A 72,089-nucleotide genomic window follows, 5' to 3' on the forward strand; every position below is an offset into this window, starting at 1 on the left:
TTTGTGAAAATTTGTTTGTGCAAACATGATTGGGGAGATGAGAAGAGAATATACAAGTTATTTATAATTTTTGTGTTTGAATGGATAAACCCACTACCTACGTACCATCTTAAAAAAGATTACGATCAAAACCTCGCAGTTCGGGGTAAAAATCTCAAAACAAGTTGGTGAATGGATTGGTCCAAAAGCCTTAAGGTCTTTTGTTATCCAAGGGAGAAAACTTAACCTAAAACCACAAATCCACCATGTGAGGATAGCTTCCACATGCTAGTGAGGAGTTAACCCTATAATAAGCATGGAAGACTCATTGTCCATCACTAAGGATATAGGTGAGCATTATATCTACCTTAAGGATAACTCAAACCTAATAGCTAAAGGTTATGAAAAGTTTTTTAATAAGAAAGTGGCCATTGAAACCACAAAACATTTGAATGAGTTATATTTACCAATGAAAAGTATTTAGAAAATATGGTCAAAGTTGACTTAAAGATTCAATTCAAAATAAGTGTTATGAAAAGAAAGTTTGAAAATCAAAAGCATAATGCTTAGGTTTCTAATGTTTGAAAACAAATGTTAATGTTTGCACAAAATTTTTGGCTTGGGTTAGAGTGGAGGGAATAAGAAGAATGGCTAAGGTCCTATTCATACAAGAGATAAAGGAGAAGAAACAAGACCACAAATGGAGTTCCTCTCTTGAGATCATATTGATGATCCAAGTAGCTCCCATCTTTTGGAATAAGCAAGCAAATAAGTGTATACTCAAGCAATCAATCAAGCAAGCAAAGCTCTTAGGAATCTTCCAATGGCACTTGTATCTCTCTCTTTTGAAGCACATGACAATGGTTCTTCAATTTTGGCTCAAATAGAAATCCCCTAGCACAAAAGCACACACATAAAAAAGTTCCATGAAGCAAATTAAGAATGGACAAGAGTGAGTTTAGAGATTTGGTCCTTCTAATCCATCTTCAACATTAAGGCCTTTTTACTCCATTTTGCATAGGGAATGTCCTAGAATCTAAATCCATTTGTCCATTTTTGCATTTGGTCCACAACAATAAAAACAAAATACAAGCACAATAATATATACATAATTATGTGCTCAAGTGAGCAAAAGGAAAATTGCATTAGCATAAACATGTGCTCAAATGAGCAAAGGGCAAAAGCAAATGAGTAATATGTACAAGAATAGTAAATTGCATAAGGCAATTTAGCGTTATGTTAAGCAATCGTAATTGGACTTATGTAGAAGTCCCAACTATCTGAGGCCGGTTAATAATAATGTAGGCAACAACACAAGTTAGAGATCTTGATTAGTGAATCAAGCTCCTACAACTTGCCATGCCAAAAAGAAGATGAGAAATAATCTTTTATTGATTTAGGTTCTTTGCTTGATTAGGAAGCAACCTATCCTTAATGCAAAGCCATTCACTTGATCCATGATCAAGATGAATTAGATTTGAATCAAGGAAGGTTAAACCTCCCATGTATCAAGGCTAACCACCAATCTTTAACTCATTGATCAAAAAAGAAAAAGAAGAAGAAGATGAATAATAAAGTGCATTAATGGAAATGAAAATGAGATAATCAACAAGCATTGACCAAAGATAGAGGAGATCAAGGTCAAACAATAGTAAACAGAAGCAAAATGAAGATTAGAAGTCAAGAAACAAATAAAATATTTTTGGTATTTTTCAAAAGTAAAATAATACTTGAATTAAAATAATAAAGAAAGGTCAAACTTCAAACTCACTTCAAATCAACTTTGAAAAGTCCAAGTGAATTATCCTAAGTTCAACAAGGTCAAACAAAGTTTGACAAAAAATTTCAGCATTTTTAGAAGTCAGAAACTATTTTTTAACCAATTAAAAATACATAAAAATAACCTAATTAAATTAAAATCTCAAATAAATCTCAAATCAATTATTAATTGATGAGAATATTTTTCATAGATCTATCATCATTCGAAGAGGTTGGAAAAATATTTTTGTATTTTTTGAATATCCAAAACTATTTTAAATGAATTAAGAATAACCAGAAAAGAGAAAAATTCCTAAAAAATATCAAATGATAAAATAAAAAATATTAAAAATCATTTTTAGAAACTAGAAATTAAAAGAAGAATAATGCAATTGGTCTAACATTTTTTGGACCAATAATGAAGGAGATGTGATTTTTTGAAATGAAAAGGAATTAAAGAAATAAAAAGAAAATTGAAATCAGAAAATAAAATTGCAAAAAACGTGGAGAGTTGGATGAAGCTCATTAGTTGAGTTGGCACATCACATGGCTCCTGAGCGCGCGCCTACCAAACACGTGAGTCAATGCATCACACACAACCATTAATCAAGTCATAACATTGAGTGGCTATGATTGAATCTGGAAAACAAATCACACGACTGTGATTCAATCTGGAGACTGGACGGTGGTGTACACCACCGTCTTCTCCGGCCAAAAATTGCAGAGAATAAAAGTTCACCAAATGCCACGATCAAGGTACCAAACGAAAGCTGGGGTGATGTACATCACCCCTGTACCAACCAAATTCACTCTAGGCTTCCATAGAAAGAGGAATCAGAGCTTGAATTTTGTGGTGTTATACTGAAACTTGTTGGATTTTGAAAATTCAAAGCTCAAAATGATTGCCTCTATGGAGAGGACTTCAGACAACACAACAACAACAAGAAACAAGCAATATACAAAGAGATTCGAAGAAAACAAATTCTGAAGTAAACCTCTGAAATGGAGAGCTTGAGAGCACGATCTTTTGATGCTTAAGCTTGCAGTGTGTTCTATGGATCAAGGTGAGCAAGGCTTAGGAACTGTAGATCTAAAAATCAATCAAGGAAATTGAAGTTTAAATTTGAAAAATTTGAGAGAAAATGGTGAGTTCCTTTGAGTATGGTTGAGGAATGAATCGTGCAGCATGTAAGGCGCCTTCAGGTTGTTGAAATGAGAAGCATTAGGCCTTTTTTATAGCAATGGATGGCTGATATGCATGAACAAAACATTGCATGGATGGAAAGGTCCTCCATGCATGGGCCTGTACAGGCGCATGGAGGGCCCAATTCTACTTGGATTTGCAAGCTGAACAATAGCAGATACAATTTGGGCGTGCAGATGGTGTGCAATCAAATCATGCAATGCATTTTCAAATGGTTTCCAAAATTGTACCAACTTGTTCATCTCTTCAAAAATGGCATTTCCCAAACTGAAGCATAACCTTATGGGTAATGGTTGGAAAGCTTTTTGCATGAGGATCATTTGTTATGTTTACCAAAACTTCATTTGACATTTGGAAATTGGTGAAAATTGATCATGAAGTGTAGGGTGCAAAACATGTACATGTGAAATTTTCAAAAATGGCCAAATTTCAAGCCCTTCTGTTTCAATGAAGCAAGCTCCAAATGACAAAATCTTCAACATAAAAATTGTAGATATTTTCATGAAAATAAATTTGGACTTAAATTTGGCATTATTTGGATTTTTTATGAAGAAGTTATGACCACTTGAAGTTGGATTTTTTCACATTTCAATGCCTTTGGTCCAAAGTGACCTATAATGTTTTGCATTATCACATGTATTTATTTTAGGACTTTGAAAATTTGTTCAACATAAAAAGTGAAGTAGACATCTTAAAATTTCCAATTCATTTGATCCCACCTAAAAATCATGAAAAATGAAGGAGTTATGTCCTTGGGAAGTTGACCCAAAATTAAGGTTTCAGTCAAAATGACTTATAATGTTTTGAAATGGATGATGACCTTCCAAACTTCAAGTCCATTTTCGAAGAACATGAAAGTTGTTCATATGGTTCTTAAGAACATTATTTCTCTTGGGGTCATCTCCATTTGACAAACACATCAAAAGTTAGGTCTCAGTGTACTTCAAAATAGTTAGATGAATTGACTAATCAACTTCTCAAGTCCATGTCTCATATCTTAATGAATTAATGATTTAGGACACTCAAATAATCTCAAATATGCATGAAATGATTAATGGAAGAACTTCCCTTGATTTCATTTTACCATAGGTTGAGGTTGCTTCATGAGCAAGGCACAGTTGATGAACAAATGAATTAGGGTTTCCTTGGGAAACAAGCCTCAAACCCCTTGGTTTGCTTTGATCAAAATGATGAATTGAGATACTTGGGAGGCATATTTGATGGATTAGAGCTTTGGGAACCATTGCCATGCTTGCTTTCATCTTCACCTAGCCATATCAATGAGCATAGGGCCTTCTATGAGCCTTGAATCTTGTGACTGCTCAAGCTACACACAAAAGATGTTAGTGACATATTTTTATGCTTTTGGTTAGTAAACAAAATAAGAAAAGTTATAATGTACAATTCAAGCATGCTTGGTGATCTCAAACCAACTCACAAAAGTTCCCACCCTAGGGTTAAGGAGCCAAGGTGCTATGATCCTTGAGGCAACGCAATGTGCAATGATATGATGCCATGAGGGATCTTAGGGTCAAAATTGGGGTCTTACAATGACCAACGAGGATACCGATCTATTGCTGACGCTATTACTATTACTACTGTCATATTGAATCACCACTCTCTCGGGATTCTTAAAATGGGCACTATCACATTCACATCGTCATCTACATGACGGGATTGAACAATTTGAATCATGCCTTCATCCATAAACCGTTGGATGTCCCTTTTCACAACCTCACAACCTCTCGGGTTGACACTGCAGATAGCACAACCATCATGGTCGTTCTCACAATCATTTACTATACAAATGTCCTTATGCATTTCCACTAAGGACCTCTGAATAAAACGAACATCAAACACTTTAAACTCCCCAAGACAACTGTCCACCATATTAACAAAAGAATTCCCATTAACAGGCAATGGATTTGCTTTCATGTTGGGTGCACGGTCCTCAAAGGACACCATTCCACTCTTTATCAGCTTTTGAACTTCGTACTTGCGTGGATAGGAGTTCTCAATGTCATATCCGGGTTCTCCTTGGTGAAAAGTGTTGATTCTAAGTGTTGGTAGCAATTTTGGTAAAACAAAGAGTGTTCACAAGATGTTATGTGTAATGTCTTAACATGAGATATCCTATGTACCTGTTGGAGTTCAAGAACATGTGCATGCAGGATTGTTTCAGAATGCCACATACAATGCCATGGCTTCTGATATTAGATGTACCTGCTGGAGCTTAAATGAAAGACATGTTCATGCAGGATTGTTTCAGATGACACACACAAGGACATGACATCTGATATGGTTGTACCTGCTGGAAGTTATAAAAGGAATTATTGGATTTTGCAGGATTTTTCTAGGATGTCAGACCCGATGTCATGACATCATGTACACAGAACATTCAGTATGAATGTCTGGTGTTTTGTGATTGCACAATTAATGGCAATCTTTGGATGATTGAAGATATGATTAGCTGGCACATTCAATCATGGATTACAACCAGATTTACTTATTTTCCAAGGAGATCTACACAGCTGTTATAAAAAGATTTGATTGGAAAATAGATTTAGGGTTTTCAAGATGTCCAAGCCCAGCTGAAAGCTTCTATAAAAAGGGACTTAGAAAACCTGTTTGTACACACAACCAATACTGAGCGAAATATAGAGAGAGAGCTAGGGCTTGTGTCTGTTTAGTCGTAAGACTTGTAGGTCATTCAAGTCATCTATTGATGATTGAATTGGACTGATTTGTGGTTGTAATTTGTCACTCTAAAGTTGTTAAGCAAGAGTGTGTGTCTTCTTGATCAAAGTTGTGAAGCAAGATCAAGAGTGTGTCTTCTTGATTGAAACTGTGAAGTAAAATCAAGAGTGTGTAATTGAAAAGTATTTTCTTTTCACAAGGGGTTGTTGTTTAAAATCACTGGTGTGTGATTGTAGGGAAGTGAGTGGGTTCTCATATCTAAGAGTGCTTAGGTAGAAATTGCACGGGTAGAGATTAGATGAGAAAGACTGTAACTTGTTGAAGTGTACGGAGAGTCTTTGAACTAATTCTATTTTAGTGAATTTCCTTCTTCCCTTGGTAGCCCCCAGACGTAGGTGAGTTGCACCGAACTGGGTTAACAATTGCTTGTGTCTCTTGCATTACTATTCTATATCTTTCTTCTGTTAGTGTAATTCAGATATTAGTGTCGTGACATTACATTCGACATCTCATATCTGATACCAGAATTTCAAAAAGCACAACGGAGTTCAGGCTTGCACCACCATGGAAGTGGTTCTGGAATTTGTGGAGGGTTTCTTGGTTGGAGTAGGTTCTTGAGAACCAAAGATGGGTATAGTTTAGCGTACATCATAGCAATCAGGTCAAAAGAGACCTTCTTCCTCTCAAAGTTTTGTTGATGGTGATTGTTGGTATTGTTGTTGTTCTAGGTGTTTGTTCGTTGTTGTGGTTGTTGTTGTTGACGTTGTTGTTGTTGAATTGGTACTTATTGATTATTCAAAAATACCAGAATTACTGAAGATACTTGATGATGGTGTTGACAGGATGGTTGATTCTTTCTGATATGAGGCCTCCTCTGCCTCCCACTAGAAATTTCATTAGCTTCGCTATCTTTTTTCTTCCCAAAACTGTTGCCATATCTCTTACTTGATGATGCTTCCTCCTTTGATAATCGTCCTTCTCGGACACCTTCCTCAAGCCTCATCGCCATATTTACCATTTCGGTAAAGTCACCAGGGGCACTGGCAATCATACATTCATAATAAAATGAACTCAGGGTCTTCAAAATATTTTTGTCATTTCTTTCTCCTCTAAAGGAGGAGTGATCCGAGCAGCCAATTCTCTCCACCTCTGCGCATACTCTTTGAATGTCTCTTTATCCTTTTGAGACATAGATCCCAGCTGGTCTCTATCAGGCTCCATATCCAGGCTATACTTATACTTCTTGACAAAAGCTTCTCCTAAATCGTTGAATGTGCAAATGCTTGCACTGTCCAACCCCATATACCAATGGAGCACAGCACCGGTCAAATTGTCTTGGAAGTAGTGTATCAACAGTTGATCATTATCAGTTTGGGTAGACATCTTGCGGGCATACATCACTAGATGACTGAGCGGACATGTGTTCCCTTTGTATTTTTCAAGGTCAGGCACTTTGAATTTCACCAGAATCTTCACATTTGGGACCAGACATAACTCAGCAATACTTTTCCCAAACAAATCCTTACCTCTCAACGTCTTCAATTCCTTGCGCAGCTCAAGAAACTGATCCTTCATCTCGTCCATTTTCTCATAAACATCTGGATCCTCAGACGGCTCGGAATGATAAATGGTGTCCTCCACACGAGGTAAGGTGTGCACAACGGGAGGTGGCACACTAAAGATGCTTGGGACATTCTCAAAACCACTCATGAAGGCACCTCTAGAGTGAAGATGTCTAGACTACAACTGCTCACTACCAAGTTTGAAAATTTAAGGATGAAAGAAGATGAAAATATTCATGAATTTCATATGAATATCCTTGAAATTGCTAATGCCTCAGGAGCCCTGGGTGAGAAGATGTCAGATGAAAAATTAGTGAGGAAAATACTCAGGTCACTCCCTAAGAGATTTGCCATGAAAGTGACAGCCATAGAAGAGTCTCAAGACATTTCCAATATGAGAGTTGATGAGCTAATTGGATCCCTTCAAACATTTGAGATGGGAATGTGTGATGGATCTGAAAAGAAAGACAAAAGCATAGCATTCAAGTCGAACATTGAGGAGGAAGAGGAGGAAGGTGGTCCAGATATTGATGAAGATCTGGAAGATGATGTAGCAATGTTGGGAAGACAGTTCAACAAGCTAGTGAAAAAGATGGATGAAAGATCTAAGGCTAATGTCAAGAACATCCCATCTGACATCAGTAAATCCAACAATATTGGAAGAAGAACAAGGTCAGATGAAAAGCCCAAAGAAGAAAAAGGAGTTCAGTGCCATGAATGTGATGGGTATGGACACATTAGAACTGAATGTGGAACCTACCTCAAGAAACAGAAGAGGAGTCTTGCTGCCACTTGGTCAGATGGAAGTGAAACAGAAGAATTTGCAAATCTTATGACTGCCTTGACTGGAAGATGGGATTCTGATGAAGACTCAAGTGATGGTGAAGTAACCTTTGAAGAGTTGGCCACTACCTACAGAAAGTTGTGTCTCAAAAGTGTAGAGTGGTGTAAACAGGTTGAAAGCCAGAAGAAGGAAATAACTCAACTTGAGAATGAGAAGGTAGAACACTTGGAAACCATCTCCAAATTAAAAGCAGAAGTAGTGGTTCTGAAGGCCAAGATAGATGAAAGTCAACAAGTTGAAAGCCAAAAGATAGTACAGCTGGAGAATGAGAAGGCAGACCATGTGGAAATCATCTCCAAGTTAAAAACTGAAGCTATGTTCTTGAATTCTAAACTAGAAGAGATGACCAAGTATGTAAGAATGTTAAAGAATGGATCTGACTCCCTAGACAAGATTCTCCAAACTGGAAAAATAATAGGAGACAAATCTGGCATTGGGTATAATGAATCTAAGCCTGAGTGGAGTTACACTAGTTGCAAACCTCAATCCAAACCTAAATGCAGCCATAGTAAAAGCAAACCTGTGATGTCACATCATATGTCACAACATCAGAAGAGAAGATAGCAGAAAGGGAAACACCAAAGATGGAGATGCCATTACTGTGGGAAATTTGGTCACCTGAAGCCCTTCTGCTATAAGTTGTATGGTTATCCTAGCCCTGTTCATCATCAGACTCACTATCAACCCAGACCCAAACAGCACATGCCTGTCAACAAGAAGCAATGGGTTCCTAAGACTAATGTTACAAGTCTAATAGCTCACATTCCCCTCAGAGTCTCAGCCAAAGAAGGGTGGTATTTTGATAGTGGATGTTCTAGACACATGATTGGAAAGAAAGACCTGATAACTGGACTTCATCCTCATGCCATAAGCTATGTAACCTTTGGTGATGGAGCAAAGGGTGAAATCAAGGGGATAGGCAAGCTTGATTGTCCTGGAGTGCCTAAACTTGACAAGGTCCTACTGGTTAAGGGCTTGACTGCAAATCTAATAAGCATCAGTCAACTATGTGACCAAGGTCTAAATGTTAACTTCACTAAAACTGAATGTCTGATTACCAACAAAGAAAGTGAAGTAATCATGGAAGGAGTCAGAACCAAAGACAACTTTTACATGTGGAACTCTCAAATTAGTTACTCCTCAAAATGTACCTTAGTCAAGGAGAAAGGGATGAAGATGATTATATCTGCTAGAGAAACTCCCAAATTGAAAGTCTGTGGGAAATGTCAGACAAGGATGTCACACCAGAAACTCAGACTTAACATCACTTCCAAAGGGTTGAAACTCCTCCATATGAAGTTGATGGGACCCATGCAGGTGGAAAGCCTTGGTGGAAAGAAGTTTGCAGTGGTGGATGATTTCTCCAGATACATCTGGACCAAAAACAAATCTGATGTGGTTGAAATCTTCAAAGATTATTGTCTGAAACCTCAAGGAGAAAAGCCCATGGTGGCTCAAACAGATGTGGATAATATTGGGTTTGGTAGAAGGTCGGATCAGATGGTAGAACATGTTGCTCGTCAAATGCAGTCTGAAGTTGGGAAGAGCTTTGTTGGACTTGGGCTACAAGTCAAGCAGATAGAAGAGTCTATTTTTCTATCTCAAAGCAAATGTGCTAAGAACAATGTTAAGAAGATTGGCATGAAGAGTGCAAGGACTCCTGCTCCTACACATTCGAGAGTATTCAAAGATGAAAATGGTGTTTGTTCTATATATCAAGCTGAATACATAGCAGCTGGAAGTAGCTGTTCTCAACAGGGTTGGTTGAAACTAATGGTGACTGAACACAATGTCACACAAGATGTCAGGACAGTGTACTGTGACAACCTGAGTGCTATAACTATTTCCAAATATCCTGTTCAGCACAGCAGGACAAAGCACATTGATATTAGTCATCACTTTATTAGAGAGCTTATGGAAGAGAAAATCATAGCATTAGAGCATGTTACTACTGAAATGCAATTAGCTTACATATTTAGAAAAGCTTTGGATGCTAATCAGTTTGAATGTTTAAGAGGAAAATTGGGGATTTGTATTCATGATAATTTATAGCAATTAAAGTGGAAATTTGTTATACATAGGAGAGTTGCTGTAGAAATGGAGCTAGGGAAGGAGGCTGTAGAAATGAAGGAGGTTATGGAATTAATCAAGTTTGCTGGCTTGATGAAAACATTTAGTGCATTACCCCAATGTTTTGAAGGTTTAGTGGAGGAGTTTGTGGTGAATATCCCAGAGGATATTTTTGACAAGAATAACAAAGAACTCTGCAAGGTCTTTGTGAGAAGAAGGTGTGTAAGGTTCTCCTCAACTATAATGAATAAGTTCCTAGGGAAAGGAACAGAAGGAGCTGTTGAGTTAGAAGCCACAGACAAGGAAGTCTGTAGGATAATCACTGGTGGTCAAGTCAAAGGATGGCCAAGAAAGAAGCATGACACTGCTGAGAGAGTAATTGATTTGGAAGAAGAGAGTTCAGAAGAGGAAGATGACACCTTGGTTCATCACTTGAAACCAAGTGTTGCAAAGAAAATGAAAACCAAGAAAGACAAGACTGTGGCTAGAACTAGTAGGAAGGCTGCTGCTATAGGTCCTTCTAAATCATGGAGTAAAGTAGAGGTTCAGAAGAGGAAAATCAGAGAAAGCTTTGATTCTGAAGATGATGTCAAAGACGATGTCCTAGACATCTCACCTGCTAAAAGGAAAACTGTTAGAAAGTCTCCAGCTAAGGTTGCAGCTGTGCATTTGGACAACATTTCCCTCCATCTGGAAGATGGTAAAGCCAAGGAGTCAGATGCCCATACCTCAAGTGAGAGGTCTAATTCTCAAGATCAATCTAGTGGCAATTTTGAATCTGAAAGTGAAGAAGATGCTACCCCCTCAGACTAAGTTGTGGTGATGGTCCCCATGTTATGATGACATGTGTGCTGTTCTGGATGCTGTTATGACTGTTTTGGAAGCTTGGATGTTTTGTTTCTGTTGAAATGTTTGTATTTTGTGGCAGTCCTTACTGATGCCTTGATGTAAGATTTGGGCTCTTAATGAGTTCCATGGATTTCTCATTATCTCAGCTGTCACAGCTGTGTATGATGATGGTTTGTATCTCCTAACAATTATGTTTTAACATTTTTAATGTTATAACATCTGCTATGACATTCTCTGCTAGGCTAATTGACATTTATTTTGTCTAATTGGTCACCTTTGGTCAATTTTGACTAAAAAGGGGGAGAAGTGTTTATGTGGAGAGCTGCAGTAAAATATGTGGTTGTGGAGATCTGCAGTGCTGATGTAGCTAGCTAGGCTAAATAGGGACTTAGAATTATCATGAATACATCTGCAGTTCTATGATGTTCTGTTCTGAGATGTTGGAGGAGATGTCTGATGTAAGACAGAATGATGTTATGTTCTGTGATGGTGGAGGAGATGTCTAATGGTCTGTGCAAGCTCTGTGTTGTACAGGTGATGTTGAAGAAGATGTCAGAAGGAGGTTCTGAATGTTAACATGTTGAAGGAGATGTCAGAAGGAAATTCTAAATGTTAACATGTTGTAGCAGATGTCAGAATGACATTCTGGCTGGGACAGGTGTTGGAGTTACAATAGCTGTTATGTTCATGGAGGCTGTTTGTTGTGTGCACAGATTTAGGGGGAGAAGGAGTACCCTTGGTGCCTTTGTGTGTCTTACTAGTTGCATCCATAACTAGTAATTCTGATTGTTGCACAAATTTAGGAGGAGGAGAAGTACCCTTGTGCATGTGTGTATTACTAGTAGCCATAGCTAGTAATTGTTTTGCTTCTGCTGCTGATAAAACTACTATTAAGTTGTTTAACTGCTGATAGTTTACCTTGTGAACAAAAAGGACTAATATATATGTTTTAGCCAAAAATTTCCAAAGGGGGAGTTTGTTTATTCTAAGTGTTGGCAGCAATTTTGGTAAAACAAAGAGTGTTCACAAGATGTTATGTGTGATGTCTGAACATGAGATATCCTATGTACCTGCTGGAGTTCAAGAACATGTGCATGCATGATTGTTTCAGAATGCCACATACAATGCCATGGCTTCTGATATTAGATGTGCCTGCTGGAGCTTAAATGAAAGACATGTTCATGCAGGATTGTTTCAGATGACATACACAAGGACATGACATCTGATATGGCTGTACCTGCTGGAAGTTATAAAAGGAATTATTGGATTTTGCAGGATTTTTCCAGGATGTCAGATCCGATGTCATGACATCCTGTACACAGAACATTCAGTATGAATGAATGGTGTTTTGTGATTGCACAATTAATGGCAATCTTTGGATGATTGAAGATATGATTAGCTGGCGCATTCAATCATGGATTACAACCAGATTTACTTATTTTCCAAGGAGATCTACACAGCTGTTATAAAAAGATTTGATTGGAAAATAGATTTAGGGTTTTCAAGATGTCCAAGCCCAGCTGAAAGCTTCTATAAAAAGGGACTTAGAAAACCTGTTTGTACACACAACCAATACTGAGCGAAATATAGAGAGAGAGCTAGGGTTTGTGTCTGTTTAGTCGTAAGACTTGTAGTTTGTCACTCTAAAGCTGTTAAGCAAGAGCGTGTGTCTTCTTGATCAAAGTTATGAAGCAAGATCAAGAGTGTGTCTTCTTGATTGAAACTGTGAACTAAAATCAAGAGTGTGTAATTGAAAAGTATTTTCTTTTCACAAGGGATTGTTGTTTAAAATCACTGGTGTGTGATTGTAGGGAAGTGAGTGGGTTCTCATATCTAAGAGTGCTTAGGTAGAAATTGCACGGGTAGATATTAGGTGAGAAATACTGTAACTTGTTGAAGTGTACGGAGAGTCTTTGAACCAATTCTATTTTAGTGAAATTCCTTCCTGGCTTGGTAGCCCCCAGACGTAGGTGAGTTGCACCGAACTGGGTTAACAATTGATTGTGTCTCTTGCATTACTATTCTATATCTCTCTTCTGTTAGTGTAATTCAGATATTAGTGTCGTGACATTACATTCGACATCTCATATCTGATACCAAAATTTCAAAAAGCATAACGGAGTTCAGGCTTGCACCACCATGGAAGTGGTTCTCGAATTTGTGGAGGGTTTCTTGGTTGGAGTAGGTTCTTGAGAACCAAATATGGGTATAGTTCAGCGTACATCATAGGAATCAGGTCAAAAGAGACCTTCTTCCTCTCAAAGTTTTGTTGATGGTGATTGTTGGTATTGTTGTTGTTCTAGGTGTTTGTTCGTTGTTGTGGTTGTTGTTGTTGATGTTGTTGTTGTTGAATTGGTACTTATTGATTATTCGAAAATACCGGAATTACTGAAGATACTTGATGATGGTGTTGACAGGATGGTTGATTCTTTCTGATATGAGGCCTCTTATGCCTCCCACTATAAATTTCATTAGCTTCGCTTTCTTTTTTCTTCCCAAAACTGTTGCCATATCTCTTACTTGATGATGCTTCCTCCTTTGACAATCGTCCTTATCGGACACCTTCCTCAAGCCTCATCGCCATATTTACCATTTCGGTAAAGTCACCAGGGGCACTAGCAATCATACATTCATAATAAAATGAACTCAGGGTCTTCAAAATATTTTTGTCATTTCTTTCTCCTCTAAAGGAGGAGTGATCTGAGCAGCCAATTCTCTCCACCTCTGCGCATACTCTTTGAATGTCTCTTTATCCTTTTGAGACATAGATCTCAGCTGGTCTCTATCAGGCTCCATATCCATGTTATACTTATACTTCTTGACAAAAGCTTCTCCTAAATCGTTGAATGTGCAAATGCTTTCACTGTCCAACCTCATATACCAATGGAGCACAGCACCGGTCAAATTGTCTTGGAAGTAGTGTATCAACAGTTGATCATTGTCAGTTTGGGTAGACATCTTGCGGGCATACATCACTAGATGACTGAGCGGACATGTGTTCCCTTTGTATTTTTCAAAGTCAGGCACTTTGAATTTCACCAGAATCTTCACATTTGGCACCAGACATAACTCAGCAATACTTTTCCCAAACAAATCCTTACCTCTCAACGTCTTCAATTCCTTGCGCAGCTCAAGAAACTTATCCTTCATCTCGTCCATTTTCTCATAAACATCAGGACCCTCAGACGGCTCGGAATGATAAATGGTGTCCTCCACAAGAGGTAAGGTGTGCACAACGGGAGGTGGCACAGACATGATCGGGCTAGATGCCGGCATAGAAGCAAAAGTAGGCGCAAAGCCTTCAGGCATGAAGTTCGGCGGTATTCCCCACGGGAATCCGGCAGGCATAGCAGGCGAAAAATAGGCGGTAGCAGCGGGCATGGTAGAGGTAGCCACCTCTGAAATAACAGTCCTTTGAGGAGGAGGAGTTGTGGGCGTTGGAGAAGATTGACTCTAAGCAACCAACATTGAATCCATCATGGCAGTCAGTCGAGTGATCTCGTCCTTCAACTCTCTGTTCTCTTGATCAATATGTTCCATGATTCTCAGATGATTGGCGCGAGTGTTATATCGATGAGTCAGCTTGGGTGAAGCACAGAAGAAACACCAATGAGATGTCTAGCGAAAGAGAAACCTGCTTATGGAAATGATGCCTGAAATGTAATACTTGTTTGTTTATTTTTATTTTCAAGGAATTTACTATATCATTTACAAATATATATACTTAACAACAATTGCAACAATTTGATATGGCCATAAAAATCTCTTTTCATTTATATAATTGGAAGGATTACACTGAGTACAACTTCAGAAACCAAAAATAAAAAATATAAGAGAAAAGGAGACTAGTCATCCTAAGGATCCATAACAACAATGTCAGAAGATATGGCTGAAGGCGCGTACTTCCTTCGAATGTGTCGAATCTCGGTCTCGAAAAAAGCCTTCATCCGAGTCTTATCGAGGATAAGCTGATCAATGATCTTCTTCCAAGCAACGGAAGGCTGAGGCATGCTAGAAGATGAAACCTCCAGCTCTCTCTGTCTCTTTGTTACTCGGTCTTCAAGTAGCTCAATAAGTGCATCTTTGTCCTTAGACTCCAACTGTAACTCTTCATGCTTCTTGTTCAGAGCATGGAAACGCTCTTCCCACATGTCCTTCTCTTGCTTCATCTTGGTGAGTGCGTCTTCCAACTCCTCTACATCTTGGTTAGGGTGAGTTAATGGCTCAACCACAACCATAAACATAGGTCTCTCACAAGGATATGGCATCTTCAACTCCATAGCTCTCTTTCTCACCCAAAGCGTGTAAGCTTCCAAAGCTACACAATTGCACGGACCAAGCTCGAATCTTCATTTCTTATGCACATTATGCCAAGCATGCACAATCTTCTGCCTCAAATGTTGATACAAAAAACCTTCTAACAAATTGTTATTAGGTTTGTCTCTCAAGGGGAACCCAAGTTGACGACGAGCCAAAGCAGGGTTGTAGTTAATTCCTCATCATGTACTGATCACACTGAATCACACCGCGTTTTTGACTCGGATTTCACATGTTTATTAGGTCTTTATTATCATTTTGCTTGTGTTAGGCTCTCTTTTATGTTGTTTTCAAATAGTTAGCTCTTTCGGGACCTTTTTAGAAGAAATGAAGCAAAAAGACCAAAAATTAGGGTTTTTCGGCAAATATTATACACATGGCGTTATGCACGGCGACCGCTATAGGAGAAGTCATGACACATCAGCCCTCAACCAGGAGGAAACCACCATAATCCCATGAACTTTCCCATTCACACACATGGCGGGCGCCATGAAGGGGTGGCTGGCGCCACCTTTGCATTTCAGGTTCCCACTAAGGAGAAGTTGAAGGGCATCATGGTCTTTGCATGCTGCTGAGTTCCTCTATAAATAGGTCGTTCTAGTTCATTTCCAAAGGATCCAACTTAGTTTACAACACTAAGACTATATTATCATCTGTAAAAGCGGTAATCCGTCACATCTCGCACCGTAGTATAATTGAGTTGGAGCACTTTAATTTTGCGATCGTCTTTATCTTCAAAGTCAAAGTTTTATCTTCCTTGTACCAGATTTAAAGCCTCTGTTTGGAGAAGGTTCTAATTTAATCGCTTTTATTTATTTTACTTGTCATGCTTTACTTTATTTAATTACTTGTCATGCTTTACTTTATTTAATTTCTTGCCACGCTTTACTTTATTTAATTTCTTGTCATGCTTTACTTTATTTAATTCCTTGTCATTGTCTTTATTTTATTTAAGGTTCCCTCTATTATCTTTACTGCTCATTTTAATTTTTCTACACACTTTACTTGTTTTTCACGCCTTACATTCTAAACTTCTTTTCATCATGTTCAACATCGTTGGATTTGTTTGTGTTACCATGTCTGGATAAATCTTTCAAAGGTTAGAATGTAAGGATCGCGGTTAAAGAGATGTTTCACATATTGAATCTGTAGAAATGCTTTAAAGGTTGTTTTGATTTTTAATTCGAGTTTTCTGAAACAAACTTGGTTAGTTTTAACTACTCAAGGAGTGTGAAAGCATCCTGGCTTAGTTAACTAGGAATTTTTATCACTTTAAGGAAAAAAGACTTTTGAAACTGTTTTCGGACGCGTTGATAGATTTAAAATCAGGAAACTCCTTAGGTAAACTTTCCAAATCAAAATTACTTTTCAACTAAGTTTTTGAGTCTTATTTCTTAAAAATAAGTTTACTACTTTAGCGTTATGCACACCTTTTACAAGTGACAATAAAAGGCCTTAATTTAAGGGTAAACTCGGTTCTGAATACGCGAAAGCGGCACTTCCTGTTAAATGGATTATTTTCAAGAGTAGAAAATATTGCCCCATAAGTAGTTCTATTTAGACAATTGAAACATCGTTTAATTGACGTGAATTGCATTCAAGTCTATCTTTATCTGCACTGTATTTTCCTTTATTTACTGTTATTTTGTGACATCAATATCTCTTTTGTATCGCCTTAGATAAACATCGTAACAATAGAAATCGATAGATTGGCGATTTGGTCTCTGTGGGATCGATATTCTTTTGTATTACTCTGACGTGGTTCGTGCACTTGCGAATAGAGCGATCAAGTTTTTGGCACCGTTGCCGGGGACCAACTTCGTCAAATTCCGTACCCTGTCACTACACCGTCTAGACTAAGGAATTATTAGCCGGTAAATGCGAAGAACTCGTAGTACTGAAAATTTAGTAGATCCTTTAGCGGAACCCGAACGTTACACTCGTACACGCCTCTTACTCATCCGAATTAAGAAAGCTATGGCCGAGAATCGCGATTGGAGACCTCTTAAGGAATTTGCCCAACCCTCTGACGAGGAACCTAGTTCTAGTATAGTAAACCCCCTCATTCCTGCCAACAATTTCGAACTAAAACCATCTTTACTGCAATCAGTGCAACAAAACCAATTCGCGGGTCTCGCTACTGAGAACCGAAATCAACATTTAAAAGTCTTTATCCAACTGGCCAACACTTTTAAATCCAACAGTGCTTCACCTGATGCGATTCGTTTAAGATTATTTCCTTTCTCCCTCAGAGATAGAGCACGTTCATGGTTGGATTCACTTCCAGCTAACTCAATAACTACTTGGGAAGACCTTAGAAGAGTATTCCTTGCTAGATATTTCCCCTAGTAAGATTGTTGTTCTTCGAAACCAAATAACTAGATTTACTCAAAACCAAGGAGAATCACTTTTTGAAGCTTGGAAGAGATATAAAGAGCTATTAAGAGTTTGTCCATACCATGGCCTAGAACAATGGCTAATCGTTCATACCTTCTACAACGGACTCCATTATAACACAAAGATGTGAATCGACGCTGCCGCTGGTGATGCGTTGATGAATAAACCTTACCCTGAAGCTTGTAACCTAATTGAGGATATGGCCCAAAACCATCACCAATGGGGAACTGAACGAGCATCAGTAGAGAAAAAGGAGACCCAAGGTGGAATACATGAGATAAGCTCTATGGACATGATGCAGGTGAAAATGGACACTTTAGCCCTTAAGGTCGAACATATTTCTACAAACACTAACACCGCAGCGGTAGTCCATACAGAGTGTGAACTTTGTGGATCTAAAGGACACGAATTGACAAAATGTAACCTTTTGAACGACCTGAATACCGACCAAGTGAATTACGCCCAAGGTAACCCATTTTCAAACACTTACAACCTTGGATGGAAGAATCACCCAAATGTTTCCTATAAAAACCATAACTCTATCCAAAATTATGCACCTCAGAGACCACAAAGTTATCAAGCCCAAAAACCAAATCAACCTATGCAAGTTGTGCCCCAGAAGTCTAACCTTGAGAAGTTCATGGAGAATTTTATATTAGGCCAGACTCAGCAAAATAAAGAATTCCTAACCCAGAACATTCACGTAAACGAACTGATAACGCAATTAGGGATCAAGGTTGATCAGATAATCACTCACAACAAGATGCTTGAAACCCATATCTCACAGGTAGCACAAAACCAAACCCCACAAACTACACCTGGAGGATAATTCCCTAGACAACCTCAACTTAATCCTCGAGGGCAAGCTAACACTATCTCATTACAAAGTGGTACCACTTACGAAAGGCCTCATAACCCAGCAATGAGCGAGTCCAAAGCTTCTAAAGAGAATATACCTACAAACCAAGGAGTAGAACCAGTGGATACCGAAAAACAAACCGACCAAGAAGGAGAAGCCAAGGATAAAACTTAAAACCACCACCCCTGTACAAACCACCAATTCCATATCCGCAAAGACTTAAACAAACCAAAATCAATAACCAATACCAAAAGTTTATAAAAGTAATAGATAAGCTTCATGTAGAGAGTCCTTTAACCGAAGCCATCACCCAAATTCCATCTTACGCCAAATTTCTTAAAGACATCTTAACCAACAAGCGTAGGCTTGACGATCCCAAATCCTTGGAATGCAACTTTATTTCCGAGAATAAACTCGCTAAGAAGGAGAAAGACCCTGGGAGTTTTTCTATACCTTTCATTGTAAGGAGTCATGTGATCGACAAAGCTTTCATAGACTTAGGCGCTAGTGTGAGTTTAATGCCCTTAGCTGTGTGTAAAAGGTTAAACTTAGGAGAATTACAACCAACTAAGATGCCCCTCCAATTAGCCGATATATCTCTTAAGTATCCGGTAGGCATATTAGAAGACATCCCCGTTAGGATCGGTCAACTTTACATCCCGACAAACTTTATGGTCATGGATATCAAGGAAGACGATGATATCCCTATCCTTTTAGGTAGACCATTTTTTTCAACAGCCGGAGCTATAATAGATGTTAAAAGAGGAAAATTAACTTTCGAAGTAGGAGATGAGAAGATAGAGTTTATTCTTTCAAAGTTCCTGATGGCACCAATCATAGTAGACACATGTTACACGATTGATATCATAGATGAATGCATAAGGGAATTTGATTAAGAAGGACCTATGATCAAACCATTTTCAAACCCCAATGAAAAGGATGACGAGCTAGAGGAAACAAAACCTCACACTAACGAATGTTTGGATCTTACTCCAGCCCTTTCACCAAACTCTCAAAAACCAGCTCAAGAACTTAAGGAATTGCCCAAGAACCTAAGATATGAGTTTTTGGATAAAGAAATGAACCGCCCAGTAATAGTTAGTGCCACCTTAAACCAAGACGAGACAAACCGACTCTTGAATGTTTTAAGAAGATACCCTTCTGCCTTAGGATATAACGTCTCTGATTTAAAAGGTATAAGCCCATCCGTGTGTATGCACAGGATCTCGCTAGGGGAGGATTCAAAACCTTCTAGAGAGCATCAGAGAAGGATCAACCCTGTAATGAGTGAGGTGGTAAAGAAGGAAGTCCTTAAATTTCTAGAAGTTGGTATAATCTATCAAATCTCTGATAGTAAATGGGTAAGTCATGTACATGTGGTACCCAAAAATGTGTATAGACTATAAGAAACTCAATAAGGCAACTAGGAAAGACCGTTTCCCCCTTCCATTCATAGATCAAATGCTTGACTGTCTTGCCAAACACACTTACTTTTGTTATCTGGATGGATATTCTGGATTTTTCCAAATACCCATAAACCCCGAGGATCAAGAGAAAACAACCTTCACCTGTCCTTACGAAACGTTTGCTTACAGACGAATGCCCTTTGGACTCAGTAATGCGCCAGCTACTTTCCAAAGTTGTATGATGTCAATCTTCGCAGATTATCTCGACGGAACTATGAAAGTATTTATGGACGATTTCTCGGTATGTGGGTTCGACTTTGAGAATTGCCTCATTAATCTTGAAGAAATCCTAGAGAGATGCCACTTTATGGTTAAAGAAGGCATATTGTTAGGACATATAATATCTGAAAGAGGCATTGAGGTCGACAAAGCAAATATAGAAGTTATAGAAAACCTTAACCCTCCTAAGACAGTTAGAGAAGTCTGTAGTTTTCCTGGACACAACGGTTTCTATCGACGCTTCATCAAAGATTTCTTTAAAATAACAAAACCCCTGATCGGCCTTCTGATGAAAGACGTTCAATTCATTTTCAATGAAAAATGTATCGAAGCCTTTAATCATTTAAAACAAGCGGTAATTTCAGCACCCATTTTACAAACTCCGGATTGGACTCAACCCTTTGAAATAATGTGTGATGCTAGCGATTTCGCTATAGGAGTTGTTTTAGGACAAAGAAAATATAAGAAAATACATGTAATATATTACGCTAGTAGAACCCTAGATGCCGCTCAACTAAATTATACAACAACAGAGAAGGAACTCCTAGATGTAGTTTTCGCAATTGATAAATTTAGGTCTTATCTTGTCGGATCTAAGATTATAGTCTATACAAACCATGCAGCTATCCGTTACCTTCTAAGCAAAAAGGATGTGAAACCTAGGTTACTCAGATGGATCCTTTTGCTACAAGAGTTCGACTTAGATATTCGAGACAAAAAAGGTACAGAAAATGTAGTTGCTGACCACCTTTCCAGGCTAGAGCATTTGAAGCCAGACCGTTTACCTATAAATGATGATTTCACCTATGACAGATTGATAGCCAAGTTAGATATCATTCCCCTTGGACCTGATAGATACAACTTTGGGACAGTTTCAAAAATTAGCAGAGTACCATGGTACGCTGATTTTGTGAATTATCTAGCCGCTGATATCATACCACCTGACCTCAATTATCAACAAAAGAAGAAGTTCTTTAAAGACGTAAGACATTTCTATTGGGACGAACCACTCCTTTTCAAAAGAGGAACAAATAACATCTTTCGACGTTACGTCCCGGAAGAAGAAGTTAGAAATATCATAGAGCATTGTCACTCTTCACCTTATGGTGGACATTCAAGCACATCCAAGACATACGCTAAGATCCTTCAAGCTGGTCTTTATTGGCCAACACTATGGCATGATGTCCATACTTATATTGTCCAATGTGACCGGTGCCAGCACGCTGGAAAAATCTCAAGACACGACGAAATTCCTTTGAAGAACATCCAATAAGTGGAATTATTTAATGTTTGGGGTATTGATTTCATGGAACCTTTTCCATCTTCGATGGGAAACAAGTATATTTTGGTAGCCATCGACTATGTATCCAAATGGGTAGAAGTTATAGCCGCACCCACCAACGACACAAGAGTAGTCATCAAGATGTTTAAAAACAATATTTTCCCCAGATTTGGAGTGCCACGACTTGTCATAAGTGATGGTGGATCAAATTTTATATCCAGGATATTTGATAAACTCTTAAGAAAGTATGGAGTAAAACACATACTAGAAACACAATATCATCCCCAGACTAATGGTCAAATGGAAGTATCTAACAGATAGATTAAGCAAATCTTGGAAAAAACTGTTCCAATATACAGAAAAGATTGGTCTGAAAAGCTAACAGAAACATTGTGGGCTTACAAAACCGCTTACAAAACCCCTATTGGAACTACACCATACCAGTTAGTCTATGGAAAGTCATGCCACTTACCTTTTGAACTTAAGCACAAAGCATATTGGGTCATCAAGACCCTGAATTTGGATTACCTAGCATCTGGCGAGAAGCGAATCCTCGATATCCATAAATTGGAGGAACTCCGTCAAGACACTTACGAGAATGCCATTATATACAAAGAAAGAACCAAAGCATGGAATGACAAAAGGATTATGAAAAAGGACTTTAATATAGGCAACTCTGTTCTCCTTTTCAATTCCAAATTACGACTTTTTCCAGGTAAGTTGCGTTCGAGATGGACAGGCCCCTTTAAGGTTTCCAAAATCCTAAAATCTGGAGCAATTGAAATCTGGAACAATTCCTGTAATCCGTTTGTGGTAAATGGACAAAGACTGAAGCAATATCAAGGAGGTGACATCCCCACAGAATGCCCTGGCCATACTCTGGTCGACCCTCCGGTTCCTACCTCTGATATATAAAGTTTGAATCGTCAAGCTAACATCGTTAAACAAGCGCTGCATGGGAGGCAACCCATGATTTCTTTTCCCTTTACTTCACTTTTACTATTTCAATTTATATTTTCATATGTTATATATATATATATATATATATATTTATGTTTAGACTAACAGTTGCAATGTTTGCGATTTCAGGTGTCTTATGTTTTTAACCTATCTTTTCAGGATGGAGAATTTCGACACTATGCCAGTGATCTTTCGTGACCCAGCGCAGTGAGCAAGCACATCGGACTATCACTAAGTCCTTGCTTGTGATCACTAATGAGCAGCATCGCCAACGACAGGCTACTGAGCGTCACTTCACACTTATCGAAGCCAACCAGGGGTCTCTCTTAGGTCGCTCTAGGAAGCTGCAGGAAGGTCTTAGTACTCGTAGCAGGAGTCATCGACCCAGGCATCCTGACCACAACGGTGACGGTACCGATGATCAGCCATAGTTCTCTCTTTCAGGTTACTCCTACCCTATCTCATATCGAAACATTGGGGACAATGTTCGGTTTAAGTGTGGGAGGAGATTTTTATCGCTTTCCTTTATTTTCAGTATGTTTTATTTTCAGTATGTTTTGTGTGTTTTAGTTGTTTGCTTTTCTTTCAATAAAATAACATGTGTTTGACGAGTCATCTGTGTGGTGTATCCGTACTTCTCCCATTTCTTTAGCCTTACCAAAATTTTGTGAGCAAAAGAAAACAATGTATTTTTGAATAATCAGGCTATAAGACAGGTTTATGACAGGATGTAAAAGACTTGGGAAAACTTTTTCTAAAAATCGATATCGTCTTGACACCGTAGGCTTCATGATTATAAGAGTCGATCCCGATACCCCATATGTTGTGGCCCTAATTTTTGTTCCAAATAAGTCCTTAAGTAGTTTATCCTTGCAGTCAGCTCCGGCTTAAGAATTCTCTACGTAGGGGACTGATGAAAATAAGTGAATGATCATAAAAATTTCTGCTTTATCCTCTAGTTGTATGAAATTTCGGGCTAGGTGACTCTCACACGGTCATTTAACCCAGCAAAATAAAGAGGTTTGTGAAACATGCAGAAGAAAAATAAAAAATAAACATAATAATATGCCTATTGTTGGTTGGTTCAGAGGTATCTGGTGCTGGACTTGGTAGGTTGGATTACGATCCAATCCCCCACAACTACAATTGGGTTAAATAAAGGGGTTACACCAACTTATATACCAGAGCCCCGTGCTTAAGATCATAATCACTAACCGGTCACCTTACTAAGAGTATGTACGGATAATGGGCTTAATGTGATTGCACCTGAATGAAAAGGACTTGAAGAAGATGAAAATAAGGCTTAGGTATGGTGGTGTGATATGGATTGATTTGTATAGGAACGAAGCCTATGACCGCATTTGCGGGAAGTGTCACTACAATATCCTTAGTTTGATTCATTAGTACCTATCGATACATTCCTTGAATGAACTTATAAGCCTTTTTGCCTTGAAATAACTCTGCTTGATACGGTTTTTCTTGCATGAGCTATAAAGAGTTTTGCTTGAGAACAAGTGTCGCATCTCAAAAAATACGATTCCTCGCGATGGTCGCGGAAAAAAATTATGTTCGAACAGAGTCGCCACCGAACTTTATTTATCCCAATGAAGGAATAGGAAAATATCGATAAAACCTTTAGGAAATGGAATGATGGTCGTCGCAACCATATTCTTGTTCGGAAGTGGATTACGTAAGGGAAGGTATTAGCACCTCTTACGTCAGTTGTACTCAACGGGAACCTTTTAGTTCTAATTTGCGTTTTGAGTGTTAATTTATGTTTGTTTGTTATCTTTGGGTTTGAAAATAGAAATGGATGAGAACCTCATAAAGGGGAAGGGGAGGTTTTTTATTAGTGTGCTCGCGAAGATACAACAATCTCCTGCCTAGGTATCCTTATGGTATAATAAGGAAATCAGAGCATTCATAGTTCGGGGAACTACAATTGGTTGGGATCTTTTACCGAACAGCTGTTTAGATCGTGTTCTAAAGGCTAAACGTTGGCTTGTCTACTCTCGGCGGAGGCTTAAGCATTGGTTTGTTGTGCACATTAGAAAGGATTAAACAGTGTTCTTTCTGAAAAGAGTTTTGGTCACACGGGGGTGGCGAGTTGAATTAATATGTTGGGTGTTTTGTTTAATTAGTTTTAATCGTACGAGAGCGAGAACAGATATATTTGATGTGTTAAGATATTTTGTTGGATGACGATTACTCGGATAGTCGAGTAAGACAACTAGTATCCTAATAGTCGAGGAGAAGAATCAAAGGCTCTAGACCATTTCCCTTTTCATCCTTTATTATGAAAGGAGTTGTTAATAGTTAAGGTATTTTGAATGGATGACGATTACTCGGATAGCCGAGTAAGACAACTCGTATCCTAATAATCGGGAAAGGAATAGAAGACTCTAGACCGCTTTCTGTTTCATCTGAGTATTTATAAAAATAAGGTTGTATATGGTTGACGTATTTTAGAATGAACGACAAGTATTGAATGACTGATTAAAACAACTCATATCCAAGCATTTGAGAAGAGGAGTTGAAAGCTCAAAACCTTCTTCTTTTTAGTATATTTTATTAAGAAAAATGATTTGATTAAGTTGTATATTTGTGGAAAGATGACAATTGTTCGACTGACCGAGTAAGAGAACTCGTATTCAACCAATTGAGGAGAGAAGTTGAAGATTCAAAGTCATCTCCTTTTTCATTTCATTATTATGAAAGTGCTTTTATTTAATCGGGGTTTGTGCTTAAGTGGATTAGAGATGACGATTATTCGACTAACCGAGTAAAAGAGTTCGTAAATGAACGAGGAGAGGAGTTGAAGACTCAAAACCATCTCCTTTTTCATTTCTAAATGAAATAGTATTTAATAGTGATTGAGTATTTTAATTTAATTTTAATAAAGAACATTCGATGTTGGACCGAGGTTTTAAATTTGTATTTTGTGAATGAGTTGAATTTATTTAGTGAATAGTTCATCTACTCGATTAATTAATAACCGAATAGGTCTCATTGTAAGAAGGCCCAAGAGTAAGCCATGTGAGGTTAATGGCGATGCTTTAGAAGCGGTTGACTTACAAAGGCATTCAAAATGGGCTCGACTTTGAATCGAGAAGTTTAATTTGTTAAAAAAATGTTTTGAATTGATGGCATGGGAATGGTTTGTCTTAAATGTGTCACAACACACATATAAATTCAAACACTTATACAAATGGCTAAATAAATATTGACACACATAAACCTCATAAAATCCAAAAAAGTGAATAATTGTATAATTGAAATTACTAATGATAATGATAATAATAAAATATAATCAAACAATTTTAATTATTTTTTTAGAAATGATAATAGTAATTTAATTAATTTATAAAACTCTATTTAAATCAAGTAAAAAAAACTAAATAAAAATTAAAATAAAATAGTTTGGGCCTTGGGATAGAAACCAAGCGCAAACATAAACTGCCAAAAACTGGGCAGATGGGGGTTTATTAGAAAAAACGAGTATGGGCCCAGGTTGAATTGGCCCAAAACGAAATAAACAGGGCCCTTAAGGCCTGGTCAACTATGTTGACTTCGTGGGGGTGCCTGAGACCGTCAGATCAAGAAGTATGACTTGGTCTTTAGATCAGGCGATGGATAGGAGAAGGTACACTACCATACGGTGGGGGGATCCACACGGGATCCCCTAGTTAACTCAACAGTCAACCACGCGTGGCGTGTCCTTGGGGGGCCATTTGGCTTCCATGCATTAACTCTCACCACTATACAAAACCGTTTCTTGAGAGAGAGAGAGAGAGTGTTCATTTGGCACTCTCGTGTCTCTCTCCTCAACCATCACTCTCTCTTCTCTGCAATTTCAGACCTGAACCACGGCCGAAACTCACTGGAGAAGATTGTGGTGGCCGGCCAAATGTGGCGGCGCCGCCTTCTTCTCCGGCGACCCCCTACCCCAAGACCTAAACTTCCAAACACAAATCCCACCTTTTTTTGGCCGGAGAATCCAAATCTGGCCTTAGCTCTTCCTAAATCCTCTTCCTCCGACCGGATCGGCGTCCCTACCAAGACGGAGACTCAAATCTCCGTTCAACCCTCAAAATCAACCACGCCTCTCAACTGTTAATGGATTCGACACGGCGAGCGGTAAGAGAACTTTTAAAAACCCTAACCCTAATTTTAAATTTAAACCCAATAATCATTGTGATTTTAAGAAATTAACAAAGGGTTTTTTTTATTTATAGCAATGAACAAAACGGCGTATCAATTTCAAGCGAAGAAGGAGAGAAGAGGGCTACTTGGTTTGAGTTGCATCGCCGACGATTCCTCACGACTCATATAAGTTCTTCTTTTCCTTTAACTTTTCGCCTTCTTCTGTTTTTTTTCTGAACGCTTTAATCATTTAAAACAAGCGCTAATTTCAGCACCCATTTTACAAACTCCGGATTGGACTCAACCCTTTGAAATAATGTGTGATGCTAGCGATTTCGCTATAGGAGTTGTTTTAGGACAAAGAAAATATAAGAAAATACATGTAATATATTACGCTAGTAGAACCCTAGATGCCGCTCAACTAAATTATACAACAATAGAGAAGGAACTCCTAGCTGTAGTTTTCACAATTGATAAATTTAGGTCTTATCTTCTCGGATATAAGATTATAGTCTATACAAACCATGCAGCTATCCGTTACCTTCTAAGCAAAAAGGATGTGAAATCTAGGTTACTCAGATGGATCCTTTTGCTACAAGAGTTCGACTTAGATATTCGAGACAAAAAAGGAATAGAAAATGTAGTTGCTGACCACCTTTCCAGGCTAGAGCATTTGAAGTCAGACCGTTTACCTATAAATGATGATTTCACCTATGACAGATTGATAGCCAAGTTAGATATCATTCCCCTTGAACCTGATAGATACAACTTTGGGACAGTTTCAAAAATTAGCAGAGTACCATGGTACGCTGATTTTGTGAATTATCTAGCCACTGATATCATACCACCCGACCTCAATTATCAACAAAAGAAGAAGTTCTTTAAAGACGTAAGACATTTCTATTGGGACGAACCACTCCTTTTCAAAATAGGAACAAATAACATCTTTCGACGTTACGTCCCGGAAGAAGAAGTTAGAAATATCATAGAGCATTGTCACTCTTCACCTTATGGTGGACATTCAAGCACATCCAAGACATGCGCTAAGATCCTTCAAGCTGGTCTTTATTGGCCAACACTATGGCATGACGTCCATACTTATATTGTCCAATGTGACCGGTGCCAGCACGCTGGAAACATCTCAAGACGCGACGAAATGCCTTTGAAGAACATCCAATAAGTGGAATTATTTAATGTTTGGGGTATTGATTTCATGGAACCTTTTCCATCTTCGATGGGAAACAAGTATATTTTGGTAGCCGTCGACTATGTATCCAAATGGATAGAAGCTATAGCCGCACCCACCAACGACACAAGAGTAGTCATCAAGATGTTTAAAAACAATATTTTCCCCAGATTTGGAGTGCCACGACTTGTCATAAGTGATGGTGGATCACATTTTATATCCAGGATATTTGATAAACTCTTAAGAAAGTATGGAGTAAAATACATACTAGAAACACAATATCATCCCCAGACTAATGGTCAAGTGGAAGTATCTAACAGAGAGATTAAGCAAATCTTGGAAAAAACTGTTCCAATATCCAGAAAAGATTGGTCTGAAAAGCTAACATAAGCATTGTGGGCTTACAAAACCGCTTACAAAACCCCTATTGGAACTACACCATACCAGTTAGTCTATGGAAAGTCATGCCACTTACCTTCTGAACTTAAGCACAAAGCATATTGGGTCATCAAGACCCTGATTTTGGATTACCTAGCATCTGGCGAGAAGCGAATCCTCGATATCCATAAATTGGAGGAACTCCGTCAGAACACTTATGAGAATGCCATTATATACAAAGAAAGAACCAAAGCATGGCATGAGAAAAGGATTATGAAAAAGGACTTTAATATAGGCGACTCTGTTCTCCTTTTCAATTCCAGATTACGACTTTTTCCAGGTAAGCTGCGTTCGAGATGGACAGGCCCCTTTAAGGTTTCCAAAATCCTAAAATCTGGAGCAGTTGAAATTCGGAACAATTCCTGTAATCCGTTTGTGGTAAATGGACAAAGACTGAAGCAATATCAAGGAGGTGACATCCCCACAGAATTCCCAGGCCATAATCTGATCGACCCTCCGGTTCCTACCTCTGATATATAAATTTCGAATCGTCAAGCTAACGACGTTAAACAAGCGCTGCATGGGAGGCAACCCATGATTTCTTTTCCCTTTACTTCACTTTTACTATTTCAATTTATATTTTCATATGTTATATATATATATATATATATATATATATATATATATATATATATATATATATATATATATATATATATATATATATATATATATATATATATATATATATATATATATATATATTTATTTATGTTTAGACTAACAGTTGCAATGTTTGCGATTTCAGGTGTCTTATGTTTTTAACCTAACTTTTCAGGATGGAGAATTTCGACACTATGCTAGTGATCTTTCTTGACCCAGCGCAGTGAGCAAGCACATCGGACTATCACTAAGTCCTTGCTTGTGATCACTAATGAGCAGCATCGCCAACGACAGGCTACTGAGTGTCACTTCGCACTTATCGAAGCCAACCAGGGGTCTCTCTTAGGTCGCTCTAGGCAGCTGCAGGAAGGTCTTAGTATTCGTAGCAGGAGTCATCGACCCAGGCATCCTGACCAGGGCGGTGACGATACCGGTGATCAGCCATAGTTCTCTCTTTCAGGTTACTCCTACCCTATCTCATATCGAAACATTGGGGACAATGTTCGGTTTAAGTGTGGGAGGAGATTTTTATCGCTTTCCTTTATTTTCAGTTTGTTTTATTTTTAGAATGTTTTGTGTGTTTTAGTTGTTTGCTTTTCTTTCAATAAAATAACATGTGTTTGACGAGTCATCTGTGTGGTGTATCCGTACTTCTCCCATTTCTTTAGCCTTACCAAAATTTTGTGAGCAAAAGAAAACAGTGTATTTTTGAATAATCAGGCTATAAGAAAGGTTTATGACAGGATGTAAAAGACTTGGGAAAACTTTTTCTAAAAAACGATATCGTCTTGACACCGTAGGCTTCATGATTATAAGAGTCGATCCCGATACCCCATATGTTGTAGCCCTAATTTTTGTTCCAAATAAGTCCTTAAGTAGTTTATCCTTTCAGTCAGCTCCGACTTAAGAATTCTCTACGTAGGGGACCGATGAAAATAAGTGAATGATCATAAAAATTTCTGCTTTATCCTCTAGTTGTATGAAATTTCGGGCTAGGTGACTCTCACACGGTCATTTAACCCATCAAAATGAAGAGGTTTGCAAAACATGCAGAAGAAAAATAAAAAATAAATATAATAATATGCCTATTGTTGGTTGGTTCAGAGGTATCTGGTGCTGGACTTGGTAGGGTGGATTACGATCCAATCCCCCACAACTACAATTGGGTTAAATAAAGGGGTTACACCAACTTATGTACCAGAGCTTCGTGCTTAAGATCATAATCACTAACCGGTCACCTTACTACGAGTATGTACGGATAATGGGCTTAATGTGATTGCACCTGAATGAAAAGGACTTGAAGAAGATGAAAATAAGGCTTAGGTATGGTGGTGTGATATGGATTGATTTGTATAGGAACGAAGCCTATGACCGCATTTGCGGGAAGTGTCACTACAATATCCTTAGTTTGATTCATTAGTACCTATCGATACATTCCTTGAATGAACTTATAAGCCTTTTTGCCTTGAATTAACTCTGCTTGATACGGTTTTTCTTGCATGAGCTATAAAGAGTTTTGCTTGAGAACAAGTGTCGCATCTCAAAAAATACGATTCCTCGCGATGGTCGCGGAAAAAAATTATGTTCGAACAGAGTCGCCACCGAACTTTATTTATCCCAATGAAGGAATAGGAAAATATTGATAAAACCTTTAGGAAATGGAATGATGGTCGTCACAACCATATTCGGGTTCGGAAGTGGATTACGTAAGGGAAGGTATTAACACCCCTTACGTCAGTTGTATTCAACGGGAACCTTTTAGTTCTAATTTGCGTTTTGAGTGTTAATTTATGCTTGTTTGTTATCTTTGGGTTTGAAAATAGAAATTGATGAGAACCTCATAAAGGGGAAGGGGAGGTTTTTTATTAGTGTGCTCGCGAAGATACAACAATCTCCTGCCTAGGTATCCTTATGGTAAAATAAGGAAATCAGAGCATTCGTAGTTCGGGGAACTACGGTTGGTTGAGATCTTTTACTGAACAACTGTTTAGATCGTGTTCTAAAGGCTAAACTGTAGCCGGGTATTCGTTACCATTAGAGATATTGACTAAATCCAAGGTAAATCATAAAAGCCGAGTCGCCACCGCACTTATATTTATCCAAAGGAATGGTTAGAAAGCGAAAAAAACCTACAAGTTTTATCGAATCAAAAACTAGTAAAAATGTTGAAGATCTGGGTAAGGGGGTTGGTAATGCAATGGGAAGGTATTAGGCACCCAAACCATCCTAGGTACTCCTAGGGAGCCCTTCTCACATTTGTTGCAAAGGTTGTTGTTTTTTTTTTTGAAAATTTATTTGTGCAAACATGATTGAAGGGATGAGAAAAGCGTGTATGTTTATCTAATGTACTACTTACTAAAAGAAGGGTCAAAAGAAAATGACTCGCACGAATGTCGCATCCACTGCATACGTATCTCATCTGAATCTGAGAATCAGAGTCATCGTAGCTCGGCTACCTATGGGTTAAAGAGGAGTGTGCTCGCTAAGACATCGCGTCTTATGCCTACGTATCTCATCTGGGATGAAAATCAGAGCAAAACGTAGTTTAACAACCTACGGGGTAAGGGTTGTGTTTTGGGGTGAACGACGTTACTACGTAATCTACCGGATGCTCGACCTTTGGAGACTTACTCGCCTGTAGTAGAAGGAGATAACGTGTTCTTAGGAGAACAAAAATCAATGAGTTTGGGGTGTTTAGGGATGCTCATGCAAAAAGGCAGTCCTAGATGAAGGAACCGCGCTACCTTAAATGACATGCCACGAGAGGCTATACGAAACCTAAGAAATCGGTAACATGCGGGAAAAGTAAAGGGGTCGAGAGATCTACCGTACGGATAAAGATCCAAAGTAACAACAATTAGATAAATAAGAACCCAGAGATTCCCAAGCTAAATACCATCAAAGAAAGCGAGTCAGTACAGGTAATCGGAATAGACCTCCAGGTGGTACCCCACAAATAAAGTGGAACACCAAGCAAGCTATCCCTGCAAGAGTATGTGAGCCCTCACAAAAACTCAACAAACAGGTTAGAGTAATATGACGGAATTAGGAGAAAACAATGCCATAACAAACACAAAACAGGTTAGAGCAAACAGGATAGGGTAATTAAGAGTTACCCCCAAATCAAAATGTAACCACATGAATCATGCCATTAAAATTCAAAAAAAGCTCACAAAAAGCAACCAAGGGTAGAAGGCCTAAACCTCTTGTCAAACACATGCATCAAAAGGGTATCAAATTCATCCATAATACCTCATACATTCAGAGCATTCAAATTAAAAGCATAAAGTAATGGGAATAAGGCAAACCTGACTAGAGAGATCGAGTGAAATTGAATTGCCCGGTTGGGTTTGCAAAGCAATCTGAGGGTTTATATGAGAGGGAATTGGTTCTTTGCCGATGAGTTCCCTTCAGTCTCTGGAGGTTGCTCTGAACTCTGTTAGCTCTTCTCTCACTATCTTTTTCCTGCCAGGGTAATAGGAATAGAATGCATTTTTGTTTAACTGAAACTCTGAATTTATAACCTGATTTTTGTGGATCTGTGGGCTCAAATGAGAGAGACCCAAGTCCAAAAAATTTCTGTTATATTTTATTTATTTATTTCTTTTTTTTCTTTTTTCGTTTTTTTTTTTCGTTTTTCGTTCTTTTTTTTTTTTTAAACACGTGGGCTTCGCCTAGCAAGCATGATAGCTCATGAACAAACTTTTGCTCCTTCGAGATTAACGTTTTGACTGACGAATAGACCCCATTTGAACCTGTTGGAAGTATCTCAAGCCATTCCCTTGTGTTGACTGATCATCTAAATAGATCCCACAAAGTTTCTTGGATGATACTCAAGCTTCAAACAAAAGATGTTAGTGACACATTTTTGTGCTTTTGGTTAGTAAACAAAAGTAAGAGAAACAATGATATATAATTCAAGCATGCTTGGTGATCTCAGACCAATCACAAGGAGTCCCACCCAAAGGCAAAGGGAACCAAGATGCTAAAGATCCTTGAGGCAATGCAAATGCAATGTTATGATGCCATGAGGGATCTTTGATCGCTCGACTTTATGAGTCGAATTGAGGTACAAACTGCAAGTGCACAGTTCTATCGCGTAGTTTTAAAAGATATCGATCCCACAGGGACTTATGAATCGATATACCGTTATCTAAGGTTACTTCGTAAAGCTAAGGCAGGTAATACTTTGAATTTTGGGGGAAAAAAACTAAAATAGGATCTAAAGTTAATATCTAATAAGCGGATATCGGTACGTAATTCGTCGTAATTAGGGAATCAATTCTTTATTGGTTTCTTGGTTTTAAAAATAAATCTTTTCAGTTAACGCTATTGGTTAAAAGTTTTATCTCAAACTCTCGCTCTGTTGAATAAACTATGATTTTATATTAACGTAGCTGTCACTTATAGTCAAGTCAAAAACCACTTTTTGAAAACAATAGAATCCGTAGAAAATCTTTTTAAGAAAACACTAATCGTTTAAACACCCTTATCTCAAACTCTCGCTCTGTTGACTTAGGTTATATAATTAAATTCAAATGCTTAACTCTCGCCCTCACATTCAATCTTTAAAAATACTTTTTGAAAAAGGTTAGAATTTAATTAACTCTAAAAATTGCTCTCGCCCTGATCTAGAATTAATGTCCAATTTACACTGTCCAGTCAAAACATCAAACTCTCGCTCTATTGATTTTAACTTCTTTATGTCTTTTACTTTCGTACAAAAACTTTGTTATTAAACCTGTAAATTGAGACCGTATAAAGAGTGATTTTAATTTTAAACTTAAATAAACCAACTTAGTTTTGATTCCTTCATTCCGCTTACTTTACATACCGATACCTAAATAAATTAGCCAGACATGCTAAACAGACTTAAATAAATATCATGCATAAACAGACTCATCGCAGGCAAACAGTATAAATTAATAGTAAAAACAAGCATATATAAATTCAACAAATAAATATAGAACCTGAATAATTAAATAGCAGTCTTGAACACTCCACCACAGACCGGTTGGATTTGTTCTTGAGTTCTTCAATCAGGCAGAAAAATAAAACGAAGGAATAAAAAAAACTAGATTCTAACGTAAGGTTAGATCCGTTAAAAGGTACACAATAGTTCCCGGTGTAGAAACTATTGTGCGAAAAATTAATTAAGTGCTAAAAAAGAAAATAGAATTGCTAAAGAAACAAAATAACAATTATAAAAGAGGTACTATAAGGAATATGCTTAAGCTGTTGGAAAAAGAAAAAATGCAAAGAAAAACTAAAACTGGAAAACTGTCTGGGAGCGTGGAACCGAGGAAGGGTTTGCAAAGCTGGTATTTATATTGGCAATTTCCGTAACGGTCTTCAGAAGTAGTCCGCGTCGAAGGGTCTTCACGTAACGGAGGTATAGGCGTGGAAATAGGATTCAGCGTGCAAATAGGACTCAACGTCTCTGAAGGCAAAAATGTAGGGGAATGGTGTGACGTCCGTCACACCATGTGTGACGCTCGTCACAGGCATGTATACAGCGTGCCGCTCGTCACAGCCTCTGTGACGCTCGTCACAGGCACAACGCCTGTGCCTTCTTTGGGCTGGGCTTGGCTTTTGCTATTTGTTTCCAAAAACTTCTTTTTGCACCTCCTTTTCTTCCTTTTTTTACTTTTGCTTCAAATAGATACCTGAGATAAATAGAAAGGAAATACCGCGTAATATCTGATAAAATGAAATAAATTAAAGTAAATGATGATATAATTTAATTGAATTAAGTCCTAAAATGTGATATAATTTCATGTTATCAAACTCCCCCATACTTAGATCTTTGCTTGTCCTCAAGCAAAATACGGTATAGAACTTGTTTTAAAAATTTTATCCAGATGAAATTTCAAAACACACATCAATTCGTACTAGGTTGCATGTAAACCTTGTTTAGAAGTGACTTGAGTTTAATCTTGACATCGACAACCACCGTCACAACCTCAGATAATATCACCTTATGCAAACCAGTTCAAGTAATGCCATTATAGCTGTCCTAGCTCCTTTACTCTTATTTCACCCGTTTTCATTCTAGCGAAATCACATTAAGCCCTTTATCTTTTCGCGCACATAGTGGAGTAACCGGTTAGTGATTCTGATCCCCTTTCAGCTAGAAGTTCTGGTACATAAGTCGGATAACTTCGTTATTAAGTCCATTGCAAATTGCGGGGGATCGGACCGTAGTCCGCCCTACCAAGTTCAGTACCAGATACCTACTGAACCAACTCATAATGGATCTCTCGTATTATGCTTTTGTATGATCTGCAACTTTTAGATTAAATGATCTGGTAAGGATCACCTAACTTAATTAGTGCATTTCCTGATATGTATATATATATATATATATATATATATATATATATATATATTTTATGTTACTTTGGGAATCATTCACTTATATTCATCGGCTCTCCACGTAGTTTGCTATTAAGATGGTGCTGACTTCTCGTGGAAACTACTCGGGGTTACTATAAAACTAAAAGTTCAAGGGATTGGTATAATAGGTACTTATCCTGATCTAACATGTTGAGGTTCTTAGAGCGTTGTTATGGTAATAATTTTTGTCTTGATTTCACTCAAGTTTTATAAAATAAGCAACTTTTATACTTACTGGGTGTGTTAAATTTCTGTTATGGCTCAAGAAAATTGAGGGGAATAGATAATACGAAATTTTCACACTCGGGACTTGACTTAAAATAAATTATTCTTATTATATATATATATATATATATATATATATATATATATATATATATATATATATATATATTTATATATATATATTTATATATATATATATTTTTTATATAAGGGAAATAACAATGAAAAGAAATAACAATGAAAAGAAAGGTACATACTTGAAAAGGAAAATGGAGGATAGAAAGAACATGGTTTTCCCCCCCCATACTTGAATAAAACATAGTCCTCAATGTTTGAAGGAAAAGAAATGAAATACAAAAAAGAAAGGAAAAAAGAAAAGTTAAGGTTGCCTTCCGCCTCTTGTTCTTGGCCCTGGTGATCGCTGACGTAAGTCTAAGTTGTCGAACCTGCTAAACAACTCAGTGAACCGCTGATCGGTTATGGTATTCCTCTCTACCTGCTGTTGTTGCATTTGGCGCATCATTTGCATCATTTCGAGATTTTGTGCTTGCATACCATTAATAGCATCCATGATGTCGTCGTTGGTTGCAGGCCTTCTTTGTCGACGACGTCGGGAGGATGGGCCAGCTGCAGTATCGGAAGGGTTGAGCGGGACTGATTGTTGTTCAGGAGCGTTATCACCTTGCTCCATTTCTTCGAACTCGTCTGCAGACGGGTTTGTATGCGAAGGCTCGGTAGCTTCGGGAGCATTCAGATCATAGAGATGGCGGTTGGGATTGGTGACATCGGTTAGGGAAATGTTGGGGAGAACAACGCTTGGGACGGCCTGGTTATTCACCATAAGGTAGTATTTTCCGCCTATTCGGTTCTTTATTAGGCGGTTGGACCGACAGTAGCCTATATCCATAAATAGGGGAGGTAAAGATTCTAAAGTTTGGAGTCGGTCCCCTAGGTTTAAGCCAAGTGCTATGGTGGTTATTAATCCACCAATTACAAAAGGTTGACGGCCTCTAGCGCATAAGGTGCGGATATGATGAAATAGGAAGGAGGCGGCGTTTACCTTAGCTTGCGGTTCGAAAACGCATTCGAGGAAGAAGAGTTCCTTTGCGTTGACCTTGCTGTTGTTCGGTCTTCCAAAAACGGTGTTTTGTAGGATACGGATAAAGTACCGTATAGTTGGGTTATGTATATGGGAAACAAGGAGCTCTTCCCAGTTGTTGGCATCTACTCCGGATATTTTCCTAAAGAGGTCGAAAGCAGCAACTGTGCTCCAGTTTAGGTTTGGAGGGATTCTGGGGTAGACTTGACCTTCTGTGGGAAATTATCGCATGGTACTCAATTGGTTTTGGGTTAAGGAGTACTCGGTGTTGAACATACGGAAGGTTGCGGTACCGGTTAAGAATTCGTCCTCACCGGCTGGAGTGTTGTACGCGTATGAACTTAAGAATTCTAAGGTTAGGGATGGGTAGGTGGGTTGATTATGCGTACATAGAAAGGTTAGATCGGCAAGGCGGAGCATCCACTCGATACCTTGAAGTAATCCTAATTGTTGTAAACAAGTTGAATCAGGATACCTGGTAGAGATGACGCCTCGCTGTTGAAAGCGCTTGAATTGCTCCCTTTGATAGTTTTCATCTCCGGATCAGAAGATGATATTTCCGAAATTCTGATTTCCCGCCATACTGATGAATGAATTTAAAGGAGTAATAAAGGAAAGAAATGTATTTGATATTAGAGAGTGGATTGTGGTGAATGGAGGGGGGTTTTGATGGGTATTTATAGGAAAAGAATTTGGAAGTTGGAAAGGAGGTGGTTGAAAAGTGAATAGGTGTGGGTTAATGGGAATAAATGGGGTAGGTAAAAAGTGAAAGGGTGTAACGTTCGTCTCCAACGGCACTGTAATGTTCACCTAGTCAGAAAGGTGTTACGCTCGTCACAGGGGCGTGACGGTCGTAACAGGTACTTGGCATGCCGTCCGTCATAGATTGTGTGACGCTCGTCACACAGTCTTTTTGGCATGGCTTCAGCTAGCGTTCTTCAGAATAACGTGGTAATTTATTTTTATATTATTTTTTTTATTTTTTTTGCTCCAGATTATTTTATTTTGCTATCTAATTTTCTTGCACGTCATTCTACTTTGCACAATGATGCATAAATATATTGTTCTTTAATAAGTCATGTAGGCAACAACAGTAGAGAGCATAATAGATATTACATAATAAAATGAATAAATAGCTTCAATAAAATAATCATAATGTAACAATGGAGAAAAACAAAAAGTGCGAAAGAGAAACAAATACGAACATAATTTGAAATAACATTAAATAATTAATCTAACTTAAGACTAAATAACTAAGAAAAATAAATAAATTCTATCCATCTGCACGATCTCTGGCCGGAGGAGCAAAGGAGTTAACACGGTATAGCAACTCGTGAAACTGGTTTATCATACTGTTCATGTATCCCAGAAATTCGTGCCTCAAGCTAGTGAATTCTTCTCTGAGGGCATCTTGTTTTGACATCAAAGCTTCCATGGCAGTGTTATAATCAGTTCCGGGCATATGATGTCTAAGGTCGGGTATTGCCGATTCTTCGGTCTGAGCAGGTTGAGGAGGAGGATCAATATCATAATATCCAGATGGTGTCTGAGGATCTGATTTAGCATAAGGAATCTGGTCATCATAAATCTCATAGTCATCACAAATCTCATAGTCCTGGATGGATTCAGTGGATCTAGCAGGAGAGGGGGTTTCGTTCAGGTTGTAGAGCCAGTTGTTGCGGTTATGAACACTAGTCCTAGGATCGGGCATGGTGAATAGGCAAAGAACTTGGTTATCAATAATAAGCTCAAACTCATCAGACCCTAGGTTTGCTATAAACAAAGTGTTGAAGAGGAAGGGTATACTCATAGTAGTAATGCCACAAAAAGGGCTTAAGTCAAGCATAGGCTGACGTAATCCAATAGCATTACCTATCATAGTTATCAAACCGCCTATTCGAATTGGTGTTCGCTCATCTTGGATAAGGTGGTCCAAATTTGCTAACATAAAAGTGGCACCGTTTACTGGACGGTTCTGAGAAGCACAAAATATGATGAAGAGTTCATCACGTGAAACCGTGGTACTGTTTGGCTTCTTCCCAAATAAGGTGTGGGTTAGGATCTTATGGAAATAACGGAAGGCCGGGTTATGTATGTTTCCAGAGAGAAACTCATGTTCATAGGGATCGTCATTTCCAGTCAAGTTACCCCAAAAGTGTTCGAGTTCTCTATATTCGAAAAGTTCCTCTTGGCTCACTGTGAATGTGTCAAAGGATGTAGGGAAGCCTAAAAGGTTGGAAAAATCTTGAATATTAAATTGGTACTCCATGTTAAACATTCTGAACTGTATAAAACCTCTGCTTAGTCCTTTTCCATGGCTGGGTAGATAGATCAGAGAACTAAGGAATTCTAGAGTCAGTCTCCGGTAAGTGACAGATTGTCTACGGATAGGAGCGGTTTCCCACCCTATCTGATTCAGCAAATACAGGACACTTTGTCTTAGTCCAAGGGCAGTCATTGCCCAATCATCAGCATACAGGCTAGGTAGCATCTCTCTCGTGGCTAGTTCCTCAAACTTTTGTTTCTGAGCTGTTCCTCTGAATTTGATACCCGTACGATCAATATGTCCCATCAGGTTAGTGTTAGCTAGAGAAAAGAAAAACAAGAGTTTTAGTCAGGATTTGGCCGAATGCCGAAAGAAGAGAAAAGTTTTTAATAAATTAAAATAAATTAAGAATGAATACTAAACAGAAATTAAAAGAATAATTAAGGAAGAAATAGAAAAATAATAATAATAGAATAAGGAAATAATAAAATAATTGTGGGTTGTCTCCCACTAAGCGCTTTGTTTAATGTCGCAAGCTCGACATAAAAACAATCAATTATAATCTATAATTTCTGGAGGCATTTCGTCTAAATGCAAGACTTGCGAATCTTCATTGTTTTCTGTATAGTGATAATGTTTTAGACGTTGCCCGTTTACGGTAAATGGTTCCATAGATTTGCCTTTAATTTCTACTGCTCCACTGGGAAAAACATTGGTGATTTGAAAAGGACCTGACCATCTAGATCGTAGTTTTCCCAGAAATAACTTTAGTCTGGAGTTAAATAAAAGGACTCTATCGCCTTGTTTGAAGATTTTCCTCGATATTCGCTTGTCATGCCATTGTTTGGTTCTTTCTTTGTAGATTCTGGCATTTTCGTAAGCATCTCTTCTGAGTTCCTCTAATTCGCTTATATTAAGGATTCTCTTTTCACCGGCGACTTTATAGTTTAAATTTAGATTTTTAATATCCCAATAGGCTTTATGTTCTAATTCTACCGGGAGGTGACAGGATTTTCCATAAATTAGCTTAAATGGGGTTGTCCCTATGGGTGTTTTGTAAGCAGTTCGGTATGCCCATAAAGCTTCTGGTAATTTCAATGACCAGTCTTTCCTTGAAGTTGCGACTGTTTTTTCTAGTATATGTTTGATTTCTCTGTTAGATACTTCCACTTGCCCACTGGTTTGAGGGTGGTAAGGTGTCGCTACTCTATGTCTTACGCCATACTTAAGCAGTAGTTTTTCGAGTACTTTGGATATGAAATGCGATCCACCATCACTAACTACTATTCTTGGGACACCAAACCTTGGAAATATTATATTCTTAAAGAGTCTAATTACTACTCGTGTGTCGTTAGTTGGGGAAGCTATAGCTTCAATCCATTTTGATACGTAGTCAACTGCCACGAGTATGTATTTGTTGCCGAAAGAGGATGGAAAAGGTCCCATGAAGTCTATTCCCCACACGTCGAAAATCTCTACTTCCAAAACGCCCTTTTGTGGCATCTCGTCACGTCTAGATATGTTTCCTGTGCGTTGACATCTGTCACATTTCTTAATAGCTGCATGCACATCCTTCCATATACTTGGCCAATAAAAACCGGCTTGTAGGATTTTAGAGCAGGTCTTGGATGTACTTGCGTGTCCACCATAAGGAGCGGAGTGACAGTGTTGGATTATACTTTCTGCCTCTTCTTCGGGTATACACCAACGGAAAATACCATCGGGACCTCTTTTAAAAAGTAAGGGGTCATCCCAGTAATAATGTTTTATGTCGTAGAAGAATCGTTTCTTCTGTTGGTAGGATAAGGTAGATGGAACTATTCCGGCAGCTCAATAATTGACGAGGTCAGCGTACCACGGTGTAACAGATATTGCTAAGGTAGTTTCTACCTGTTTATCAGTGTTATTTTCTTCTAAAGTAGCTATAAGCTTATCGTACGAGAAATCATCGTTAATTGCTGTTCTTTCCAGTTCAAGGTTCTCAAGTCTAGAGAGGTGATCTGCTACTACGTTTTCAGTTCCTTTCTTGTCTTTGATTTCCAAATTGAACTCTTGTAGTAACAGGATCCACCTTAGGAGTCTAGGTTTTGCATCCTTTTTAGTTAAGAGGTATTTGATAGCAGCGTGATCAGTGTAGATGATTATTTTGGCTTCGACTAAGTAAGAACGAAATTTATCTAGCGCAAACACTACTGCTAGAAGTTCTTTCTCAGTTGTGGCGTAATTCATTTGTGCTTCATCTAGAGTTCTACTTGCGTAATATATAACATGAAGCTTTTTATCCTTTCGTTGTCCTAAAACAGCACCTACAGCGTAATCGCTGGCATCACACATTATTTCGAATGGTTCATTCCAATCTGGTGTCTGCATTATGGGTGCGGAGATCAGTGCTTGTTTAAGCGTTTGAAATGCTTCTAAACATTTATTGTCGAATATGAATTCATCATCTTTCATCAATAATCCGGTCAACGGTTTAGTTATTTTAGAGAAGTCTTTAATGAATCGTCGGTAAAAACCGGCATGTCCTAAGAAGCTTCGTACTTCTCTCACAGTCTTCAGAGGTTGAAGGTTTTCGATTACCTCTATTTTGGCCTTGTCTACTTCAATTCCTCTATTTGAGATTATGTGTCCTAAAACAATTCCTTCTTGTACCATAAAGTGGCATTTTTCCCAATTAAGTACTAGGTTTACTCTTACACATCGCTCTAGAACTTTCTCTAGGTTTTCAAGACATTCTTCAAAGCTTTGTCCGCATACGGAAAAGTCATCCATAAATACTTCCATGATGTTTTCTAGAAAATCGGCGAATATTGCCATCATGCATCTTTGGAAAGTTGCAGGAGCATTACACAAGCCAAACGACATTCGTCTATAAGCGAAGGTACCAAAAGGGCACGTGAACGTTGTCTTTTCTTGGTCATCAGGGTGAATTGGTATTTGAAAGAAACCTGAGTAACCGTGTAGATAGCAGAAATGTGAATGTTTTGCTAATCGTTCTAACATCTGGTCAATGAAGGGTAAAGGGAAATGATCTTTTCGGGTTGCTTTGTTTAGTTTCCTATAGTCAATGCACATTCTCCATCCCGATTCGATTCGTTTGGTTATAGTTTCTCCTTTTTCATTTTCAATGACTGTTATACCTCCTTTTTTTGGTACTACGTGTACAGGACTAACCCATTTGCTATCAGATATAGGATATATGATACCTGCCTCTAATAACTTGGTTATTTCCTTCTTCACTACCTCACTCAGGATCGGGTTTAGTCTTCTCTGGTGTTCCCTAGAAGTTTTACAGTCTTCTTCTAACATGATGCGGTGCATACAAATAGAAGGAATTATTCCTTTAAGATCGGTGATGTTGTAACCTAGTGCGGTTGGATATTTTCTTAAGATATGCAGGAGTTTTTCTGTTTCGAGCTTTCCTAGGTCAGCATTAACTATCACTGGTCGTTCAAGCTCTAAGTCTAGGAATTCATATCTCAGATTCTTGGGAAGTGTTTTCAGGTCTAAGGTTGGTTTCTTAAGGCATTGCGTAGGGTCCGGTGTTATTGCTAAACATTGGTTAAGTTTGTCTTCTACAAGATAGTCAGATGATTTGTCTTTTTCTAACTCCGTTTCTTTTATGCATTCATCGATGATATCCATGAAGTAACATGTATCTTCTATTGCAGGTGCTTTCAAAAATTGGGAAAGAATGAACTCAATTTTCTCTTCTCCTACTTCGAAAGTGAGTCGTCCTCGTTTTACGTCTATGATTGCACCGACAGTTGCTAAGAACGGTCTTCCCAGTATAATGGGTGTAACTTCATCTTCTCTAATATCCATAATTATAAAATCCGTTGGAATGTAGAATTGACCTATGCGCACTAGAACGTTTTCAAGAATTCCTACAGGATATTTTACGGAACGATCTGCTAGTTGCACAAACATTTTAGTTGGTCTTAATTCTCCCATTTCAAGTCTCTTGCATATGGATAAAGGCATAACACTAATACCGGCTCCTAAATCGCATAAGGCTTTGTCAATGACAAATTTTCCTATGTGACAGGGTATAGAGAAACTACCTGGGTCTTTAAGTTTAGGAGGCATATTCTGTATTATAGCGCTACATTCAGCAGTAAGTGTAACGGTTTCGCTATCTTCAAGTTTTCTTTTATTAGAAAGAATTTCTTTTAAAAACTTGGCATATGAGGGCATCTGCGTAATAGCTTCTGTAAACGGAATTGTGACGTTTAATTGTTTTAGTAGGTCGACAAATTTTTTAAATTGGCCCGCATCTTTGGTTTTAATAAGCCTTTGAGGGTAAGGGATAGGTGGTTTATAAGGTGGTGGAGGTACATAAGGTTCCTTCTTTTCTACGGTTTCCTTATTACTCTATGCCTTTTCCTTAGGTTCACTTTCCTCAATTGACCTTTTAGAGTTTTGGTTTTCTATCCTTGGGTCAGACGGTCCTTCCACTTCCGTTCCACTTCTCAGTATAATTGCATGAGCGTGGCTTCTTGGGTTAGGTTGGGGTTGGCCAGGAAATGTACCAGTTGGGGCAGTAGTAGGCGCTCGTTGTTGAGCTACTTGTGATATTTGCGTTTCCAGCATTTTGTTATTAGTAGCCAGGGCATCTACTTTACTTGCTAGTTGTTTAATTTGTTCGCCAGTGTGTACATTCTGGTTTAAGAAATCTTTATTGGTTTGCTGTTGAGAAGCTATAAAGTTTTCCATCATGATTTTCAAGTTGGATTTCCTAGGGGCGTTATTGTTAGATGTAGATGGGGTCGGCTTCTGATATCCCGAAGGTATAGCTGGGGCTTGATTTGGAGATTGTCTAGGTGCATATAGAGCATTATTACTCTTATATGAAAAATTGGGATGGTTCTTCCATAGTTTACTTGAGCATAGTTTACTTGCTCCGCTTGGATTCCTGTTAGGAGTTGACAATCTGCAGGAGTGTGACCTTGGATTCCACAGACTTCGCAATTCTGAGTTATTGCAACTACGGTGGCTGGAGGTGATACATTTAAACTTTCAATTTTCTGGACCAGAGCATCCACTTTTGCATTAACATGATCAAGGTTACTTATCTCGTACATGCCAGTTTTCGTTTGAGGTTTTTCCACCATTGTTCGTTCGGTTCCCCACTGATAGTGGTTTTGAGCCATGCTTTCGATAAGTTGGTAAGCGTCCGCATAAGGTTTGTTCATTAGTGCACCACCTGCGGCGACATCTATCGTGTTGTACAGGAGACCATTATAGAATGTATGAATTACTAACCAGTCTTCTAAACCATGATGTGGACAAAGTCTCATCATGTCTTTGTATCTTTCCCATGCTTCGAAAAGAGACTCGTTATCTTTCTGTTTAAATCCATTTATTTGGGCTCTTAACATAGCTGTTTTGCTTGGCGGAAAATATCGAGCAAGAAAAACTTTCTTCAACTCGTTCGATGTGGTGACTGAGTTGGAAGGAAGAGATTGAAGCCATCTTCTAGCGCTATCTCTTAGTGAGAAAGGAAAAAGACGAAGTCGAATTGCCTCTGAAGTGACACCATTAGCTTTAACAGTATCAGCGTATCGGACAAATACGGATAAATGAAGGTTAGGATCCTCGGTAGGATTCCCAGAGAATTGGTTCTGTTGCACTGCCTGCAACAGTGAAGGTTTGAGTTCAAAGTTGTTTGCTTCGATTGCGGGTGGAGCAATACTTGAATGAGGTTCATCTTGCGATGGAGCGGCGTAATCTCTAAGAGCACGAGCTGGTTCTGCCATCTCGGGTATCGAAGGGAAAATATTTTTGAAATCAGGAAGTTCTACAGGAGGGAGATTATTTGCAGCACGATATTCCCGAATTCGTCGTAAGACTCGGAGATATAGTTCGATATCGTTGATTCGTAAGTAGAACGGCTCGCCTTGTGAGCGAGTGCGTGGCATACAAATCAACGAAAGAAAGAAAAGAGAAAGAAAAGCCTTAGTCTCTACAGCGTAACAGGAGAGTTACGATATCGACTAAATAAAAGTCCCCGGCAACGGCGCCAAAAACTTGATCGCTCGACTTTATGAGTCGAATTGGGGTACAAACTGCAAGTGCACAGTTCTATCGCGTAGTTTTAAAAGATATCGATCCCACAGGGACTTATGAATCGATATACCGTTATCTAAGGTTACTTCGTAAAGCTAAGGCAAGTAATACTTTGATTTTTGGGGGAAAAAAAACTAAAATAGGATCTAAAGTTAATATCTAATAAGCGGATATCGGTACGTAATTCGTCGTAATTAGGGAATCAATTCTTTATTGGTTTCTTGGTTTTAAAAATAAATCTTTTCAGTTAACGCTATTGGTTAAAAGTTTTATCTCAAACTCTCGCTCTGTTGAATAAACTATGATTTTATATTAACGTAGCTATCACTTATAGTCAAGTCAAAAACCACTTTTTGAAAATAATAGAATCCGTAGAAACTCTTTTTAAGAAAACACTAATCGTTTAAACACCCTTATCTCAAACTCTCGCTCTGTTGACTTAGGTTATATAATTAAATTCAAATGCTTAACTCTCGCCCTCACATTCAATCTTTAAAAATACTTTTTGAAAAAGGTTAGAATTTAATTAACTCTAAAAATTGCTCTCGCCCTGATCTAGAATTAATGTCCAATTTACACTGTCCAGTCAAAACCTCAAACTCTCGCTCTATTGATTTTAACTTCTTTATGTCTTTTACTTTCGTACAAAAACTTTGTTATTAAACCTGTAAATTGAGACCGTAAAAAGAGTGATTTTAATTTTAAACTTAAATAAACCAACTTAGTTTTGATTCCTTCATTCCGCTTACTTTACGTACCAATACCTAAATAAATTAGCCAGACATGCTAAACAGACTTAAATAAATATCATGCATAAACAGACTCATCGCAGGCAAACAGTATAAATTAATAGTAAAAACAAGCATATATAAATTCAACAAATAAATATAGAACCTGAATAATTAAATAACAGTCTTGAACACTCCACCACAGACCGGTTGGATTTGTTCTTGAGTTCTTCAATCAGGCAGAAAAATAAAACGAAGGAATAAAAAAAACTAGATTCTAACGTAAGGTTAGATCCGTTAAAAGGTACACAATAGTTCCCGGTGTAGAAACTATTGTGCGAAAAATTAATTAAGTGCTAGAAAAGAAAATAGAATTGCTAAAGAAACAATATAACAATTATAAAAGAGGTACTATAAGGAATATGCTTAAGCTGCTGGAAAAAGAAAAAATGCAAAGAAAAACTAAAACTGGAAAACTGTCTGGGAGCGTGGAACCGAGGAAGGGTTTGCAAAGCTGGTATTTATATTGGAACTTTCCGTAACGGTCTTCAGAAGTAGTCCGCGTCAAAGGGTCTTCACGTAACGGAGGTATAGGCGTGGAAATAGGATTCAGCGTGCAAATAGGACTCAACGTCTCTGAAGGCAAAAATGTAGGGGAATGGTGTGACGTCCGTCACACCATGTGTGACGCTCGTCACAGGCATGTATACAGCGTGCCGCTCGTCACAGCCTCTGTGACGCTCGTCACAGGCACAACGCCTGTGCCTTCTTTGGGCTGGGCTTTGCTTTTGCTATTTGTTTCCAAAAACTTCTTTTTGCACCTCCTTTTCTTCCTTTTTTTACTTTTGCTTCAAATAGATACCTGAGATAAATAGAAAGGAAATACCGCGTAATATCTGATAAAATGAAATAAATTAAAGTAAATGATGATATAATTTAATTGAATTAAGTCCTAAAATGTGATATAATTTCATGTTATCAATCTTAGGGTCAAAATTGGGGTCTTACAGATGCCCCTATTTAAGGTCATTCTAGCCGGAGAAGTGACGGTTAAAATCTTCATCTCGACGGGGTAGAATGGGCTGAAATAATAACAAAGAGACGAATTTTGGTCCCTAAGAGACCTCATGATGCAATTGTAGGTATGAAAAATGGTAGCACTCTGTGGAGATATGTGTCCATAAAAGCAAAGAAATCAGAAGCCACTGATAATCCATATGAGCAATTCAATCCATGGATCCAAGACCCTGGGGACTCTCCTGGGGATAGAAAAGGGATAAACATGCGCGAGCAGGTCACGACTCAAAGCTTGGGGAACAAAATTCCAAAGGGAAAAGATCCAATGGAAAGACTCGAGCTGACTCGAAGATGCATGTATTGGGGAATATGCCAATACAGCAAAAAACTATCCACAGCGGATACTTCGGATAAAATCCGGATGAAAACAATCCACTAAGGGACTTCGCTGGGGATGTCCACAAGGACACTCCTGGGGAAGCAGCGGGACGAGGTATTACCGGTTACTGGGTAATAAGCTCAAAGAGACATGTGATCTGAACGCCAGGTATGAGGGTGAGAGATACAACATGCTCAAGAAGAGATGAATATCCAAGACCGGTATAAGGGTGAGAGATATCAAAAGTTCAAAACGTCTGAGGAAAACCTAAAAGGTATACTTCAACTCAGGGATTCTAACTCCACAGGGGACAAAAACTCATAATAGGGAGCAGAGAGGAAGGAACACGAGGGATACCGGTTACTAGGCATATAATAGGTGACCAACCAAGGCGTGAATTGGGGAATATTCCCAAAACACTCATCATCCAAAAGAGGGCTAAAAGCAAACTCGATTACAGGATGGATATTCGACTCCACAAAGGGGATACGAATCTTACTTAACTGGGGAAGAACAAAAGGCTTCAGACCCGAGAGTGCATGAGATATACTATCTATTACCGTCAAAACATAGATAATATACTTGCATGGACGATTATCCACAACCGGTTACTGGGTTAATAAAGGATAAATCGACCGAAAAGAAAAGGCATCGGAATATAGAAACTAGGTATATAATGATGACCAATTCAGGGGAGAAACAATCGTTACCAACAACAATAAGGTAGACGAGAGATGACCCGCTGGGGATAAATTGCATAATCAGGGCAATTATCCAAGCGGATGAGGGGATATCATCACCGAATATTGGATGAAGATAACTGTCACCAATTAAAGATGAGCAAAAATAGTTACTCTGCAAAAAGGGAAGAGATGGGGTTTACAACTACCGGTATAAGGGTAGAGAAACACAGACTCTACCGGGGATAATAATTACTAATTATTGAGCAATTATTCATTTACCACGGGGAAACAGGAAAAGAGTCTCCAGAGATCGATCTAGAATCAAACTAGATAGGCACACCCAATCAAGACATGTCCCGGTGAGGATATAACTCAATGGGGAAAACCATCCCAGTATATGTGTTGGGAAGGAACAAAAACAATCAACATCCACGAGGATATAACCCGGTGGGGAATATGGAAGAAAGGATAGACGCTTTCTGCCTATGGAGCTGACTCTATATGGAGAGATCAGACACACACGTCTGCTTGGGGAAGTATATCACCAAATAGCAGGAGACAGCAAACAACGATATATGGCAAAGAATGCAACATGAATATCTGAATGTTATAATTATGCATGTATATGCGTGGTTTATGTATGTTGTATGCTGACAGACAGACATATCTAACACAACCAGGTCCAGGAATCAACCACCCGGTACTACATCTCAAGAGAGAAAGCCAAGTTTACCGGAGAGTATCCAATCTGTTGGGGATCAAAGATACCGGGAAGCAAAGTACTCTGCAGGGGATGAATCATCAATCATTCCAGTTGGGGACGAGAGTTATCACAGACAAGGTCCACCACACCAACAACTCTACTGGGGAATCTATCCGAGGAGATAAAGGATTTATCGGGATCAACCACCAAATACCGCTCTTGCCCAAAAAGATCCAAGCTGATGAGGAAGAAAGATTGCTACTCCGCTGAAGGGAAGAGAGGTGACTCTCAACAAGAAATCCACTTGGTAAGATAAACCACAAGGGGTTCCGGAGGGAGGAGATACAGTCATGCCAGGAATAAGGACAAAAATCTTACCCTGTTTGGGATCGTACCACCCTTGGGAGAGCACTGAGGATCTCCTAAGTATCCTTTCGTCATTATGAATGTTCACTTTGTTTAAAAACAAATTATGAAAAATTTGATCGTTTAAAACAATGATATTTTCTTAATCAAAACATGCAAAACATTTGTTGAATAGAAACAGATAAGAGTGCCAATAATTGGATAAAAGGCTCAAATTTATTTGATAGAATGGTAGTCTGCGAATGGCAAGACTCCATAGATCTTTACAAATTTGAAATTGGTGATATATATCGGAAGAGGGCTACATTGAACATAATGACCATTTCTCCACCAATTCTGAATCCGATGTATTTGAAGCTTCAGTTGATGATGACTGAGCGAGCATCTATGATGGATGACAGTTGTAGAACGAAGTCTTGTCGGGATACAATTACTTGCCAAATCCCTATTTTTTTTGCCTAGATTTCCCCAGGGTGAGGTACTCAATCTAGCGGGATACATATTCATTTTTTTGTCTCTAACTTTTGCCTGGACCGCCCTTTCGGGTTTTTAATCCACCGAGACGCTCATTTTTGCCTAAGCCGCCCTTTCGGGTTTTCAACTTAGCGAGCTATTCTATTTTTATTTTTTAGGTGAAGTATTTCTTGACTGCATCTGAATTCACAGGACGAGTGAAATCCTCCCCATCCATAGTTGTAAGTATCAAAGCACCGCCTGAAAAGGCTCTCTTAACAACATATGGACCTTCATAGTTTGGAGTCCACTTGCCCCTGGAATCGGGCGCGAAAGACAAGACTTTCTTGAGCACAAGGTCACCTTCTCGAAACACACGAGGCTTGACCTTCTTATCAAAAGCTTTCTTCATTCTTTGCTTATATAACTGACCATGGCACATAACCGTCAATCTCTTTTCTTCTATCAAATTCAGTTGGTCATAACGACTCTGAACCCATTCGGCATCAGTCAACTTGGCTTCCATCAAGACACGTAATGATGGGATCTCAACCTCCGATCTTGACTTAGCGATCATATCGTCAACGTACACCTCAATCTCTTTGTGCATCATATCATGAAACAAGGTGGTCATAGCTCGTTGATACGTGGCTCCGACGTTCTTCAAACCGAAGGGCATCACTCGATAACAGAATGTTCCCCAAGGTGTGATGAATGTTGTCTTCTTCATATCCTCGGGTGCCATTTTAATCTGATTATATCCAGAAAATCCATCCATAAATAAGAAGACTTTGAATTTAGTTGTATTGTCTACCAACATATTAATATCTGGTAGAGGGAAATCATCTTTCGGACTAGCTTTATTCAAGTCTCTATAGTCCACACACATCCGGACTTTTCCGTCTTTCTTAGGCACGGGCACAATATTGGCCACCCATTGAGGATATATAGAAGTCACCAGGAACCCCGCATCAATTTGCTTCTGAACTTCCTCTTTGATCTTCACTGCCATATCAGGATGAGTTCTTCTGAGCTTCTGCTTCACAGGCACGCATTCAGGTTTCAAGGGTAGGAAATGTTGCACAATTAAGTATCTAGACCAGGCTTGTCTTCATATGACCAGGCAAATACGTCAACATATTCTCGTAGCAACTTAATCAACCCCTTCTTAACAGATTCTTCCAGAAGTGCCCCAATCTTTACCTCTCATGCACAATCTTCAGACCCCAAGTTGACTGTTTCCAGATTCTCAAGATGCGGCTGAATGATCTTCCCTTCATGCTCAAGTAGCCGGGTGACCTCATCAGGAATCTCTTCATTATCATCTTCCTCTGCCTCAAATACAAGGAATTCAAAATTGGGAGATGGTGTTGGGTCATTATGTTCAATGGGTTTAGAAATCAACCTGCATAATTATTTTGGATATGAAAAGCTTTTAGAAATCAAACAAGGAAAATCATTATGCATATGAAAAAGATCGATTTTATTCTATTTTTTAGGGTTTTATGTGATCACCAATTTCATGCAAAAGCAAAAAGGGAAAATAAATGGAAAAACAAACATTTAACATGAATTTATTGAATGAAAATATCATTGTATTTATGCGCCATCAATGTCATCACTCCTCCTTTTGGCATGGGAGAAGGGTTTTTAAACAAAGTGATCATTACGTTGACTTGTGGATAACTGTAGGAATATCCACAGCGACCCAATTGTTGCAGACCCCACCAGGGATGATGAAGTTTCCAGAATCCTTTGTATCTTCTTCTAAAACGGCAGCAGCCTCCTCATCTAGACCAGTGTGGATGAAACCTCCACTCTTGAATAACCCTTGCTTGTTGAAAGTACCAAAAGAAAAACCTATGTCAGCCCGGGACTCGTTGTCTTCTAACTCAATGGTCAGCTTTGCATCTTTGCAGGAAGCAAATGAAGGAGTTCTCTTCTCAATAGGCTCAACAATAGATAACGCTTGGAAAGGAGTTCCAACTTCAACCTCAGCATCTATATAAGAGAAGGAAGACAAATGACTAACCAGGAGAGCCCTTTCTCCCCCTACCACCACCAGCTTCTTGTTTTTCACGAATTTCAATTTCTGGTGTAGGGTGGATGTCACGGCGCCTGCCTCGTGAATCCATGGTCTAAGTGATCCATCAATCTTGAAATATTGGCTCTAGTGTAGTACCGGTGAGTCAGCTTGTCTTCAAAATAAATGAAGGACACAGAGTTAGACCACAGGGCAAGGGACCGGAAACAAAACCTGCTTATGCATATGATGCATGCAATGCTTGTGCATATGATTTGTTTTTTATTTCAAAGGAACTTTAGAGTTTTATTTGCAAATTCGGGAAATATTAAGCATTTTATCACATATGGAAATATCTCATCAAATAATATCAGGGAAAAGAAGTGCAGCATCGTCAATCATATACAAGAGAAAAGGAAAATAATCATCTTATGAATCCCTAGAAACAATCATCTAAAGCTCGGGACACAGGAAGATAAGATGCGCGAAGCCTCTTCACCTCCCTCTCGTAGGCTGCCTCCATACCGGCCTTCTCTTTGGCGAGTCGATCATACCTCCTCTTCCGGAACTTAGAAGACTGAGGAAGTAGAGAAGTCCATACATCATCAGGGTCATCAATAACCTGATGCTCAAGAAACGCAATCAACGCATCCTTCTCCTTAATCTGCTGAAGCAACTCTTCACGTTCACGGATCCAAGCACGTGAACGGTCTTCGTCTCTCAACTCCTCTACTCCTTGATTAGGGAGGGTTGAAGGCCCAACCATAATCATAGGTGTAGGTCTCGGATACTCGTAAGGCATGAGATACTCAGACGCCCTCTTCCTAACCCAAACAGTGTAAGGCTCCAAAGCGATGCAATTCTTAGGACCCAACTCTTTCCTTCCTTTCCTATGAATCTTGCGCCAAGCGCGGACCATCCTAGCTTTCAAGCCTTGGGGATCTTTACCATCCTGAAAGAATACACCCTCTAACAGAATGTTATTGGGTTTATCCTTTAAGGGGAACCCAAGTTGTCGACGTGCCAAAACAGGGTTGTAGTTAATCCCACCACATGTACCAAGAAGAGGTACATTGGAGAATTCGCCACAAGAGTCAATAATCTGCACACCATCATACACACGGTTATACCAAGAGATATTATCATTAGTGAGAGACATAAGTCTCGTGAACCACCGTAGACATTCCTTGTTCTCCTTGAAAGCGACCGTCTGAGGTAAGTGAGAAATAAACCACTTATACAACAGAGGCAAACAACACACAATGGCGCCACCACCCTTTGCATTCCTCATATGCAAAGAGAAGTAGGTATCGCCCAACAGAGTCGGAACGGGATTAAGAGTAGAGAAAATCCTAATAGCGTTCACATCCACAAACTTGTCGATGTTGGGGAATAACACTAGCCCATAGATGAGAAGTACAAATATGTCCTCAAAGGCGTCCTCACTCATGGCCTTCCCATACATAGTGGCTTGAGCGATGAGGAACTCAGAAGGGAGACCTTGAATTCCACCTTTGGTAGTCATATGAGCACCAACCAGAGATTCATCTATGTGTAACATGTCTGCTATCTCTTGAGAAGTGGGAACCCTTTCCAAGCCACGGAACGGCAACTGATCCAGAACAGGTATACCCACAAGATAAGCATACTCCTCCAGTGTAGGCAAAAGCTGAAAATCCGGAAACATGAAGCAACGGTACAAAGGATCGTAAAACTGCACCAATAAACTCATCAATCCTTCATCCACCTGAGTAGTCAGAAGAGGAAGAAGCTTCCCAAAACGAGCTTTGAAACCCAAGGTATCTAATACATAAGATGTCAAATTCCTTAACTCTTTCAAGTCTGGTTGTCTGAAACTGTACTTCTTTGTATTCCTTCTTTGTCTTTCCATGTCTAAAAGTTTTGCAAATAAACCCCTTAAGTTCCTTGAAAATTTTCTTATTATTTTGATGATATGAATGCAAATGGGTGCATGAATGCATGAATGCAACAATCACACTCAAGGATCAAGCAAAGCACACCAAACAAAGGTCATGGGATGGATCATGTTATCCTTAATATCAACCATCCATTTTGGTGGATTATGGTTTACACCTTATCAACACCCAAGTTCCATTGATATTAAGGATACCTGAACGGATCAACCATGAATCAAGGGTTTGTTGTAAGTCACGAGCATGGAGTTTAGGTTAAGAACCACCCAAAGGGAGTGTACTAAGGTTTAAACCTGCCAAACATGTTCTACAAAAGGTTCCCATAGTCATCATCCCATCTTTTGGATATTATCGGAGGAACGAATACTCATATTCCAAAAATATTCTCAAGAGAGACTCTTATGAGTGTAGTATCGCGTAACAATCGTATCAAATCTTACACTTGAACGACTTTCGCACTACATCCTAAGAATAGGCCAAGATGGGCTTGGTAAACTAAGGTCCTTGGCTTCTAAGGTCTATATTGGAAAGAGTAATGTCTAACCACAACTTACTTGTGTGACATTATTGATCCCAACATAACCTCCACCAAGTGAATGGACTCGCAAGTCAACTTGCTAAGGAATAACTCCACACAAGTTGACAAGACTATGCCATTCTCCTATCCTAAGTGCACTCGAGTCCGGGTATAGAACTCATCTCACAAGGATCACCAAGCATACAAGGAATTAATATCAAGCAATTCAATCATTACATACAATACAGTAATCCCAAATTGCACAGAAATATGTCACAAAAAAAATATACAATACAATACAACAAATATGAAAAGTAGGCAAAACCCACTAAGATGTTTCGATCCCTAGCAGAGTCGTCACTTTTCTGTAGCGGGGTATTCGTTACCATTAGAGATATTGACTAAATCCAAGGTAAATCATATAAGTCGAGTCGCCACCGCACTTCTATTTATCCAAAGGAATGGTTAGAAAGCGAACAAAAACCTAAAAGTTTTATCGAATCAAAAACTAGTAAAAATGGCAGAGATCTGGGTAAGGGGGTTGGTTATGCAATGGGAAGGTATTAGGCACCCAAAGCATCCTAGGTACTCTTAGGGAGCCCTTTTCACATTTGTTGCAAAGGTTGTTATTTTTTTTTTTGAAAATTTATTTGTGCAAACATGATTGAAGGGATGAGAAAAGCGTGTATGTTTATCTAATGTACTACTTACTAAAAGAAGGGTCAAAAGAAAATGACTCGCACGGATGTCACATCCACTGCATACGTATCTCATCTGAATTTTAGAATCAGAGTCTTCGTAGCTCGGCTACCTATGGGTTAAAGAGGAGTGTGCTCGCTAAGACATCGCGTCTTATGCCCACGTATCTCATCTGGGATGAAAATCAGAGCAAAACGTAGTTCGACCACCTACGGGGTAAGGGTTGTGTTTTGGGGTGAACGACGTTACTACGCAATCTACCTGATGCTCGACCTTTGGAGACTTACTCGCATGTAGTAGAAGGAGATAACATGTTCTTAGGAGAAGAAAAATCAATGAGTTTGGGGTGTTTAGAGATGCTCATGCAAAAAGGCAGTCCTAGATGAAGGAACCGCGCTACCTTAAATGACATGCCACGAGAGGCTATACGAAACCTAAGAAATCGGTAACATACGGGAAAAGTAAAGGGGTCGAGAGATCTACCGTACGGATAAAGATCCTAAGTAACAGCAATTAGATAAATAAGAAACCCAGAGATTCCCAAGCTAAATACCATCAAATAAAGTGAGTCAGTACAGGTAATCGGAATAGACCTCCAGGTGGTACCCCACAAATAAAGTGGAACACCAAGCAAGCTATCCCTGCAAGAGTATGTGAGCCCTCACAAAAACTCAACAAACAGGTTAGAGTAATATGACGGAATCAGGAGAAAACAATTCCATAACAAACACAAAACAAGTTAGAGCAAACAGGATAGGGTAATCAAGAGTTGCCCCCCAATCAAAATGTAACCACATGAATCATGCCATTAAAATTCACAAAAAGCTCACAAAAAGCAACCAAGGGTAGGAGGCCTAAACCTCTTGTCAAACACATGCATCAAAAGGGTATCAAATTCACCCATAATACCTCATACATTCAGAGCATTTAAATTAAAAGCATAAAGTAATGGGAATAAGGCAAACCTGACTGGAGAGATCGAATGAAATTGAATTGCCCGGTTGGGTTTGCAAAGCAATCTGAGGGTTTATATGAGAGGGAATTGGTTCTTTGTCGATGAGTTCCCTTCAGCCTCTGGAGGTTGCTCTGAACTCTGTTAGCTCTTCTCTCACTATCTTTTTCCTGCCAGGGTAATAGGAATAGAATGCCCTTTTGTTTCACTGAAACTATGAATTTATAACCTGATTTTTGTGGACCTGTGGGCTCAAATGAGAGAGGCCCAAGTCCAAAAAATTTATGTTATATTTTATTTATTTATTTATTTATTTACTTTTTTTTTTCATTTCTTCTTTTTTTTTCGTTTTTTTTTCGTTTTTCGTTTTTTTTCTTTTCGTTTTTCGTTCTCTTTTTTTTTTTAAAACACGTGGGCTTCGCCTAGCGAGCATGACAGCTCATGAACAAACTTTTGCTCCTTCAAGATTAACGTTTTGACTGACGAATAGACCCCATTTGAACCTGTTGGAAGTATCTCAAGCCATTTCCTTGTGTTGACTGATCATCTAAATAGAACCCACAAAGTGTCTTGGATGATACTCAAGCTTCAAACAAAAGATGTTAGTGACACATTTTTGTGCTTTTGGTTAGTAAACAAAAGTAAGAGAAACAATGATGTATAATTCAAGCATGCTTGGTGATCTCAGACCAATCACAAGGAGTCCCACCCAAAGGCAAAGGGAACCAAGATGCTAAAGATCCTTGAGGCAATGCAAATGCAATGTTATGATGCCATGAGGGATCTTAGGGTCAAAATTGGGGTCTTACATAAACGTTAGCTTGTCTACTCTCGGCGGAGGCTTAAGCATTGGTTTGTTGTGCACATTAGAAAGGATTAAACAGTGTTCTTTCTGAAAAAAGTTTTGGTCACACGGGGGTGAAGAGTTGAATTAATATGTTGTGTGTTTTGTTTAATTGGTTTTGATCGTACGAGAGCGAGAACAGATATATTTGATGTGTTGAGATATTTTGTTAGATGACGATTACTCGGATAGTCGAGTAAGACAACTCGTATCCTAATAGTCGAGGAGAAGAATCGAAGGCTCTAGACCATTTCCCTTTTCATCCTTTATTATGAAAGGAGTTGATAATAGTTAAGGTATTTTGAATGGATGACGATTACTCGGATAGCCGAGTAAGACAACTCGTATCCTAATAATCGAGAAAGGAATAGAAGACTCTAGACCGCTTTCTGTTTCATCTGAGTATTTATAAAAATAAGGTTGTATATGGTTGACGTATTTTAGAATGAACGAAAAGTATTGAATGACTGATTAAAACAACTCATATCCAAGCATTTGAGAAGAGGAGTTGAAAGCTCAAAACCTTCTTCTTTTTCGTATAGTTTATTAAGAAAAATGATTTGATTAAGTTGTATGTTTGTGGAAAGATGACAATTGTTCGACTGACCGAGTAAGAGAACTCGTATTCAACCTCCTCTTAGAGCCAACATACATCCGTTCACTCTTCCTCAATTGGGTTTTTGACCTGCGAAGGAAGTGACAATTTAAGTCAAAAGTCCTTTCAATAAACACTTAAAAAATTGAAGGATAATGAATAATTGATCAGTTTAACACTTTGCCCAAAATGCCACAACGAATACCCAAAAATATAATGAATCCACAAAATCAAATCCCATGGAATCTGGGATAAGCTAAAGATATCCTGACAAATTATCTTGGAACTTAAAAATTCATCATGAAGAAGATAAGAACATATATACCCAGGGAAGAGAACATGAGAACAAAGAAAAAAAAAACAAATTTGTTCGACTGACCGAGTAAGAGAACTTGTATTCAACCAATTGAGTAGAGAAGTTGAAGATTCAAATGGTGACTTGATTTAAAACCAACACATACACGCTTAAAACCAACACATGAGTCTAAATATGGTGCCTTGATTTAAAACCAACACAATTTCAAATTTGGCACAAACGAGTCTAAATATGGTGACTTGATTTAAAACCAACACATACATGCTTAAAACACAAATTTCATTTAGGGACCTATGAAGGACTTTAAAATTTGGCACATATATTTGGGGATGTGAAAATGGGCTAATAACAAGTGATGATAAAAAAATTACTCATGGCTCTTAATACTTACTAATAAGCAAATGGACTTTGGATTAGTAATGTAAAAGAGATTTGAACTACGCTTTGGACTGGCAATATTAATTATGGACATGTTGATGGGAATAGACCTTTTTTAAAGCCAAAAGATCTTATTGATAAACCTAAATGGGCCTTGTTAACCAATAAGTCCCAAAATGCACATTCCATCCCATGCTTTAGTAACAACAATAAGAGACAAATGCAACAAATGTTTTCTTGAGTCATGTACAAGGATCTTAACATATGAAATGCTACTGAAAATTTGATGTCACTGAGAGTTTTATTTAGAATAATCGTGTGAGTATTGAATGTGTCTTTAGAAATGATGGGGAGTTTGGAGTAGCTTAGGGATGAGAAACCCTAAGATAGGGTTTATGCCTTATAACATCTGGTAGTGAATGCTGGTGAAAGATTTTTCTCACCCGGACAAAATTGGGGTATGACAGCTGCCCATATTTAATTACCTCAAACCGGAAAGTAAGAATGACAGCAGTCTTCGTGCATTTACGGTGGGAGATAATTAAATACAAAAAAGACCCAAATTTTGTCCTAGGAAATGCAAGGAAGAAAATACAAGAAGAAAATGCAGTGAGAAATAGTAAGAGACATTATCTTAAAGTAAAACGGAATAGCTAAGACTTTTTGGGAGTCGTTAGAACAATATCTTGGACGTCATAGTCGAGATATGTTAGTATTGGAATGACATCCCTAGCTAAATCTCAAGACTTTTCCAGGATGCTAGAGTAGTATTAAGAAAATCTGGCATGAGACTCTTCATATTGATGAAGCAACACCCCAACAGTAAAAATGAGATTCTCTGTAACGAGTCGAAACAACATCTTATCTGATAGAATTAAGATATTCCAGCAAGGGAAAAATACCTTAATTGAATCTAAGACTCTCTGAAGATATTAGAGCAGTATCTCTAAAAAAATCTGAAATGAGACTCTTCATATTGATGAAGCAGTATCTCAAACAGTAAAAATGAGATTCTCTGTATTGAGTCGAAACAGCATCTTATCTGATAGAATTAAGATATTCCAGCAAGGGAAAGATACCTTAATTGAATCTAAGACTCTCCGAGGATATTAGAGCAGTATCTCTAAAAAATCTGAAATGAGACTCTTCATATTGATGAAGTAGTATCTCAAATAGTAAAAATGAGATTCTCTGTATCGGGTCAAAGCAACATCTTATATGATAGAATTAAGATGTTCCAGCAAGGGAAAGATACCTTATTCGAATCTAAGACTCTTCGAGGATACTTAGAGCAGTATCTCTAAAAAATATGAAATGAGACTCTTCATATTGATGAAGCAGTATCTCAAATAGTAAAAATAAGATTCTCTGTATCGAGTCAAAACAACATCTTATATGATAGAATTAAGATGTTCCAGCAAGGGAAAGATACCTTAATCGACTCTAAGACTCTTCGAGGATACTTAGAGCAGTATCTCTAAAAAAATCTGAAATGAGACTCTTCATATTGATGAAGCAGTATCTCAAACAGAGAAATGAGATTCTTCAGATAAATGAAACAGTATCTCAAATATTCGTCTATTGGGGGATTTTTTTTAGAAAAGACTCCTTTTGGAGGAAATATGCTAGAAATGCTCTGCAGGGGAAAAGCTCATAAGAGACTTTTTAGGGTAACCTCTGCTTGGGGAGCAATGATAGCAAACAAAATGCTGGGAATATCATCATTAATCATGAAGTTGAAAAGAATGGCTTACTGGAGAAATGGTTCCACGAGCACATGCAAGATAATAACTTTATTTGGAAATGAGAAATGTCCAAGATATTCATGAATGACCCTGGATTTCTGATATTTTATCTGATTTTTGTATGAGGTTCCACTTTGGGTGGAAATACCATGCATGGGATGATGCATGAGACTTATGTAAGTATGCAATTGCTGGGGATATTTAGAATGTGTATGTATGAATGTGAATCATATGAGGCTATGCATATGTATGCCAATGATTGACATGATTATTTCTTTGTGAATTTTCCTATTTGGTAGGAAGGTTATGTATGTAATTGATGCGCATGGCGCATGTGATGTATGCGGGTATGCAAATGGGTAATTAGGATATGCCCTAGTTAAGGCATTTTTGCTTTGAGGAATGATGCCAATAGTGTGGATTTTTGTTATTGGGGTGACCAATGAAGATCAAGCTTTGATGCCCCACTAGGTGATTTGGGAATATATTTGGGGTTGCTCCAAGTCACTGAAGGGTTCAGACTTCTCAACACGCGATACTTCGATCACGATTTATTAACGTTTCTGCTGGAAATGCAATGGAGCCTTGCACCGGTTTGGCTATACCATGAGTACATTTATGAGAGGTGTGGATTAGTGGTTGAAAAGAACATAGGTGTCTGCAAATAGTCCTACACCTCTATGGAAAACGAGAACGAAACTAGAGACTAAGGGATTTGTCCGTTTACTGTTTCAAAAACAATTTTTATCACTTTGTTCAAAACATGTGTTTTATTTTCTCCAAAATTTTAAGAGTGATGTTTATCAAAAAGAAAGGTGCTTTGCAAACAAACAGATAAAATGCAAAAATGATTTGGGCATAACTTTTGTTGAGAAAATTTCTCTTTTATTGATTTGACCCTTAAATGGGCGATTGTACATAAAGATGAAATTCCTTAATGAGGTAATTGTTGTGTATAGAAACAAAATGGCAATAAAAAATTGAGTTTTTATTGAGTTTCCACACTGCTATGATCCTTATGTCTTTGATAGTCCAAGCACTTTGCTTTTGAAAAGTAAGGTAGATTGACTCTTTGTCTTCGAGGGATATGTTAGACACCTGAAAGTACAACAGTTTGCCTTGGAATTAATCCCTAACTTTTGCCTGGACCACCCTTTCAGGGTTTTGATCCACCGGGATACCCATTTTTGCTTGAGTCGCCCTTTCGGGTTTTCAACTCAGCGGGTCAAATCTTTTATCTTTATCCCTAGTTTTTGCCTGGATCGCCCTTTCGGGTTTTCAATCCACCAGGATAGCCATTTTTGCCTAAATCTCCCTTTCAGGTTTTCGATTTAGCGGCTTTTATTATTCCACTTTTTTAGGCGAAGTACTTTTTAACAGCATCAGTATTGGTGGGAAGTGGCAACTCATCACCGTCCATAGTTGCTAGGATTAGAGCGCCTCCGGAAAAGGCTCTAACCACCACAAATGAACCTTCATAATTTGGTGTCCATTTCCCTCTAGAGTCCTTGTGAATGGGCAAGATTTTCTTCAGCATCAAATCTCCTTCTTGAAACACCCTGGGACAAACTTTCTTGTTGAATGCCTTCTTAAAACGCCTTTGATAAAGTTGACCATGACCTAACGCTTTCAAGCGTTTTTCTTCAATAAGGTTGAGCTCGTCGTACCTTGATTGAACCCATTCCGCCTCGTCTAGCTTAGCCTCCATCAAGACTCTCATCGAGGGGATCTCCATTTCTATAGGGAGAACTGCTTTCATGCTGTATACCAAGGAATAAAGGGTTGCCCCTATTGAAGTTCGTACCGACATGCGATAGCCATGTAACGCAAAAGGCAACATCTCATGCCAATCCTTGTACGTGACAACCATTTTTTGGATGATTTTCTTGATATTTTTATTCACAGCTTCAACAACTCCATTCACCTTAGGTTGATAGGGTGATGAGTTGTGATGCTCAATCTTGAACGTTGTGTATAACTCGTCCATGGTCTTGTTGTTGAGATTGGATCCATTATCAATGATGATTTTGTTGGGAATCCCATACCGACATATGATGTTTTTTTTAAGAAACGGGCGACTATGTGCTTTATGACATTCGCATAAGATGCGACTTCCACCCATTTGGTAAAGTAATTTATGGCCACCAAGATAAATTTGTGTCCATTAGATGCTTTGCGCTTTATCATTCCAATCATGTCGATGCCCCACATAGAGAAAGGCCAAGGTGATGATATAACATTCAGCGGGGTAGGCGGTACATGTATTTTGTCAGCATAGATTTGGCATTTGTGGCATGCTCTGGTGTAATGATAACCGTCGGCTTCCATCGTTAACCAGTAGTAACCTTCCCTTAGGATTTTCTTTGCCATAGCGTGCCCATTTGCATGCGTACCGAATGACCCCTCGTGTATGTCCTTCATAAGCTGATTAGCTTTGTGTTTGTCCACACACCTCAACAAGACCATTTCATAGTTTTATTTGTACAATACCTCCCCATTCAAGAGGAACTTTGATGCCAACCTCCGGAGGGTCCTTTTGTCAAGGCTGGAAGCCTCTGCCAGATATTCCCGCTTCTCCAGATACTTTTTGATATCAAAGAACCAGGGTTTACCATCTGGCTCTTCGTTTGTCGTCAGGCAATGTGCAGGTTCATCAAAACACCTAATTTCAATGTGAGGCTGATGATTGGGCCATATTAATTTGTACATGGAAGCCAAAGTTTCTAAGGCATCTGCCATCTGATTCTCTTCTCGAGGAATATGAGAGAAAGTGATTTTGTCGAATTTTGGGAGTAGCTTCAGCACATAATCCCGGTATGGAATTAAGTTAGCATGTCTTGTTTCCCAATCACCTCTGATTTGATGTATCACTAGAGCGGAATCCTTGAATACTTCTAATATCTTGATCTTCAACTCAACAACTTCGTCCAATCCTAGTATGCAAGCTTCATACTCGGCCATGTTATTTGTGCAGGTAAAACAGAGCTTTGCGGTGAATGGTAGATGGAAATTCTTCGGAGACATCAACACTGCCCCAATTCCATGGCCTATTGCATTTGAGGCGCCATCGAACATGAGAGTCCAACCTACTTTTGGCTCAAGACTTTCCTCTAGTTCGGAGTCTTCAGCATCCTTAACAACCATGATGTTCTCATCTGGGAAGTCAAATTTCAAAGGTTGGTAATCCTCCAGCGGTTGGTGAGCAAGGTGGTCTGCTAATACGCTTCCTTTGATTGCCTTTTGCACAACATATTGAATATCGTATTCTGATAACAACATCTGCCTTCGGGAAATTCTACCAGTGAGAGCTGGTTTCTCGAATATGTACTTGATGGGATCCATTTTAGATACCAACCAAGTCGTGTGAGTTAGCATGTACTGCCTGAGACGCTTAGCGGCCCACACGAGTGCACAACAGGTCTTCTCGAGTAGTGAATATCTGGTCTCGCAATCATTAAATTTCTTGCTCAGATGATAGATGGCATGCCCTTTTCTACCAGTTTCATCTTGCTGTCCCAATACACAACCCATGGACTCGTCGAGCACGGTTAAATACATTATGAGAGGTCTCCCTTCTGCAGGGGGCATCAGAATCGGCGACTCTTGCAAGTATTCCTTGATTTGATCGAAGCCTATTTGGCAGTCATCATTCCACTCCACGCCTTGATTCTTCCTCAGAAGCTTGGATATAGGTTTACATATGGCAGTATGGTGAGAGATAAACCTGGAGATGTAATTTAGTCTCCCCAAGAAACCACGAACCTCCTTCTCAGTCCTTGGTGTAGGCATGTTCTGAATGGCTCGAACCTTGTCGGGATCTACTTCAATTCCTTTTTGGCTTACGATAAAGCCTAAAAGATTCCCGGATCGAACCCCAAATGTGCATTTGTTAGGATTAAGTCTCAACCTAAACTTCCTCAAACGAGCAAATAGTTTCACAGGTTAGTGATATGTTTTTCTTCTATCTGGGATTTGGCAATCATATCGTCAACGTACACCTCAATCTCTTCATGAATCATGTCGTGAAAGAGAGTCACCATGGCACGTTGATACGTTGCCCCAGCGTTCTTTAATCCAAACGACATTACTTTGTAACAAAATGTGCCCCAAGGGGTAATGAACATGGTCTTTTCCATGTCCTCGGGATCCATTTTAATTTGGTTGTATCCAGAGAAGCCATCCATAAAGGAAAATACGGAGAACTGAGTTGTGTTATCCACCAATACATCAATGTGAGGTAATGGGAAATCGTGTTTGGGACTGGCTCTATTTAAGTATCGGTAATCTACGCACATGCAGACTTTCCCATCTTTATTCGGTACCGGTACAATGTTGGCAACCCATTGTGGGTACTTGGCGACTTCCAGGAAACCAGCGTCAAACGCCTTTCTCACCTCTTCTCTGATCTTGAGAGCCATATCTGGTCAAGTTCTTCTTAGCTTTTGTTTGACAACAGAGCATTCTTCTTTAAGGGGAAGCTTGTGGGTTACGATATCGGTATCTAATTCGGGCATGTCTTAGTATGACCATGCAAACACGTCGTAATATTCGTGGAGGTGCTCTATTAATCTTGTCTTCGCTGCACCTTGAAGCGCGGCGCCTACCCTTACTTCTCTCTTTTCTGCTTCTGTTCCCAGATTGATAACTTCAACGTCCTCCTGGTATGGTTGAATAACCTTCTCTTCTTGTCTGAGTAATCTGGCGAACTCTTCAGGGAGTTCGCAATCTTCCCCCACTTTGTCTTCAGCTTGGTAGATTGGACAATCAAAATCATATTGGACCCTAGCAGTGTCGTTATCAATGGTCTCGATGGTGTTTCTGCATGTTATGATTTATGCAGTTTATTTAGAAAGTGCGTGCATAAAAATTGATGCCATTTTTGTAATAAAAAAACGAAAGGAAAGGAACAAAAATTTGGATGCAAATTGTCATTTCATTAATGATATAAAAACTCTTGAAAAAGATAAATGAGGCCCTGCAACACGCCACTGTGCCTTGGGCAAAGCACAGGGTTTTGTCTAAAATAATAAAATTACTTTTGAAAAATTTGGGGAACTTCCATAGTCTTCTAGTTTGTCAGCTCTTCATTAGGTGCGGCTTGTCGCATCCAGCTAGACACCCCCTCTTCATGATCTTCATCACTGGTCATCGCAACCTGTTTGACAAAAATGTGGCCAGCGCTGGTGAACGTTTCCTCAACAGAAGGAATCTTCTCTTTGTCATGTTGGTTACTGGCTTTATTTGATGACGGGTCATATCCCAGGCCAAACTTGTCTCGTTTCTCTTTCACTTCCACCACTTTGCACCAGTCTTGAGCATTTTCACTCTCCATAACAACCTTAGCTCCTTGCCACGAGGCCATGGATGGTCCTGATTTCGAGGTCTCCAATGTTTGTTGGATGGCCATCATATTTACCACTTCCAAGGATTGGAATGGTGTCTCAGTTATCTCTCCATCCACCTCGATATACCGAAAAGATGTCAAGTGGCTAACCAAGATATCCTCCTCCCCTCCAATCACAATCATCTTGTCATTTGTAATGAATTTTAGCTTTTGGTGTAGAGTGGAGGTGACAGCGCCTGTGGAGTGAATCCAGGGTCTCCCAATTAGGCAACTATAACCGGGATGTATGTCCATGACCTGGAACGTGATATTGAAAATAGTTGGACCTATCTTGGTTGGTAAGTCAACCTCTCCTATCACTGCTCGCCTTGAGCCATCAAATGCCTTTACGATTAGGGTGATGGGCTTCATACTTATCCCTTCCATTGGTAGCTTTATCAAAGTTGTCTTTGGCATGACGTTCAGCGAGGAACCTGTGTCTACTAATAACCTTGATAGTATCGTGTCTATACATTTCAGGGAGATATGTAGGGCCTTATTATGGTTCTTTCCCTCGATCGACAGTTCATCATCGTTAAAACCCAGGAAATTCCCAGTGGTCACACAAGTTATCACATCGTCAAACTGTTCTATCGTTATGTCCTTCGTGATATGTACAGCGCTTAATACTTTCAACAGCGAGTTCACGTGTGCTTCTGAGTTGAGCAACAAAGATAACATGGTGATTTTTGAAGGTGTTTGATTCAGCTGGTCCACCACTTTATAATCACTCTTCTTGATTATCCTCAGAAATTCCTCAGCCTCTTCACGAGTGACTGCAGCTTTAGGAGACAGGTGCATGTCTTGCATTTCTTGATTAGTGATAGGGATCTGGACAACAACTTCCTTCCCTTTAGCCTTTGTATAAGTATCAGCAGTTCTTAGCGCAAACACTCGGCCACTACGTTTCATTCCTGTCGGCCCCACAATCAAGGTGACGTTTGGCTCGTTGATCATTAAGGGTTGGTCTTCCTGCCCTTGCTTAAAAGCTCTGGGCTGGTATATCCATGGGACCGCCTTCTCATCTTCATACCCGAATGGTGCTGGAAACTCTATCACCAATGGGTTTATAGGTATTTCCATATTAACCTCATCATAAGGGATGTCCACCACGGCTATCTCTTCCCGGCGCTTGCTCTTGACACGGAAATTTATCTGTAACTCACCTTGATCCAACATTTGTTGTATAAAATTCCTCAACTTTTTATTGTTCTCTTCAGCAACTAGCTCCTCTGGGATTAGACTACTCTTCAGCAAATGTGCTCATATCCTGGTGATGGGGGTTTGAATCTCTTCAACCTTAAGGATCAATTTTCCTTGATCGTTCTCCTCAATGACACTGACGGAAGCATCCTTATGTGTCGGCATGGGATTGGTGTTCATGTTCGGGCGTCTCGGAGTGAAGGAGACAACCTTGGCTTCGATCAAGTCTTGTACCCGATTTTGAAATGCGAAGCAATTCTCCAAGGTATAACCAGGTGCCCCCATGTGAAACTCACAATGGGTGTTAGCATCGTATCCGGGTGGATATGGAAAAACAGCCAGTTTTAACTCCCTTAATGTCAGAAGGCCCTCCTTTTGCAGATATGGGAATATCTGGCTATAAGGTACTGGTAGAGGATCAAGTTGCCTTCTTGGAGGCCTTGGCTTGAATTGTCTTGGTGGCGCGGTGTTTTGTGTAAGAACAAAAATTGTTCTACAACAGATTCCATGATTTTGATGATAACAAAAGATGAAACCAAAGATGGCACCCTAACGAAAAGTTTCTAAGTGTGCAGGGTTCTAAGGAAAGAAGGAAGATATCTGATGACGTCATCAGATACAGAATCATATCAGATACAAATTATCAGAAGATCAGAAGCATCTGAAGTAGAAACACGCTCAAGAAGTTCTAACTCTGAGCAAAACATCAGAATATCAGAAGCATCTGAAGAAGAAGTGCACTCTAGAAGTTCTGACTCTGAACAACGGTATATCATTCCAGAAACTCTCAGCGTCATCTGAAGACATCATCAGAAGCTCCGAATCAACACAGGAAGATTCCAAGATTTCCAGAGTCACGCAGACTTTGATAATGGATTTCCTAATACAGAAAGAGTAACGTTAACTTCAAATTCAAATGGAAAGGAACTATTTTTGGAAAGAAGTTATTCGGGGAGACAAAGTTGTTTTGGCAAGAAACAACAGAAGTTATGGCATTAATTCCTATTCAAGACAAAATATCTGCCATCAATTTCAACGGTCCTTCACTTCTATATAAAGGACAGCAATCAACATTGAGAGGCGCGCAAGCTTACACTGAAACATTCTCTCTCTCTCTCTCTCAATATTTTCACAAAGCTTTTGCTTAGAACGTGAAACACTTTTGTTCTTACTGTTGTAATATTTGCTTATCTTAGAAGCACTCTAGATTACATTGTATTTTATCTATTGGTTTATTTCCTCAAGTGACTCTGCGCAGTCTGTATACTTGAGAGGACTAAGAGATCTTTCTCTTAGACGTTGGTTGTAAAGAATCTTTCAAGATTAGTGGATTAAGTCCTTGTTGAAGGCGAAATCACCTTGGCCGGGTGGACTGGAGTAGCTTTGTGTTATAAGCGAACTAGTATAAATTCCTTGTGTGGTCTTTATTTTGAAAAGCGCTTATTTTCCAAACAATTCAAACCCCCCTTTCTTGTTTTTCTCACCTTCATTTTGTTGTTGATGATGTTGTTGATGTTGTGGTTGATACACTTGTTGTTGCTGCATTGGCTATTGATAAGGTATGGGTACCACGGCGGCGACTTTCCATATGAAGCATGTTACTTCCCCTTCTAGCCTCTGGATATAGCGTTCGTGTCACCTTCTCTTTTCTTCGGGAAGCCTCCAGAATACTTTTTCGGTGTGCTAGGGGCTGCCACAGCTCCTGGAATCTTTCCATCCCTCAACCTTTTTTCTATGCGATCTCCGATTGTGACTAGATGTGCGAAGCCGGACGCTGCACTACTCACTAATCTATCAAAGAATGGGTCCTTTAGCGTGTCCACAAATATTCCGGTCATTTATTTTTCAGACAATGGTGGCTTTACCTGAGCAGCCAACTCTCTCCACTGCTGGGCGTATTCTTTAAATGACTCATTTCCTTTCATGGACATCCCTTGTAACTGCATTCGGTCAGGTGCCATATATAAGTTATATTTTTATTGACGGAGAAATGCGTCAGCCAAATCTTCCCAACTTTGAATTCGTCCTTGCTCTAAGTTCATGTACCATCTTAGGGATGCTCCACTTAGACTGTCTTGGAAACAGTGTATAAGCAGTTTGTCGTTTTCAGTATGAGCAACCATTTTCCTGAAGTACATTACTAGGTGACTTCTTGGGCAAGTCCGTCCTTTGTATTTCTCGAAATCAAGAGTTTTAAATTTAGCCGGGATGACCAAATTTGATACCAAACGCATGTTCATGGCAGAGGCGCCGAAGATATTATTCCCCTCTATAGCTTTGATTTTCTTTTCCAAGGTACGAAGCCTATCTGCAGCAGGATCTAGAAGAATCTTAGGCTTTGGTTGATCAGGCACATAGAAAGCATCGTACGGGTCATCTCCAATTTCGAATCCATGATGAGTAGACGCATCAGAAGGCTCTGCACAATACCTATCTCCTTTTCCTCCTACCGGTATATGAAGTAGTCTTTTCTTGGTGGGGACGAAACTCTCGTCTTGGGGGTCCAAACTTGGTGTGCTGTCATTCCTTTTTACCCTAGCTTCTTCATCCATAATCCTTTCAATTTTGGGCAATTACGAGCATTGTCTCCAACAGCTGATCCATTTTCTCTTGGATCGTATTGATGTTTGTCCTCATGGTAACTTGATTAGCCTTCACTTTCTCTAACGTCATCTTATAGTTGCTTCGTGTCTCGTATCGTTGTTGATTAGTCAGTGTGGTTGGATAAAGGGTAAAAAGGTTGGGTAAGTTTTTATGAAGCGTGATGCATAATGAAGATGCGAATGTCATGCGTATTTTATTTTCAGGGAATAGTTCGAGTTTCATTAGTTGTTAGTAATTCGAAGAAATAAGAAATACTTAGAATAGAAATAATGGAGTAATTTTTAAACGTCATTCATTCAAGTACATAACATAGGGGTCCAAAGGCCATAGTTCAATTTGTTAAAGGAACAAAATATAAGACATAGGAAAATTAAACTGCAGGCTTTCTGGCTTGGAGCTCTTCTAGTTCTTCCTTGAATCTTTTTAACAACCCTCTACATAGCAGAATGAAACTGATTATGGTTGGAGGAGTGCTATCCTCTTTTAACTCTTCAACTGCGTCTCTTAACTTCCATGGTAATTCTTTAGCCGCCTAATTACAGAACCCCACTAGCCTATTGAGCTTTGCACGGAACTTACCCCTATCTCCTTGTAAGAAGTCTATGGTCTTCTTAAAGGATTCATAATCTTCAATCACATACTCTCGCTCCTTCAACCATATGGAGTTTTCTTGGTGTAATGACTCTAGCTGGTTCTTCCAATAGCTAGCAGACTCTTTTGCGTCTCTTACTTCTCGACACTTCTCCTCCCATATCATGGGTGAAACCTTAGAAGCTTCGGTGGCTATATTCTTGAGTCGGCGTTCTTGATCTGCTTCAACCTTTGCATGACGAACAGAAATGGTGAGTTCTTTTATCTGAGCCCCAAGTGTATCTCTTATAGTCTTGTTTTCCTTCGCGGCCAGATGCCACCAATGTTCATTATCTTGACATTCTTTCCGGGCTCGTCGTAATTGACCCTTAAGAGTATCTAGACAATGGTCAGCTTGTTCTAGTCCCACTTTGATCTTTTTTCTCTTATGCTCCTCTTTGTTGAACTTTTCCACATGTGCTTGAAGTTGTGCATCCTTTCTCTCAAGCTCCCACTTCATGGTGTTTTTCTCATTGATGATTTGTTGGAGTTTTATCTTCAACTCTTCATTCTCTTTTTCTAGCTTTACCATGGTGGTCTTGAGTTCCTCCACTTCTTCAATAGGGACATGGGTGAGCTTAGGTTCAGGAAGAGGTACAGGTGTATGAATGATGAATGGCATTTTGATTATCTCTACCCTTTCCTTTACCCAGTGAAAATATGGTTCTTTTGTAATCCCATTTGCTCTCCCCAAATCAGCTCTCCCTTTTTGATTGACATTCTTCCAAGCCTCTTTGATTCGTTGGAACAATCTAGGATTCTCAACCCCAAAGTCAAGCAACAAGAAATCTTCCAAAGACCTTGCTTCTGGAGGGCCTTCCATTGGGTAGCCAAGCTGTCTTAGTGATAGAACCGGGTTAGAATTTACGCACCCTTGAGTTCCAATAAGTGGTAGATTAGGGAAATCTCCACAAGTGAATATGATGTCCATGTTGATGTATTCTTTGGAATACTAAGAAAGATCTTCGGATCGGAGTGATCCCAATCTCTGAGGCCGACTAACATCTGTCTGTTAAACCCAAGCTCCTGTCTTTGGAAGATGTTCTAGAAACCACTGATATAATAAAGGAGCACAACAAGCAATCATTCCTTTCTTCTTAGTGTACCTATGGCTCATGTAATAGTAAACATCAGCTACAACATGCTAGCTGGCCTGAGGATAGGCCTGTTTTCGGAGAGGGGGCAGGTGTTGGTGCTTCTGGTGTTGATGGTTCTGGTGGCGCTGATGATGCTAATGACGATGATGATGATGCTGATGATGATGATGGCTCCGGTTCTGAGGCCGGTAGTGAAGAGAATTCTGAGTCCTATGAGGACTAAGTTTTTTTATGTTATGTTTTATTTTCTTGTATTTTCAGATATTTGGTATTTTGGTTATGTACTTTTTGGGGTGTTTTGTCCCCCACACACATTTTAACATTTTGAAGTGATGGTTGTTGTTTATGTTTTAAATTATTGTGTTTGGTTTGAATTTCTTTTGTTTAATAAATTTTTGGTTGTTGAGGGTCAAACCTTCTAAATTAGTTGCTCCTCAGAGAAGTATCCAATGAAGGTGCATCCGAGCTTGGATGGCGATGATAAAAATAAACAAACGAATAATGCCAAGGTACTTGGTTACCTCCGGTTAGAATTTTAGAATGCATTAAGAACTTTACTCTTTCCATAATTGAATATTATTCTTTTTGCAACATAATTGAATGAATGATTCACCTAGGGCTTAGAACCACAAATTGTGAGGAAACCTCCATTGTACACTAAAATGCTGGATTCTAATAAACTGTGTTGATTCATTTGATTCATGCTTTATCTTTTATTATTGTGAATTTGTGGAAGCAATTAGAAATGATCAAGGCGCTTGTTTTCTTTCGAGCACAACCAGTTCCAAATACAACTTACCCGTGAGTAGGGAGTATTCGTGAACCCCTTTGAGCTTAAACAGTTGAATCTCAGCTTGAAATAAGGCGAGACGTCAAAATCTTTTTTCTTGAAACCCTGAAATTTTTTATAATTGTTCTTTTGCCGTAAAAAGTCAAGAGCATTCACTTGGGGTGAGTAAAAGATAAGTTGGGGAGAACGAAAATGAGAATCAGTAGGTGCCATAACTCTTGAATAACCGAGCAAGCATTGAAAACAAAATTAGAAAAGAGAAACATCTGTTTTGTGAATACGATGTGAAAAGAAAAAGAAAAAAAAAGAAAATGAAAATGAATGCTTGCTTGGAAGAAAAATAGTGAAAAACAAAATTGAGTTATGAAATAGGAGTTGTGAAGGTTTCAAATGAGAAACAAGTAGAACGAAGTTGAGATGTGTGAATAGCTTTTACAGTGAATGTCTCTTTTGCGTCGACAAGTTCGTTTTCAATGGCCTTAGATATGACCCTTGTTTGTAAACCTGACCAAGCTACAACCGAAAAAGACCTTAGTGATCTTCGTGCTTCCGCATTTTCATTTATAATTGTAGACATTGTATGAATTGAATTGACTTTTGCATTGTTTGTTGGAGAGTGAAATTGTCCCCGCGGTTGCAAACGCGTAATTTCTTCAATCCTTATTCGAAGAGGAGAGATAGGGTGATTCATTCAGGATAACATTGTTGTGGATTGATACATGTTTTGCATTTCTATAAGGCTTTAGTTCTTGTGTATTGTGTTATTCTAACCATTGGGAACTTGTGTCTGGTTGATTCTCTTGTGTTTGAGCCATTTTATCCGATTTCGGAGAAATCTTTTTCTTTAAGCAAATCCTCTTGTCCTTCAAGAGGCATACTTTGCTTGAGGGCAAGCAAGAATCTAGTTGGGGAGAGTTGTTAGATGCCCAAGTTTGCTTATTTGAGCTATCAAATGTGGGCATCTTTCACTCCTTTTTGTCGAAAAAGTGTTCGAAACCGCCCTTGCTTTTGTTGATTTGCAATACTATGTGAAATGATCTTGGTACCTTTAATTTGTGTGTTATTGTGCAGGAATTAGGCATGAAAGAGTAGAAAACTAAGGCACAAGAAAGATGGCAAATGACCAAAAGAAAGAAAGCAAACATAAGCAAGCTCGCTAGGC

General features: G+C 38.8%; 2 non-coding genes across 2 annotated transcripts; one reads left to right on the forward strand and one right to left on the reverse strand.

Annotated features, from left to right (window-relative positions):
• Nucleotides 1–17,639: 17,639 nt before the first annotated feature.
• On the reverse strand, nucleotides 17,640–17,746 carry LOC127134025 (small nucleolar RNA R71). Its single transcript, XR_007807807.1, has one exon. It is a non-coding gene; the product is annotated as a small nucleolar RNA R71 (small nucleolar RNA).
• A 26,347-nt stretch (nucleotides 17,747–44,093) lies between these two features.
• Nucleotides 44,094–44,200, forward strand: LOC127133135 (small nucleolar RNA R71). Its single transcript, XR_007807128.1, has one exon. It is a non-coding gene; the product is annotated as a small nucleolar RNA R71 (small nucleolar RNA).
• The last annotated feature ends 27,889 nt before the right edge of the window (nucleotides 44,201–72,089 follow it).

The sequence above is a fragment of the Lathyrus oleraceus genome, chromosome 3 (genome assembly GCF_024323335.1).
Source record: "Lathyrus oleraceus cultivar Zhongwan6 chromosome 3, CAAS_Psat_ZW6_1.0, whole genome shotgun sequence".
In the NCBI taxonomy this organism is placed as follows: Eukaryota; Viridiplantae; Streptophyta; class Magnoliopsida; order Fabales; family Fabaceae; genus Lathyrus; species Lathyrus oleraceus.